At 42.8% G+C, this 72,089-nt stretch overlaps 1 long non-coding RNA gene across 2 annotated transcripts; it reads right to left on the bottom strand.

The window, feature by feature from the left end:
* Window positions 1-21,375: 21,375 nt before the first annotated feature.
* Window positions 21,376-69,967, bottom strand: LOC129644618 (uncharacterized). 2 transcript variants are annotated; one of them, XR_008710883.1, is made up of 4 exons: window positions 69,892-69,967; window positions 59,628-59,787; window positions 39,435-39,550; window positions 21,376-22,353 (listed from the first exon to the last, which is right to left on the bottom strand). It is a non-coding gene; the product is annotated as an uncharacterized LOC129644618 (long non-coding RNA). The 2 variants fall into 2 exon arrangements; XR_008710882.1 differs by lacking the exon at window positions 69,892-69,967 and adding an exon at window positions 60,373-60,515.
* Window positions 69,968-72,089: the final 2,122 nt, after the last annotated feature.

Here is a 72,089-nt window from a genome sequence, read left to right as displayed (position 1 = left end):
CAGTGTTCTTGCCTGGAGAATCCCAAGGACGGGGGAGCCTGTTGGGCTGCCATCTATGGGTCGCACAGAGTCCGACACAACTGAAGTGACTTACCTACCTTATGTGTCCAGAAACGTTCCAGCCACCCTTTTAAATGCACAGTCTCTGGTTAGCTTTGTCATTTGGGCTTTTAGATTTGACAACAGACATACAAAGGAAACAATCTGATCTTAGGGAAAAAGGAAAATTTACCCTTGACATCTCACTGAACTGGATTTTTGTTGTTACATGATATAGAGACTTGTAGTTGTGAAATGTCAATTCACTCATTTGACAATTACATAACATCAAGGCAACAGGCATAAAGCGGTGAGAAGAGGGAGGCAAATTTAAGAACTAATTGCAATTACTTATCTAAGTATAATTGCACAAAGTGCACAAAGGAGCAGGGCAGGGTACTAAGGAGCAGAGAATGGGGGATCTGACCTAGGATGGGGCAGAAATGGAGGTTTCCTTAAGTATTTGAATATTTAGAAGGAGGAGGGAGAGGCAGGCCAACGGTTGGGTGGGGATGATCCGGGGTTAAGCTGGGAAAAGACCCACTTTCCTCTGGCTTTGAAGTGCATATTTTACTGAGTTACAATTCCTTACAGTAAACTCCTGTGGCTTGAGAAGTTGGCTATGCAGATAATATGGTGATCACAGCGGCTGCCTCTGAAGTGGGAGGCAGCACACCAGCTTTTACAGTTGTCTTTCAGTGTTTGGGGAGGGTTGGTCCCAACTCCCATCTGCTGTGAATAGCAAACTCTGGGGGTGCTCAAGTCCCTTATATAATTAGGTATAATGCACCTCGCCCTTGGTGTCCTCTGGTTACCCATCTGAGGGTTTGGATCCGCAGTAGGTTGAATCCATAGATGCGAAACCCGTGGATGTAAAGGGTTGACTGCTCTATTCTTTTACTCTGGGTATGGCATCTGGTCCCATCACTTCATGGGAAATAGATGGGGAAACAGTATCAGAATTTATTTGGGGGGGGGGGCTCCAAAATCACGGCAGATGGTGATTGCAGCCATGAAATTAAAAGACACTTACTCCTTGGAAGAAAAGTTATGACCAACCTAGATAGCATATTCAAAAGCAGAGACATTACTTTGCCAACAAAGGTCCGTCTAGTCAAGGCTATGGTTTTTCCAGTGGTCATGTATGGATGTGAGAGTTGGACTGTGAAGAAAGCTGAGTGCCAAAGAATTGATGCTTTTCAACTGTGGTGTTGGAGAAGACTCTTGAGGAGAAGTCCCTTGGACTGCAAGGAGATCCAACTAGTCCATTCTAAAGGAGATCAGCCCTGGGATTTCTTTGGAAGGAATGATGCTAAAGCTGAAACTCCAGTACTTTGGCCACCTCATGCGAAGAGTTGACTCATTGGAAAAGACTCTGATGCTGGGAGGGATTGGGGGCAGGAGGAGAAGGGGACGACAGAGGATGAGATGGCTGGATGGCATCACTGACTCGATGGACGTGAGTTTGAGTGAACTCCGGGAGTTGGTGATGGACAGGGAGGCCTGGTGTGCTGCAATTCATGGGGTCGCAGAGTTGGACACGACTGAGCGACTGAACTGAACTGAACTGAACCAGGGTGGGACTCAGTAGCACAGTCTCCTATTGTTTTGCTCTGACTCTCAGAGTTGTGTCGAATAGAACACAGGCACACATGGACACACACACACACAGAGACACACAAAAGGCAGTGAGCATTCAAATCTCCTCTGCTGTTACTTTTCAAATGTCTGCACGCTCAAGGTTCTGAGTGTGGCTTCTTACTGCCTGCACTGAGCTATCTCACAGCAACCTCACTTCCTGCCTGGTCAGTGCCCCCCAGTTCCTCCGTTACCCCTATTCTCTCCTCCCAAGCAGTTTCATGCCACGTGTCCTCCCTTCAACCCCAGAGTTCTGACTTCTCAATATAGATGTTGAGCTTATTGGCACTTACGCTTCATTCTATAACATGTGATGAAGCTAGTGGAGGCAGCGTTGACAGTATTTCTATTTTTCCAAAGCTGATGACCTGACCACGAACAGAGAAGGACTGATAGTAGCAATCTTGAATGTGAACTTGAACTTCAGAAGAACCGAGAGAAACCAAAAGGACTGAAATGTGTTTATAAGTGGCTTCCCAGGTGGCACCAGTGGTAAAGAGTCTGCCTGCCAATGCAAGAGACTCAAGAGATGTGGGTTCGATCCTTGGGTCAGGAAGATCCTCTGGAGGAGGAAATGGCAATTCACTGCAGTATTCTTTCCTGGAAAATTCCATGGACAGAGGGACCTGGTGAACTACAATCCATGGGGCCGCAGAGTTGGACACGACAGAGCATGCACACCAGATTAGATAGAAATAGGACACCAGAGTTCTGAGAATAAAGGGAAGAGGGCTGTTTCTGCTGACTCTTAACCAGCTCCGACCCAGCCTCCACAGGCTCCTTGGGAGGGTGTTGGGAGTGCGGTTGTTGCAGCCTGGGCAAGAGGAGGTGGGTGGGAGTCATGGAAATGTTGTCATGGGCTTCCACCAGGCATGGCTGTGAAAGTCATCTGACCACCTGATTCTCTCACCAAGGAGTAAAATGCCCATAAAAAGGAAACTGTAGAAGTAAACCTGGTGAGTGGAGAATGACCATCTGTGCCGTGCTGAGAGCAAGCTCAGGTGGAACTTTTCTCTGAGGAGAGATCTAGTGGAAATACATTATCTAGTCTCCCACCTCATCTATCACATTATCCAGGATCAACTGGAACAAATTGCACAGATGTCACATGGAGACATGAGCTTCCCTGATAGCTCAGTTGGTAAAGAATCCACCTGCAATGCAGGAGACCCCTGTTCAATTCCTGGGTAGGAAAGATCCCCTGGAGAAGAGCTAGGCTACCCACTCCAGTATTCTTGGGCTTCCCTTGTGATTCAGCTGGGAAAGAATCCACCTGCAATGTGGGAGACCTGGATTCAATCCCTGGGTTGGGAAGATCCCCTGGAGAAGGGAAAGATTACCCACTCCAGTATTCTGACCTGGAGAATTCCATGGACTGTATAGTCCAGGGGGTCACAAAGAGTCAGATATGACTGAGCAACTTTCACTTTCACTTTTTCACATGTAGAAGACAGACACCAGCCCTAGAAATGAGACTGCACTTTGCCTTCTGGGATTTTACACAAAATGGTAATATTCTCTAGGCTTTGGTTCTTCTCTTTGTAAAATGGGAACACGGATTTCTGACTCCTGAAAAGAGAGATGAAGTACTTTTTGTGATTCAGAAGACAAGGTTGTGAGACTGCATTTTTACAGCTACACATTCAAGAAGCTGTTGGTTGGCAAAGAGAGGGGGATGGGGTGAGGGCGGGGCTGGTTGACTTACCATTTCAGTCTCTCTGGAGTGGAACAGATTTTATTGCGGTGGGCAGAACATGCTAAGTCACTTCAGGCGTGTCCTACTCTGTGACTCCATGAACTGTAGCCCATCAGGCTCCTCCATCCATAGGATTCTCCAGGCAAGAATACTAGAGTGGGTTGCCATGCCCTTGTTCAGGGATCTTCCTGACCCAGGAATTGAACACGTATCTCTTATGTCTCCTGCACTGGCAGGCATGTTCTTCACCACAGTGAGACCTGGGAAGCCCCAGTAGGCAGAACAGTGTCCCCAAACACGTCCACACTGTAATACTGACAATAATGGGGCAGCATCCTTAAGAAGCAACAAATCCAGCAGGCAGATTGGGGCTCTGGAAGGATGTCTCCAAGGAAAAAAATGAAACTTATGGTGGATATGTTTGGGTGTCTTGAAAGGAGATCTGTACTTTCTGGCAGAGTACGGGGATACATTTGAGATACAGACATAGGAAACTGGGCAAGAAAAGAATAATATGAAAAATTATTAACTCTAGGAACATCGTATTAATAGTTGAACAAGAAAGCAAAGGCAGTTGTAAAGTATTAAATGGCCCATCTGAGAAGTTTCATGAAATCATAATAATGCAACGCCTAGGTATTGATGTAGCCATAATTCATGATATTGTTTCGGGAAAATGGGAGTGTGCACGCCAAGTGCCAAGGCAGGAGATGTGAGTTCGATCCCTGGGTCGGGAAGATCCCCTGGAGAAGGAAATGGCAACCCAGTCCAGTGTTATTCCTGGAAAGCCCCATGGACAGAGGAGCCTGGTGGGCTACAGTTCACAGGGTTGCGAAGAGTCGGATGCGACTTAGTGACTGAGAATGAGCAAAAACACAAGGAACTCCTTTGCTGAGCAAAGAGTAAAAGCCTTTCTGAGTCATCATCCAATGGCAAAGTGACCTTGGAGCCACTCAGTGGGACAGGCATGAATGGGGCGTCCAGAGTGGACCCAGGAGCCAGGCCGAAGCGCAGCACCAGGTGAAGCAGCGGCAGCTGTGCCCAGAGGCCAGGGGTCCAGGTGGGTGAGAGCCTCCCCAGCGCCCAGCGAGCAGGGGCAGGAGAAAGAGAAGCTTCTAGAGTCTGAGTCACATCACTCAGGGACCAGCCTAGTAGCCTTACCATTATAGTGACGAGGTCACTCCTTTAGACTTTGCCCTACTCCATCTTTTGGGGTCCAGAGGGTCAACATTACAGACATTTGTAATTACTGACTTCTCCGATCTCCCCATCTTCTGGATTCCCCACCCCCCCCACCCCCCAGCAGCTCAGTCTTCCAGGAGCCCTCGGCACCCTGAGACAGTTTGCACTAACCCCCTCCGTTCCGCGCCCATAGCACCCTGGGGTATCCCTGGGTGCTCTTTCCACACTGCCCTGTGACTGTTTTGCCCCTCTGTTCAGCTGTGAGCCTCACAGGAACGGGAAGCTGGTTTCACCCCAAGTCTTCCCTTGTGCCTATCTCACTTCCCCAGTAGATGGTTATGGAAAGAATGGATGGGTGGTTTGTGAATCGCTCCCCCTCCCCCCTTGTCAGACCCTCATACATGGGGCGGGTGCCACCCAGGCCGGGGTGCAGCACACCCTCTCCATCACCTCGCCCCTCTGGGCCCCAGTCTAAATCCATCCATGGACGAGAGTCATCAGAGCCTGGGCAACCGCGGACGGCCGGGAAGATATGTGGGCAGCATCAGAAGGAGAGAATGTCACATTCCCTTCTCACATTCCAGGAAACAGGAATAAATATAAACATCCTAGATGTTTGCCCTGTCGCTCTGTCTCTGATAACTGTCTTAGCAGAGAGAGAGCTGCATTTCTCTTGATTTCAAGAAGTCTTCCTGGCATTCTGTGCTGCTAAGATACTTATCTTATCAGACCACCCTCTTCACCCCAAAGCTTCCTTCAGCTTGAAAGTTTTGAGTGTTATGGTTTTTTTCAGGTACCTCAGGGAAGAGAGAAGCCAGGGAGAAATCGGTGGGTAACCCAACCACAGATCCCTGGAGCCTTGGGCTTACTGATCCCTAACTATCACTTCTGCCAGAAACGGAGGCAGGGCTCCAAGAATAATCTCGGAGGCAGGGGGCTGAGCTGGGATGGGAGCTGAGAAGCTAGCTCAGAATTCAGCCTCAGCCCAACCCTCGAGGGGAGAGGAAGCCCGCCCCCTCTGCCCTTGCTTCCCCTGGTCCAGTGGAGATTAACAAGGTTCACTATGACTCACCCTGTGAGTCAGACTGGGGGAGAAAAACAAGCACGTCAAAGTCTGAGTTTCAGATGTGAAAAGATTCAGCAGCCTGATCTGTGACCAAAATTGTTGATTTGAAGAGCTGGAGAGAAAATTGCCAAGTTTTCTCTCCTTTCCTTGTCCAAGGGCTGAGCTTTGTGGAGACCAGCTGGGTAAAGGCCTGGCTGAAAGGAGAAAGAATACGGAAAACCAACCTCCAGCCTCTCCAAACAGGAGGTACCAGGGAGGAAGACCCGCTCAGGCCTGGAGCTAGGGTGTGAAGGAGATGCTGTTTCTCTGGGCTCCTCACACCCCCGCTTCCTTTGGGCACTAACATCCCCATCCATTTCAGTTGACTGTGCTCTTGATTTCTACCTCCCTAGTTCCATGGTCCCCAAACTTGGCTGTACCTTGGAATCTTCTGGAGAGATTAAGATATGCTGACGCCGGGCTCTGCCCCTGGGGCCCTGGCATGTGGATTTTTCCAAGCAACCTGGGTGATTCTAATGCACAGCCAAGCTTAAGCATCTTGTCCCTCAGCCAGTGCATAAACAGTCCATAAGAATTTGCATTCAGACCTTTTATCTATAAGAGTCTAATGGCATGCTCTGTCCTAAATTAAAGAATTTCATGCTTCGGAGAGATTCTTCCGTGGGCTGTGAAGTCGTCTTTTAAATTCTGTTGCATCAGATATCGGTACTAAAGATAAACGGGTTATGGTTGACTGAAGATATTTTAGGTCTGAAAGCAGAGTGAAACGCACAGGGCAGCTCACTACTCTCTAGCGTTCTTCTCTTAATTCTCATTCTTCCCCATCCCTTTTTTCTTCCCCCAGACCCCCACCTGCCAGGGAACCAGAGCCCATTCTAACGGAGCCCTCTTTCCTTCCCTGAATGTCCCCACAACATCTCGCTACTTGAGACCCGGAAGGAAGTCACAGTGAGATCTTCCACTAGAGACCTCAACCTCATGATCCAGAAAGTTCCTTCCACACCGTCCATTCTGCCAGGCATCAGATGCTCAAGGGCTCTCAGTTCTGAAGCAGCAGCAAGAGTCAGGGGACATGGCTATGTGACACCTGGGTCCCTCAGGGGGGATAGCAGAGTAGCAGTTCTTCTCTTTTTTTAGGATCTCAGGACTCCTTGACATGCTTCAAAGGGAAACTTTTGTTGATGTGGGGTCTATATCGATTGATATGACATTAGAAATGAAATAGCAAACACTGTTCAATAGCATATAATAACATTTCAAATTAGTACATCTTACGAAAATAACTATATTTTCTTTTTAAAAAATGTAGTGAGAAGAGTGGCATTGCTCTACTTTGGGCAAATCTCTTTTCTACCTGGCTTAAGAGAAGACAGCTGGAGTCTCATACCTTCTCCTGTGTTCAGCCTGTTTCAATCTGCACATTATTCAGCAGCCTCTGGCAAACAACACTGGAAACTGATGAGAGAATAAGAGTGCAAAAGCAAACAATGTCTTCGTATTATGAATTTCATTTTGACCCTGTGGGTCCTCTAAATGTGTCTCAGGGACTCTCATGGGTATTTGGGCCAAAACTACGAGAACTCATTGTAGACAATCATCTATGATCAAGAAAGCTACTGCTGGGGTGATGATTGAATAGTTCACAGGGCCAGGAATAAGCATTAACTTGGTACCTGAGGGTAGATCCCAGAGGACAGGAAAAAATAAAACAGAAATTGAATTAACAGAGTGCAAGCAATGGGTGTCAATGTCATGTATATGTCTTTTGTAGCAATTTCTAAATCTCTGTTCGACATACTCTTGTGCACATTCACTTGGTCACAGGGCCATGTTGAACAGCTAACACTGAGGATGAAGCTCTGAGATAGATGTTCTAGAAATCCTGCTGTCCCAGCCCCGCCACTGGCTATGTGAACTGATGGTAAGCAGTTTTGGTTTCAGTTTCCACCTCTAAATAGTTGATTTCCAAAAACCTCTTCTCATTTTAACATCCTTTGGTTATCTGTTGACAACTTTTTAAAAAGCTAGGGGAGGGTCATGGCATTCTTGAAAAAATTTCAGCTGAATTAAACAAGTAAATAATTAGATGGTAGAAAAATAAGAAGGAAGTAAAACTGAATGTTTACCAAATTCTGGGTAGATAGTAACTTCTGAAAACTAAAAAGCATTTAGAAAGTGCAAAGCCTATTAAGAAGAAAGTAAAACTGACCCACAATATTTTGGTGTATTTCCTTCTGAGCATTCCTTTTCCAGATCGTACTACACACAGAATTTAATATTATGATTTCCTTAGGTAAACAGTTTTGCTAAATATTTAGGTAAAATTTGTTGTAATTTTCATTTAGATGCGTAACATTCAACCATATGAATATACTATATTTTACTTAACAATTCCCTTATGTTGTGAGATCTGAGAAGTTGTATTAGTGTCACGAAATTATGGGTGATTTTGTTTCTATTTTGTTTTAATTTTTTAATTTGCTCTAATGTGATTTGACATTATTCTTATCATCAAAAGTAACTTTAAGGCTTCCTAGGTGGCACTAGCAGTAAAGAACCCACCTACCAATGCAGGAGACATGAGAGACACAGATTCTATCCCCAGGTCAGGAAGATCCCCTGGAGGAGGGCATGGCAACCCACTCCAGTATTCTTGCCTGGAGAATGCCATGGACAGAGGAGCCCGGCAGGCTACAGTCCATGAGGTCTCAGAGTCCAACATGACTGAAGCGACTTGGCCCACAGGTGAGGGTGTATTTCCCCCCCGCCTCCGGGAGGTATAGTGATTGTTTATACAAGATATCTTATTCTTTGAAGAGTCTGGTTTTTTTGCAGATTTTTCTTGACTCTCAACAGACTCTCGACTTCACAGGACTGCAGTTGCAAAGGTGCGGCTAGAATTCCAGCTAGGACGGTCAGCCAGCTTACCCGCCTGTGGTGACTCACGCCGCTTGCCCCTACTCAGAGAACCGCTTGTCATTTCAGCCAGCACAGCCCCCAACTTGCAGCAACTTCACTGGAATTCACTTTTCCTGTTTTGTTTTTTTTTTTTTTTTTTTTTTTAGGTGCTCCTCCTCGTTCCAGGAAGGTAACTCAGAAATCATCACCCTTTGCCTTTTCCCACAGCACCATTAAACAGGGGCAGGCAAGAAATGGCCAAGTCTGACAGGAGCCAGCCCAGGACAGAGAAATGTTCCCCTTGGCTACTCACCCCTGACAGCGCGGCCAGTGTCCCAGGAATGTCACGTGGGCCTCTCTCCAGACCTGGGGATGAGCTGAGCTGCGACAAGTGAAAATGTTATGGAACAAAATGGCCGACACACTGAGATTTATCTGTTAACACACGGATACTGGGCACCCTGGGGAGGCCGAAGAAAGAGTTCTGTCTGCTGAACTGTGCCCACAGCCGCCTTCAGCCCAAGAGCACCGGGTGCCAACACGCTGTGTCTCTGATTCCCTTTCCCTTTCTGCAGTTTTTGCAACCCCGTAATTGCCTTGGTAGAACTTAGATGTTCTGACTGAAATGATCTTCCCAATAATTCTAGTCTCTTTTAGTGAGAAATACTATACAAAAATTTGGGCTTCCCTGGTGGCTCAGTTGGTGAAGAATCCACCTGCCATGCATGAGACCCAGGTTCGATCCCTGGGTTGGGAAGATCCCCTGGAGGAGGGCAAGGCAACCCACTCCAGTATCCTTTCCTGGAGAATCCCATGGACAGAGGAGCCTGGCGAGCTGCAGTCCATGGGGTCACAAAGGGTCAGAGACAACAGAGCGACTCAGCACATACACATATTTATGTCATGAAGTACCACAAACTGGATGGCTTAAGACAGTAAAAATCCACTGTTTCATGTTCTGGAGGCTGGAAGCCCAAAATCAAGGTGTCTGAAGGGCCTCTCTCCCTCGGAAGGAGACATTTTGGCTTGTTCCTCGCTCTGGAGATGTGAGTGTCCTGTGACTGGTGGACGACTGTCTTCATATCATCGTCCCTCTCTGCATGCCTCTCTTTGTCCAAATGTCCCCTTTTCATAAGGACACCAGTCACACTGGATTAGGGTTCACCCTAATGACCTCAGTTTAATTCAATTAGCTCTGTAAAAGCCTGGTTTCCAAACAAGGTCACATTCTGAGGGACTAATGGGTTTAGGACTTCAATATATCTCTTCAGAGACATAATTCAACACATACCAATACCTAAATCTCAGAACCAGAGTTGGAACTCAGAGCCACTATGTGGCTTGCTCAGGCCCACATTTTTCTCAGAGGAATTAAGAGCTGGGATGTGTGGAGTTTCTCTGGAAGCCAATCTGCCTCACAGTGGTAACAACTTGCAGCAGTAGGTTTAGCTCCAAATGAAGAGCGCTTCTTAGCCAAGTATTTTACTGGCTATTGCTAGTGTGGCCCAGTGCAGGCTGCAGAATAAACCTGAGGGCTTAGCGTGTTTTTTTCTCACAGGGCTCTGGAGCAGCGGGCTGACTTTTTCTCTCTGAGCCTGAGGAGAGGCAGGGTTTTTGGACAGGGCAAGCCCGTGACCACTCACCCTGCTAGGGAGACACCCCAGGCAGGGCCTCCTCTGCTCCAGGTCTCCAGCCCATGATGCAAAGACTCTCTGGGTTGAGGGAGTGACTGTGGCGGGGCTCCATGTGGCTGTGCTTGGCAGGAACAACCGTTCTCTTACCTTGGAGAGTTCTCACCACGCCTCAGGCAAGTGACTGGCCGGTGAACACAGCACTGCGTATCCAGCATCTACTTCAGTCTAAGTGAGTCTAACTAGCAACTGAAGGGTGCTTAACGTGGGATTAAGACAGCATTTCTGGGAGACTGGAAATCACTCATTTGAGATTCTGCTGTGATGTGAGCTCCACCAACCCACTGCTTCCTTCAGACTAGGACAAGCCAAATAAAATATTATTCCTTTTTATCTCTGCCCCCTTGATGCTATTTCTCACCAATTAAATCTTTATATAATGTGTTTATATATTTATTTATATGCTGTATAAATATTAATGTGTTAACTGTATATATGTTATAGGTACATACAATGGGGCTGTTATTATATGTATAAATATATAAATTCATAGTTATGTTAAACCATTATATAATGTGCCTATTAACATAGCTTTATGATTACTTTTTGTGCATTTTCATTTATTTGTTTTTGGCTTATAAACATCAGAAATTTATTCTTATGATCTGGAGGCTGGAAGTTGGAGGTCAGGGTGCCAGCATGGTAGGGTTCTAGTGAAGGCTTTTATTCAGGTTGCAGACTGCCAATGTCTCCTCGTATCCTCACATGGTGAAGGGTCAGGGAGCTTTCTGGGGCTTCTTTCATTTTATTTTGTTTAAACTTTGTAGTTGGAGGGTAATTGTTCATAATGTTGTGCTGGTTTCTGCAGTACAACAATGTGAATCAGCCATAAGTATGTATATATCCCATCTCTCTTGATCCTCCCTCTCACCACTTCCCCATCCCACCTCTCTAGGTCATTGAGTGAGTGAGTGAGTGAGTGAAGTTGCTCAGTCGTGTCCAACTCTGCGACCCCGTGGACTGTAGTCCCCCAGGCTCCTCCATCCATGGGATTCTCCAGGCAAGAATACTGGAGTGGCTTGCCATTTCCTTCTCCAGGGGATCTTTCTGACCCAGGGATCGAACCCAGGTCTCCTGCATTGCAGGCAGACGCTTTACCATCTGAACTGAAGGGTTTAGAGGCCGTCAAATGGACATGACCTATAAAGGCAATTTTGATGGTTTTACATAGAAATGACCTCTAATGGAAGAGAACACAAATGGGATCTATTTGAGATATATTTCTATTTAAAATGTAGTTTGCACATAATTCAGCATTTTAAATGAGCACTCTGCAACCGAGACCAAATATCAATCATCTCTTGAGGTTTTCTACTATGTACCAACATCAAATCTACATAGGAACAAATGTTACTCCTGCTTTTCTCTTCAATATCAAATGTCCTGAAGCCTTTGTATCTCTCTGGCACGAGGCCAAGTTTCTGAAGGCATATTCCAGTATAAACATCATGGATGGGGTAGAGAAGGACCCAGTCAGTCACATTGTACAGTCTCAGGGCTAGGTGGCGGGAGTAGAGGAATCTGCTTCCTCCTGCATAAGGTGGGTAGATGCCAGTGTAAACAACTTCCGGGATGTAGTACTTGAGTTTCTTATCCGACGAGGTCCAGCATTATTACAGAACACCAAGCTGAGCATGCTGTGATATACAGCAGGTTCCACCAGATACCTATTATATTTTACACACGGTGGTCTGTATATGTCAATGCTACTCAATTCGCCCCACCCTCTCCTTCTCCTCTTGTGTCCACAAGTCCCTTCTCTACGTCTGTGTCTCTATTCCTTCCCTGCAAATAGGTTCATCAGTACCATTTTTCTAGATTCCATTTTTGTTATCCTCTTTCAGAATTACTTCACTCTGTATAACAGGCTCTAGGTTCTTTCACCTCAGTTCAACTAACTCAAATTTGTTCCTTTTTACCGCTGAGTAATATTCCACTGTATATATGTACCATACCTTCTTTACCCATTCATCTGCCAGTGAACATCTAGGTTGCTTCCATGCATTTTCCTTTAAATCTGTAATATTTTACTATATTATTCTGCTGTTTTAGAAAGTAATTCCTGCTCCAGACAGAAAATGTGAGAAGTCACTATTCTTCATTTCCATGAGATGAGCATATCTATTATTAAATATTAACAAATGTGAGTAGTAGCATAAAATAAAACAAGGAAGGGACTCTGATATTCATTGGTGCCTCCTAAACACCCGGGCACCATCCCAGGAAACTGCTACTGAATTCCGTCCTTCCACAGCTCCTACAAGCTGTGTGTATTATATCCATTCTCTGGATGAGGAAATGGAATCTCAGAGGAGGTCAGCTGCCAGCCTGCCTCCACACACACTGTGGTCTTTCCAGATCCAGTTCTAAGCACACCTCTTCTCAGAAATCTTCCCTGGCGAACCCTTTCTGTTTACCTTTCCCAGGACATCTTTGTCCTCTTATGCATCATTCCCCATGTCTAGTGTACCATTTAAATGTGTGATTTTTAAAAACTTCTATTTTAATACATTGATTCATATCCCCACCTCTACTGAAAGTTTCCAAGCGTTTACTCTACAATGTTATGAATATAGCAAGATTATTAAATAAATATTGAAACACTGACGAGCTGACTCCTCAAGAGATGTTTATCTTGGAGCATGTGCATCAGGTTTCTCTGGACTGGGCTTGAGGGTTCAGAGGCAGTAAATGAAGGCATTTCTTGCCCTTTCTAGTCATAGACTTCCTTCCCCAATAACAGGCTTGATTTGCCAAACTTTGGGGAAGAAAGCTCTATTTCACAAGGAAGTGATAGTGGTCTGGAGGCATGTGAAGCCTTCTTAAATAAAGAGGTAACAGCAGCCATCCTGGGAATTTTCACTGTGCTCAAAAAGGACAGGGGAATGGAGTGGGACTTCTCTGCAGCAGAAGTCCCAGCATTCTGGAAGGCCGTGAGCTGGCTTCTGGTCCCTCCCATATCTTTTCACCAGCTGTGCAGCGGGCAATAGCACACACCTGCTCCTCCATCCACAGGGAGTAACTAGGAGGCAGGGGCTGCACCCAATTCACCTCTGTGTCCCCAGTGCCTGGGAAGTGCCTGGCATGCAGTAGATGTTCAATAAATGCTTGATGAATAAAGGAAAAATGGGACTTCTCTGGTGGCGCAGTGAATAAGACTCTGCCTGCCAATGCAGGGGACATGGATTCGATCCCTGGCCCAGGAAGAAGCCCACACACCACGAAGCAACTAAGCCCACGTGCCACAACTACTTGGCCTGAGCTCTAGAGCCCAAGAGCTGCAACTCCGAAGCCCACAAGCCCTGAAGCTGTGCGTCACAGCAAGAGAAGCCACCACGATGAGAAGCCCACACACCGCAATTAGAGAAAGCCCGTGTGCAGCAAAGAAGACCTAGTGTGGTCAAAAATAAAAATAAATAAGTGATTTTAAAAATGAATGAGCTGGGTTTTTAAAAATTCCTTGCAAAATATTGCACATAAGTCTTGTCTATTGCCCATAGGATTGCCTATTTATTGTGTGAATCCTTACCTGTCTGAGTCTCTGATTTCATCTCCAGGCCTGTGTTAATTTCCTCAGCTAGTCCAACCCTCAGGCGTGCCATCTATGGGAACTCTAGATCTGGAGAAAGGCATAGAGCACTCCTCTAGTGGAAATTCACTTGCTCGGTTATTTTGGTATGAACTTCCTTTCAAGCCTAATTTGGTAGGTACTAACATGCCTGATGCTGGGAAAGACTGAAGGCGGGAGGAGAAGGGGACAACAGAGGATGAGATGGTTGGATGGCATCACGGACTTCATGGACATGAGTTTGAGTAAGCTCCGGGAGTTGGTGATGGACAGGGAAGCCTGGTGTGTTGCAGTCCATGGGGTTGCAAAGAGTCGGACATGACTGAGCAACTGAACTGAACTGAATATGCATTTGTTGAGTGAACTGATGTATAATGGCAGAATTATCCATTAGAGGCCCCTATATTTGAAAGAGTGCAGTGGCTGAGAAAAAGGTCAGAGTACAAAACAAAAAATGAACACCTCCAACCCACATCCTTCCTTTGGTCAATATCCAAAGAAGAATATGAAAAACTGCAAACTTTCCCCTACTCATAAGCCTATTATTCCTCTATCCCAACCACTCCCAGGAAGACAAAAATCAAAGAGCTGGAATTTGTCAACCCTTCAATGCTTCACTTGTTTCCCATCTGTTTCCTCCACATATCTGACTCCGTGTATGTGTGTGTGTGTGTGTGTGCGTGCGCTAAGTCATGTCTGACTCTTTGTGACCCCATGGATTGTAGCCTGCCAGGCTCCATGGAATTTTCCAGGCAAGAATACTGGAGTGAAGTGCCATTTCCTTCTCCAGGGGATCTTCCTGACACAGGGATTGAACCCCAGTTTCTTGTGTTTCCTGCATTGGCAGGCTGACTCTTTACCACTGCCCTACCTGGGAAGCCCTTGGACTGTTTCAAATAACTGTTTCTCAACCCCAGAGGTGACGGACAGGCTCAGATAAAGTAAATATAACTTCCTCCTTTCATGTGGCATCTGTCTCACCACTGGATACAGTTGATTTACCTGTACTAAAAGGCACAGTAACCAGAAAAGAGGATTACAGTACATTCAGAGGCAATCAAGGGAGGAAAATAAACCTAGTGCCAAGAGGGTATTAAATAGCAGAGCTATCCATAAGACTAGAACAAGCTTAGAGAGAAAAAAAGAAAAAACAAATCTTCTCGGACAATCCCTGTTATTTCATAAATCTAGAATTTTGTCAGAAGCTTTAGAATTGATTTTCTATTTTAGGTAACTTAACATGTTGTTTATACTTTTGTCCAGGGCATCCCTGAAAGATTGTTTTTTATTGACAAAGTCATTCTTCCTTGAAGCAATCCAAGCAATGGAAAAAACATATTCTTAATTCCTTCGCTGCATACATACTGGGTGTGGGTCTGTGGGTGGGTGAGTGTGGGGGAGTTGTATAAAGCCAAAGGAAATGGGGAATTTCTTTGAATATAAATCGGACTTGAAAATCTGGGGAAGACATTATCTCTTTGTATTGAACAAATGTGCATTTGTCATGTAACATAATGGCATCTTTCTGCATGAATTTTAAAGATTAACATGAGACGTCACATAATTGTCACACCAGTAGCAGCTGCTTCAGATCAGCAGATTTTCCTTTTCTCCCAAATCCTAGGGGTCCCCTTTGCTACTAAGCCTACTGACAAAGAGTTTGCCAAGAATACTCAGCCATGTGTATTGATATACACTCAAGACTTTACTTTGCAGTCCTCATCCTCTGTAATTATCATTTTTATTGTGGAATTTCAAAGGGATTCTTACTACTACTCCCATACTGTTTTTTCCCACTATTTCTCTCTTCTGGCCAAATCTGAAAGCCTATGACTCTGCTGGTCATCAAGGAAAGTTAATCAAATAAAGCAATAAAATCAAGTGCGTGGAGCATGACTCATTCCTCCTTCCAATCTCCCAATTTTCATACCACTCCCCAAAGAACGACATTTTCTGTAGTGAGTCATGGATGGTAGGTCTGAGAAATGACTCTGGCCCAGCCTTGGGTGAGGCTGGAGAAACCAGAAGAATGGACCTTAAGTGGGTGGTGGTGGGAATTGGAAAAAGATCAAAATTCAGTTTGTAATATCTTTGTGAAAGATTCATAAAAAAAGGTGAACTAAAACTACCTAGAAAAATTGAGGATGATTCATACCGTATGAATGTGAAAAACTGGGAAGTTCTCCTTCTCCTTTTCTGCCTTGGCAAAGATTGTGTAAAGTGAAAACTCAAGCTTAAGTGTGGAGGTGCAGTGACTTGTTGAAAAGATCTCAGCTTTGGAGGTAGACAGATATGAGTTCAAAGCCTGCTTGTGCCACTTAGTAGCTGCGACCAGGGCAAGTTACTCAGTCTCTCTGATCATTCATATCTGCATCTGTAAAGCAGGGATAACTTATTATCTTTAGAGGATGGTTAAAGACAGTAGATGCAAACTGTCTGACACCTAATGTAATATTCCTTAGTTTACTTTGTATTAGCCATCTATTTCTGTGTAACAAACTGCCCCAAACATAATGGCTTCAAACAACAAACATTTGTTATCTCATAGTTTCTATGGGTCAGGAAGCGGGGTCCACTTTGGCTGGGTGGCTCTGGCTCAGGGTCTCTTCAAGATTGCAGTGAAAGTGTTGATTAGGGCTGAGGTCTCATCTGAAGGTTCAGCTGAGGGAGGATCTGCTTTTATGCTCGTTCACGTATTGTTGGTGGATCTCGGTTTCTCACCGGCTATTGGCCAGAGACATGAGTTCCTTTCCAAGTGAACCTCTCTACAAGGTATCTTATACCACAGCAACTTATAACACTCGAGTTTATAACTTGTCATCCTTCAGAATGACAGGCAAGAGAGAGAGAGAGAAGGTATGAAAAACAAAGCAATGGTCTTTTTGTAACTAGTCTTGAAAGTGACAGCTCATTATTCTGTCACAATATGCAGCCCACAATCAAAAGGAGGGAATTTATATACAAGCATGAATGCCAGGATGCGGGATCATTAGGGCTTATCTTTGAGGCTCCTACTAAAATCTTGCATTTAACAGATATTTATTGAGAGTCTATTGTTGACCAGACATGGTCTTAGGTGGTAAAACATAAAAGTGAGCAAAATGAGACATGGTACCTACTCCCATGCACTTACAAAAGAGGACACAGGCATGAATTTATGTAAAATTACAACTTGTGGTGCTAAGAAAGCACATACCGTGGAATGTATGCATGGGATGTATGCATGGGATGTATGCATCGGTCTAGTCAGCAGTCAGTAAATACCTTCCTGAGAAAGTGACACATTGAGACAAGATCTTATGATTATCCAGAAACATCACTCCAGAAAGAGAAAAGCATGTGCAAATGCCCCAATTTGGTAAGAAATTCTTAAAATACTAATCCCCAATTATTAATAGTAATAATTAATTTATTTATTTATCAACCTGGAAAGATATTTACTTAAAGTACCTGTTTAATTTCAAAACTGGCTTGGAACTCAACAATAAAAAAACAAAGATTATGGCATCCAGTCCCATCACTTCATGGCAAATAGATGGTGAAAAGGTGGAAACAGTGACAGATTTTATTTGCTTGGGCTCTAAAATTTCTGCAGACAGTGATTGCGCCCATGAAATAAAAAGACGCTTGCTTTTGGGAAGGAAAACTATGACAAACCTAGACAGCTTATTAAAAAGCAGAGACATCACTTGGCCGACAAAGGTCTGCATAGTCAAAGCTATGGTTTTTCCAGTAGTTATGTATGGATGTGAGAGTTCGACCATAAAGAATACTGAACACGAAAGAACTGATGCTTTTGAATTGTGGTGCTGGAGAAGACTCTTGGGAGTCCCTTAGACTGTAAGGAGATCCAACCAGTCAGTCCTAAAGGAAATCAACCCTGAATGTTCATTGGAAGGACTGATGCTGAAGCTGCAGCTCCTATACTTTGGCCACCTGATGTGAAGAGCTAACTCACTGGAAAAGACCCTGATGCTGGGAAAGATTGATGGCAGGAGGAGAAAGGGGTGGCAGAGGATGAGGTGGTTGGATGGCAACACCAACTCAATGGACATGAGTTTGAGCAAACTCTGGGAGATAGTGAAGGACAGGAAAGCCTGCCATACTGCAGTCCATGGAGTTGCAGAGTCAGACATGACTGAGCAACTGAGCAACAACAACCTGCTTAATTTCATTTCAATTGACTGCAAAGCAACTCAGAGGGGCATTTTGTTCTCTGGCTTTCTTCAAGGGCTGTGGATACAACTCAGAAGAGACAGCACTTGGGCAGTGCCTCTCCAACTTTAATGGCCATCTGAACCTTGTTGGATCTGATTAAAATGCAGATTCTGATTTGGGAGATCCCAGGTTTGCTATGCAATTTGCAGTCTCTGGAGCCAGAGATTCAGAATCACTTGGGCATTTGATGGAAATGTAGGATCCCAGAACCCAGACCAAAGCACTAGAGCAGGTGAGGACATGAATGCCTTGGAGAGCCTGGGACCCACCCCCAAATGCTGCTTCAGGTGGTTTGGGTGGGACTCAAGAACTGGCATTTCTAACAAGCTCCCAGGAATGCTTCTGCCATCCCTGTGCTTTGAATACTCCTGCTCTAGATTCTTAGAGCTCAAATTGTTACCCAGAACATTCCAGAAAGGGTCCTGAATGCTGGCTCCTGCCAGGGTAAATCTCAAGGAAAGGTCTCCTCTGCTCGAAGAGAGAAAAGGCTCATCCTTTTTCCTCTCTGGGTGAATCACTGATGGAGGGAGTAGGAAGGAGCTAGGCGATGCCTGCATCTTGGTGATGCTCTGGGTATGTAAATCATGTATTTCTTTTAGGAAGCCTCAGGGACCACAAGGATCATCTGTGAGTCAGTAGCTGAAGCACATTTTTATTATGACAATTACATTCCTTGAAGATACATGTTTAACCTGAGTAATAATTTTCATTTCTTGGAATACCTACATGTCCATGAGGACATAGGCTATGTGATGTTGAGGTCAGAGAACTAGACCATCTTAATCAAGTGATCATAATGAATATCACCAGTAATGCTAAAGTGAGGTACCACCCAAAAGTAGTCAATGTGAGGGCCTCAGCATCAGTTCTCAGATATTCCAGCCAAAGAAGCATGACCTGAATCTCATCGTGAGGGACTAACTCCCTTCTCCAACAGTGAGAGCACATCTAAGGACATTCTACAACATAACCAGTTGAAAATCTTCAAAGGGTCAAGGTCATGAAGACAGGGAAAGCCCGAGGAACTGCTCCAGGCTGAAGGAGTCTTGAGACATGACAATGAAATGCAACATGTGATCCTGGACTGTGTCCTTTTTGTTCTAAATGACATGATGGGAAAATTAGAAAAATGTTAATGAGGTGTGAAGGTTAGACTGGTAATGCACCCACGTGCATTCTGACTTTGGGATTATATTGTGGTTCTGGAGGAAAATGCCCTGTGCACAGAAATACACTAGAGCTCAGAGTTGATGGAAGATTGTGTTGACAACTTACTCAAGTTCTTTCTTTTGTGTCAGCATTTTTTCTGTAACTTTGAGGATTGTTTCAAAAAGCAAATGGGCTACAACCCCCAAAATCCAAACAAAATAATGACGTGCGTCCATGTGTCCTGAGAGACATGAGCAATTTACAAAGGGCAGGTGGGATGACATTGTCCCCTGCTCCTCCATCTGCTGTTTGTTCCATGTAAAGCCGTCATCGCATCCCTCCATCTCTACTTGCAGACTCTTTCTGGGCTCTCTTCTTGTATCACTTTCAATATCACCGCCCATGTCAGGGGCTCACTGCTACACAGCAGAACCAGACAGCAGCCTCCAAGCTGCTCTTCCTGCTCCTTCTCATGTCAACTTCTTATCCTTTCTGCCCCATCCCGCCCCCAACCTCTTAATGTCTTCCCCTGCTGCTGACAGAGAGGTTTTTCTAAAGCTTATGTCATTGTCCAGCTTAAAATTCTGAAGTCCTCCCCCCGCCGCCATTTCCTGTAGATGAAGTCCCACTTCCTTTCACATCCCAATTCTGGCTGTAGCCTGTCCATCAGTTTCTTCTAATTCTGTTCCCACCTTTCCTTGTGGCCTGAAAAATTCACCATCCCACAAACCCTTCCTGCCTCCATGTCTCAATGATAGCACGCCCTTGGTTCTCTCTGGAAAACTCCAGCTCATTCTTCAAGATCCAGCTCAGGGGGTCACCACCTCTGTGAAGCCTTCCCTGATCCCCACCACCCTACTCCAAGCAAAGATAACAATCCCATCCGTTCTGTGCCAATAATTCTTTGTATAATTGCTCTCATGGCAACTATCATTGTTAGGGAACTGTTTGCTTTGTTGTATGAGTCCCTCCTCAGATTGTGAGCTTCTTGAGGGCAGAGATTGTGTCTTAATGTGGCTGTCACCAGCTCATTACCTGGCACTTCGTTGGGATTCAGTAAATGCCTGGTGGGCCACAGAGCCAACTGCTGCAGGGGGTGCCTGCTATTTGGATGCTCATCAGGCACTGGGTGGTATTGATGTTGAAACTCCTCCCTGTTCTGGACAGAAGAGCCTGCAGTCGCAGTGGAGGTGGCAGCGTGGATGGGAGAGTCATGAGATGCGACGGGTCTTGCCCACGCACAGTTACGGTTAAGTAAGAAATTCTGCTCCCCAACACCCAGGTTTAGTTTCTTTTCTTCTCTAGGCAGTTCTGAAGCACCAAAAAACAGCATGTTCTTTGTCTATCAATCCCCCCATTAAGGATGACTTTGATAAAGTCTCCTCCAGTCCCCCAGCCTCTGCAGAGTAGGGGAGCCTGTCCAGCGGGGGCCCCAGCCAGAGTGTGCAGATGTGGTTATGGTGGGGGGCAGAGTTGGGGGGGGCGGTGGGCACTACTTATCTCTGTCTGTGGGAGATGCCAGCAAACAGAATGGCAGAGGCCAGAGGCTGGGTAGGAAGCCAAGGTCGAAAATGTGGATAGGAGAGCCAAGTGCTGCATCAAGCCTGGTGGGAACACCAGCACAAGAGCCCAGGGTCCAGAGGGAGAGCCGTGAGGCTGAGCATCAGCAGGGTGGAGGGAAGGGGCACCTCCCTTCCCTTTAGTTGGCCTCAGAGGGAGCTGGCACCAGCCTGGCATTTGAGGACTAACAGGGGTGTGAGGATACAAGGGTGGGTTAGTGGATTTGCATAAAGAATCCGGAGTGAGTCAGACGACAATTAACCGTAAGTGATCACAAAGGCTTCTCAAGTTATCATGAATATGATAATACTCCTCTGTCAAAGCTTCGTTGCTTTTCGTGGCATTTTAGTTAGCAGAGAGATGACTCTCTGGGGGAGAAACCTAATGTCATTCTCAGGCTGTGCTAATCATGAGTCTGGGGAGCTGGATGAGAAAACCTGGCTGAGCCCTGCAAATCAAGCCAGGAACAGCCACCAAGGCATCAAGTCAGTCTGCCCGAGGACCACTGAGAGCTACTGGGAAAAGTCAAATGAATTTCAAAGTTTTTCAAATATAAATGCATGCAGTTCAGGTATATCTGTCTTTAAGCTAGTCCAGAAGAAATCAGTGAATGAGTCATTCCATTTGCCAAAAAAAAAAAAAAGATTCACAATAGAAAGTTCTTTTATAGAGCAAGCTGCCCACATGTATTTAAAAAGAGCTGGGAGTTGGGAAAACTGTAATAAGGACACAAATGACTAGAAGCACATCTATAGAAGTCGATTACCCCCTCCCACACATCCAGGAAAAAGAGGCAAGCCAATCTCACAAAAATCAAACAAGTCTACAATTGAAACTCATGGAGTTAAAGAAGCATTGATTCCAAGCCTGTGATTCAAGAGTACGATTTGACTTTTTTTTTTTAAAAAAGTCTTCAGTTTTTCATTAATTCAATATTTACTGAGCACCAACTACATTGCTTGGCATGGAACATATAATGGTGAACAAAGCAGAGATGATCTTTACTCTCATCAAATGTTATTCTAGTAAGAAAGACCAGACGAAATAGAAACAAATAGTCAAGTGATTTAAAAGGTAGCCAATTATGATAACCGCTTTGTAGGTTATCATACAAGTCGGGGAGGCTGAGTGTTGGGGAGGTGGTTTGGAGGACAGATTTACTTTAGATGAGTGGCTGAGAGGGAATCTCTGGAGGAAATATTTTAGTTGAAACAAAGTTGCTGGAAGAGTCAGCCTGAGATTCAGGAGTAAGTTCTCCGCAGCAGGAGCAGCATGTGCAAAGGCCTGAGATCAAAGAAAGGCCTAGAGGGTTTGGAGAACAAAAAGGAAAACAGAACGCAGTGTGTCTGGAGCTTAGTGATGAAGAGGCGTCATGAGGAAGAAGAAAGAGAGTCAATGGACAAGAGGAGAACTGGGCAGGACCATGGGGTCCACTGTAAGGATAACAGGGAGCCGCGGAAGAAGAATTTTAAGCTAGTGAATGTTATGTTGAAGTTTACATTTGTGCAGATTCCTCTTGATGGCAGCAGAGTCGACTGGGTGCTGGAGACCACTTGCACACTGGACCAGTTGTCCAGGGAAGCAACACTGATGGTAGGTCAAGGTGTCAGCAGGCAAGATGGAGACACGCGGACGAACTCGAGATATGCTTTGGAAACAGAATCAACAAAGTCTGCTTTAGGTTAGATGTGAGCTTCAGGTAAAGGAAAAGCCAAGAATGACTTCTAGGCTCCTGGATGAGCACCTGGAAGGTGCCACTTCCTGAGATGGGGAAGATGTGCAAGAACAACAGCTTTGGGAATTGTAAGTACAAGGAAAGCCAACCACTCAGATTAGGTGTTAGATGTTAGATGTCTCTATGACCTGCAGGTTGGGCTGTCAGATTGACAGGTGGATATATAGAGGTGAATTCAGCTCTGAAGAAATTTCTAAAATCCATGTATATAACCAAACAGATGGTGAGCAAGCACCTCAGGGCAATTCACTTATGCTTCAAGTGTTTGAGCATCTTTCTCAAGACACTCTTAGATGTGACACGTCTACTGCATTGCGAATTACCGTGTTTACTGCCTGCAAGGTGTCTTACCCTGCTGCTGCTGCTGCCAAGTCGCTCAGTCGTGTCCGACTCTGTGCGACCCCATAGATGGCAGCCCAGCAGGCTCCCCCGTCCCTGGGATTCTCCAGGCAAGAACACTGGAGTGGGTTGCCATTTCCTTCTTCAAGTGAAAGTGAAGTCGCTCAGTCGTGTCTGACTCCTAGCGACCCCATGGACTGCAGCCCACCAGGCTCCACCATCCATGGGATTTTCCAGGCAAGAGTACTGGAGTGGGGTGCCATTGCCTTCTCCTGTCTTATCCTAGAAACTATAAATTGGTTAGCAATGACCGAATAGAAGTGGTGAGTTCTCTGTTCAATGTTATTTAATCTCCACAAATTTAGAAAGGGTGGATTAGTGAATGGAAGCTGTGGCACAGAGAACAATGGAATGCAGCCTACTCACTGCAGGGTCATGCTCCTGCCCTCATGGGCTCCTCTCCTATCAGTAAAAATCTCTTACCTCTTCCTCATTGGAGAGCAATTCCTATTGTACTGTAACAGTGTTGGATCTCCCAGGTGGCGCAGTGGTAGAGTCCACCTGCCAGTGCAGGAGACACAAGAGACGTGGGTTCAGTCTCCGGGTTGGGAAGATCCCAACCAGAGTAGGAAACGGCAATCCACTCTAGTATTTTTGCCTGGAAAAATTCATGGATAGAGTAGCCTGGTGGGCTATAGTCAATGGGGTCGCAAAGAGTCAGACATGACTGAGTGACTGAGTGAACACACACACGTATCAGTGTTGGCCCCGAAGGTGGGTGGCCCCAAAATATACCTCATAGCATATGGATTATTTTGAATTAAAATTACTTAAGAAACAGTCAGCGCAGAAGGAGCACTCTGACTCCTTTCTGTTTCTCTAAAAGCAGGAAATAAATCTCGTGAGAAACGTGCACTCCCTGAATCTGGCAGTAGAAAGACACCCTTATCACTAGAAATAGGGAATTCAAGCCAAGAAGCCTGTATAAACAAACCTTGTGATTTCCTTAATTGACTGCCTCAAGCCCAAACTCTTTAAATTCTTCACTAATTGAACACCCAAAACCTAAGTTTCTTTGTCCTGTCAGTTCTTCACAAATTTATTATTTCTCTGTCTAAAAAATATAAAAGCTGCCTGCTTTGGCCACTTTTTAGTTTCCATTTCTATAAGATCCCTATGCACATGAATGAAAATTTGTTTCTTTTTCTCCTGTTAATCCATCTTTTGTCAGTTTTATTACTAGTCCAGCTACAAAAACTCAAGAGAGGTAGAAGGGGAAATTCCCCCTCCTTGACAATAGTATATGGCTGTGAGAGTTGGAACTTCAGGCAAATCACTGAATTTCTCCAAGCTTCCTTTTCTTCAACTATTATGATAGTTAATTTTATATATCAAAGTGGCTGAGCCACGTTGCCCAGATATTTGGTCAAACACTATTCTGGATGTTTCAGTGACAGTGTTTTGGAAGAGATTACCATTTAAAGCAGTAGGTGTTGAGTACAGCAGATAGCCCTCCATAACGTGGGTGGGCCTCATCCAATTAGTTGAAGGCCTGAATGGAACAAGACAGACTGCCCCAAGGAAGAAAATATTCTGCAGCAGACAATCTGAATTGCAACACAGACTCTTCTTGGGTCTCTGGCCAGTCTGCACATCTTATAAAAATTGGTGTTGCTGGTGTTCAAAATTGGGTGAGCCAATTCCTTAAAATGAATCTCTTTCTATATGATATACAGTTGACCCTTGAACTATGTGAGGATTAGGGGTATTGACACCCTGCACAGTTGAAAATCCACTTGTAACTTCGGATTCCTCCTAAATTAACTATTGCAAGCCTACTGTTGATCAGAAGCCTTACTGATAACATAAACAGTTGATTAACACATATTTTGAATGTTATATGTATCATATACTATATTCTTTACAATCAAGTAAGCTAGTGAAAAGAAAAGGTTGTTAGGAAAATCATAAGGAAGAGAAACTATAGTACTATACTGTATTTAATAATACCATTCATTTACATCTGTTTACAAGATGAATCATTGGTCAATATCTAAATAATATTGTCTTAAATGATACAAAACATAGATATAGATCATCCATCTGTATGTTTATCTATCTATCTATCTATCTACACACAAAAAGCACTCAGGAAAAAACAATTGCTCTTGAAGGAGCCATAATTAGACTGACAGCTAACTTCTCAACAGCAGTAACAGAAGGCTATAAACAATGGAGTGGTATCTTCAGCGAGCTGAAAGACAGTAGCTGCCAATGTAAAATTCTGTTCAAGATGAAACTGTCTTTCTTGAATGAGGACAAAGATAAAGACACTTCCAAAAACAAAGTGAAAAGGGTTTGCCACTGGCAGTACCGCTCTAAAGAAACCACTAAAGGAGGAACTTTAGGGTGAAAGACAGTGATCTTAATGGGAAGGTTTAAGATTGCAAGAAGGAATTAAATGTCAACAGGACACATAGATGTTTTTTTCCTGAGAAAATGTAGTCAATAAATGCCTGAGAAGATATTCAACATCACTGGAGATCAGGGAGGTAAAAATCAAGACCACAATGACCCATCCAATTTTCAAAAATCAGAATGTGTTGGACAATACCAAGTGTCAGAGGAGATGTGAATCCATGGGCTTTCTTTTACATTGCTGATAGGGCTGTCAACTGGAAAACAGGCTTTATCTCCTAAGTTAGCTGATTTTATTATCCAAAAATGCATCCTCAGCTTATATTGAGAAATTCTTTGCACATATACAGGAGACAGGTATAAACAATGCTCACAGAAGCATGATTTGGTAAAAACATGAAAACAATCCCAAATGCCATCAACAAAACAGATGAATAAACTGTAATATAGTCAGAGAGACAGATATTATGTAGCAGTCAAAACAAATGAACTACAGTAATATACAGCTAATTGGACAGTTAGGTTTCAAAAGATTACATGAAGAATGACATTCTTTTATCAACACAATTATGGCTGGCTTATAAGTGGGAAAAACTTGCAGCAATCATGCACATTCTTTCTGAGGAGAATCTGGCTCAGCATCTTTTGAGAGGGAGAGCAAAGGAAGGTGCTGACTTTATTTTGGACCATGGAGAAAAGATGTATATGTGCAGATGCTTAATATTACAAGCATGAATGTTTAGCACCTGGATAGCTGTACATAACTGAGTTGGTATATTGGATGTTGTGGTTACCACCCCCAAACCCCCTTCAGGATCAGGACACTTATGTTCCCAGCTTCTATGAATGTGGAGTGCTGTGGTTTACAGCTGAGTCCCTTCCCAAGAACTGTCCTCTACATAGGTCATGCTGCCCCTTCCTTGAGGGTAAAAATGTAGGATTCACATAGCCAGAGCTCTTATTTCAATGTAAGATACCTCAAGGGCCATTTGGGCTTCCTTAGTAGATCAGCTGGTAAAGAATCTGCCTGAAGTACAGGAGACCCTGGATGGATCCCTGAGTTGGGGAGATCCCCTGGAGAAGGGATACGCTACCCACTCCAGTATTCTTGCCTGGAGAATTCCATGGACAGAGAAGCCTAGCAGGCTACAGTCCATGGGGTTGCAAAGAGTCAGACACGACTGAGCGACCTTCACAAGGGCCATTCAAGTTTCAAAGTCCCTCATGGATCAGCTGATGCTCTTCTCACAATAGCATTACATTTCAACTTCCCCTCTGCCCAATCTTGCTTCCTCACTTCCTCACAGGTATTGCTGAGACACCTGCTCTCCCTTAAGACCCCATGGGTCCAGCATCAACTGAGTGTTCTGCTAAGCACCTAGAGTTAAGGGGACCCCAACAGGTTATGTGGGAAGTCCTCTGTATGACCCGCCCTAGCACACAAGTCTCCCCAAAGGCACAAGTCTTGGGAACCTCCTGACCACCACAATACTAACCAGCTGGCTACAAATTGGGGCTTCCCATGACCTCCTTGGGTTTGATAATTCACTAGAAGGATTCACAGAACTCAGGAAATCACTCTACTTAATTATTATAGTTTTATTACAAAAGATACACACAGGAAAACCAGCCAAATGAAGAGATGAATACGGTAAGGTTTGGAAGGTAAGACAGTTTCTATGCCCTCTCCTCACTCCACTGAGCTTTTAGAAGACTCCAGAGTGTTTAGGAAGTTTCCTTATATAGGTGTGATTGGTTAAACTATTGGGCACATGATTAAACTCATTCTCCAGCCTCCCTTTCCTCCTGTCAGTCTGGCTGGCTCAAAAACCCAGCCCTTTAATCACACATTTGGTCTTTCTCTTAACCAGCCCTTATCCAGTCCGCATCCTGAAATTCTAGGGCCCCATCCTGACTCACCTCGTTAGCATAACAAAGACACTCCTATCACTCCGGAAATTCCAAGGGTTTTTGAAGCTCTATGCCAGGAACCTGGGACAAAGACCAGGCAAATTTATATAACTCCTTAAAAACAATACTGCAGGGAAACAGACAAAACACACATACACACACACACACACACACACACACACACTCTTGCACACTCTAAAATCTCTGTCTTAGAGGCTGTTTCCAGGAAACCTGACCTAAGAGTTTTTTTGCCAGGGGTGGTTGTAGGACAAGCAAGTACTCTTTCAGTCCCCATTGTGCTACCATTCAAGGAGAAATGAGGAACCAGAAGCAGAGGATATTAAGGAGAGGTGGCAAAAATACACAGAAGAACTATACAAAAGAGATCTTCATGACTCAGATAACCATGATGGTGTGATCAGTCACCTAGAGCCAGACATCCTGGAGTGCAAAATCAAGTGGGCCTTAGGAAGCATCATTACGAACAAAGCTGGTGGAGGTGATGGAATTCCAGTTGAGCTACTTCAAATCCTAAAAGATGATGCTGTGAAGGTGCTGCACTCAATATGTCAGCAAATTTGGAAATCTCAGCAGTGGCCACAGGACTGGAAAAGGTCAGTTTTCATTCCAATCCCAAAGAATGTTCAAACTACCACACTGTACTCATCTCACACGCTAGCAAAGTAATGCTCAAAATTCTCCAAGCAAGGCGTCAACAGTATGTGAACCGTGAACTTCCAGATGTTCAAGATGGATTTAGAAAAGGCAGAGAAACTGTTAGGGGAAGCACACTGATTGAAACCGCCCACCCTGGCCGGGCACCATAGTAACCATTTGCATGAGTTGTTTTATGACAGGAGATCCTGATAAGGAATAGGGAACTAATGAGCTACCACCAACCGGAAGAGTTCGGGAAAAGTCAAAAGGAGACACCGAGTGTCCGTCCATTTCCCAGAATCCCTCTCGTTAGCACCCATCTTGGCTGAGCAATGTGTGTGCCACCAGGAAAGACTCTGAATTAGAATTATTGGCCAAAGACCACCCGGAAACTAATCCCATCACAATAAAACCCGAGACTGTGAGCCACGCGGCAGAGCAGTTCTCCTGGGTTCCCTTACCCTACTGCTCTCCATCCGGGTGCGCTTTCCCAATAAAATCTCTTACTTTGTCAGCACATGTGTCTCCTCAGACAATTCATTTCCGAGTGTTAGACAAGAGCCCAGTTTTGGGCCCTGGAAGGGGTCCCCCTTCCTGCTACAAAACCAGAGATCAAATTGCCAACATCCACAAGATCACAGAAAAAGCAAAAGAATTCCAGATAAACATCTGCTTTATTGACTACGCTAAAGCCTTTGACTGTGTGGATCACAACAAACTGTGGAAAATTCTTAAAGAGATGGGAATACCAGACCACCTTACCTGCCTCCTGAGAAATCTGTATGCAGGTCAAGAAGCAACAGTTAGAACTGGACATGGAACGATGGACTGGTTCCATTGGAATTCCAATGGACTGGAATTTTGAAAACTAATGGATCTGGTAGATTTCTTTCCCTCTAGTCAATAATAACAATACTGAAAGTCAAAGTGCTAGTTGCTCAGTCGTGTTCAACTCTTTGCCACCCCATGGACTGTAACTTGCCAGGCTCCTCGGTCCATGGAATGCTCCAGGCAAGAATACTGGAGTGGGTAGCCCTTCCCTTTTTCAGGGGATCTTCCTGACCCAGGGATCCAACCCAGGTCTCCTGCATTGCAAGCAGATTCTTTACCATCTGAGTCATCAGGAAAGCCGTAATAACAATACCACAAACACCAATACACTCACACACACACACCATAATACATAGATGAACGCATTGTTTTAGTTTTATATTTTCTTCTGATTGTCAAGTTATTTGCCCTAGTTAAGGTCTTCATTCTTGAAGACAATAATAATGGTAACCATAGCTATCATTTATGGTGTTCCTTGGATTAAGGATTTACCAGAACATCTCCAAGGGTAGTTTTAAATGGTAGGCACAATTATTTCTATTTCACAAATACTGAGCGTGAAAGGTTAATACCACAGCCATTATTACACGGCTTTAATTTTTTAAAAAAGAAAGAAAGAAAAGCTAGTCCTGTAATCTAGGTCTGTGAGAATTGAAAACCTATTCACTTTTCCTAATCAGGCTATTTCCCAGTATTTTTTGCTCATTGAAAAGGCTGGGGACTTAGGCTCCCTGGTACAAGATTCAAGACTCACAAATTGACAGCTAGTTGGGAATTGCAAACACTTTCTTTTCTTGATGCTATAATCAAAGAGGCTTTCACTTAAATATTAAGGTTTGACGGTAGAAGCATAAACAGAAACGGTTAATGAATATTCTAATTGTTCTTCTGTCCCCTCTTGCATTAACATGCATGAATTTTTAGCTGGGTCATGTTCCCTAAGGGCTATCATTCTATTTTATATACCTTTCTTCTAATTTCAATAATAAACTAATTTCCAACAATAACTGTCCATAGTTTAATGTTACCCCTAAGGAGTGTCTAATGTTCTGTGTAAGCAAAACACACACAAAGTCTCCTCCTGGGGGTGGCTGTACTTTTCTTTTCACAATTGAGATTTATAAGCTGCAGTGATATGCTAAATTGCACCCCTCTTGAAAGGGATTTTTAAACTATACGTATCTGAGAAGTGTTTTTTCGTTTTGTTTTTAAGGTTGTACACTTATAATTCCAATGATTAAGTACTCTGGCTTTGGAGGCAATCAAACATGTCATCTAGTAGTTCCGTGATCTTGAGCAAGTTGCTTATCTTCTCTTGAGTCTTGGTTTCCTTTTCTGGATCAATATGAAGGGCTTTGTTTATTTATTTTTTACTATAAAGGCAATTATCTAGATTCAGAAAAGACTATTTTTTGCTATTTGAAAGTTTAATTAATAGTTAATTTATCTACAGTACAAATTCCAAAACCTAGCTTTCCTTTCAACAATCACATTTAAGATGGCCTTTGATTAATGTTTGCTCAACTCCAGTTGAACAATTTACAACTTACTTAATTAAACACCTTAAACTCTATTTATAAATTTAATATATTCAATTTCCTTTTCAAGCCCTTCAACTATCTCCCTTTTTAGTCAATCTTTCTAATAATTCAATTCTTATAAATTTAATAAGTGAAACATAATGAATTTCAATTTGTCTTAAACATTAAATGCAATAAGCACACAAAGATTATTTCAATTTTCTTAAACCTAACACAAGAGTAATACTACTGTGGATTCTACCTACCTCATCTTCTTTAAATTCAACTTTAAACCTTCTTGGAGTTAAAAGATTCTTGACTTCATGAGCAAGAGTCCCAGGCAAACTGTAGTAACTGTCCCAAGAGAACTGAGGTTACCATCTCAAGCAAGTAAAAAGGCTTAATGACCAGAGACCCAAAATCTGGGGGTTTTGTACATGCAGGAAGATTCTCTCATCCACCAGCGGACACATGGATTCATTTCTATGGCTACAATAATAAAGGATTCAAAGTCCTTACTTTTCAAATAGATTTGGTCTTGTGAACGTCTTCTGTGGGCAAGAAATCCATGACCTAATTATTTCATCTAAACATATCTACACTGTTTGGATCTAACTTCTTTAAATAATCTCTGTACTGTCTATCAGAATTATGCGTGTTTTTTTTTCTAAATTTTGTTTTAGCCATTGCAAAAACACCCAAAAAAGATGTCTTTTTCATTATAGGGGACTGGAGTGCAAAAGTAGGAAGTCAAGAGACACCTGGAGTAACAGGCAAGTTTGGCCTTGGAGTACAGAATGAAGCAAGGCAAAGGCTAACAGAGTTTTGTCAAAAGAACACACTGGTCATAGCAAACACCCTCCTCCAACAACACAAGAGAAGACTCTACACATGGACATCACCAGATGGTCAATATCGAAATCAGATTGATTATATTCTTTGCAGCCAAAGATGCAGAAGTTCTATACAGCAAAAACAAGACCGGGAGCTGACTGTGGCTCAGATCATGAACTCCTTATTGCCAAATTCAGACTTAAATTGAAGAAAGTAGAGAAAACCACTAGACCATTCAGGTATGACCTAAATCAAATCCCCTATGATTATACAGTGGAAATGACAAATAGATTCAAGGGATTAGATCTGATAGACAGAGTGCCTGAAGAACTATGGACGGGGGTTCCTGACATTGTACAGGAGGCAGGGATCAAGACCACCCCCAAGAAAAAGAAATGCAAAAAGACAAAATGGTTGTCTGAGGAGGCCTTACAAACAGCTGTGAAAAGAAGAGAAGCAAAAGGCAAAGGAGAAAAGGAAAGATATACCCATTTGAATACAGAGTTCCAAAGAATAGCAAGGAGAGATACGAAAGCCTTCCTCAGTGATCAATGCAAAGAAATAGAGGAAAACATCTCTTCAAAAAAATTAGAGATACCAAGGGAACATCTCATGCAAAGATGGGCACACTAAAGGACAGAAATGGTATGGATCTAACAGAAGCAGAAGATATTAAGAAGAGGTGGCAAGAATACACAGAAGAACTATACAAAAGAGATTTTCATGACTCAGATAACCATGATGGTGTGATCAGTCACCTAGGGCCAGACATCCTGAAGTGCAAAGTCAAGTGGGCCTTAGGAAGCATCATTACGAACAAAGCTAGTGGAAGTGATGGAATTCCAGTTGAGCTATCTCAAATCCTAAAAGATGATGCTGTGAAAGTGCTGCACTCAAAATGCCAGCAAATTTGGAAAACTCAGCAGTGGCCACAGGACTGGAAAAGGTCAGTTTTCATTCCAATCCCAAAGAAAGACAATGCCAAAGAATGCTCAAATTACCACACAATTGTACTCATCTCACACACTAGCAAAGTAATGCTCTAAATTCTCCAAGCCAGATTTCAACAGTATGTGAATTTGAACTTCCAGATATTCAAGCTGGATTTAGAAAAGGCAGAGGAACCAGACATCAAATTGCCAACATCTGTTGGATCATCAAAAAAGCAAGAGAGTTCCAGAAAAACATCTACTTCTGCTTTATTGACCATGCCAAAGCCTTTGACCATGTGGATCACAACAAACTGTGGAAAATTCTTAAAGAGATGGGAATACAAGACCACCTTACCTGCCTCCTGAGAAATCTGTGTGCAGGTCAGGAAGCAACAGTTAGAACTGGACATGGAACAACAGACTGGTTCCAAATAGGAAAAGGAGTATGTCAAGGCTGTATATTGTCACCTTGCTTATTTAACTTACATGCAGAGTACATCATGAGAAATGCCGGCTGGATGAAGCACAAGCTGGAATCAAGATTGCCAGGAGAAATATCAATAACCTCAGATATGCAGATGACACCACCCTTATGGCAAAAAGCGAAGAAGAACTAAAAAGCCTCTTGATGAAGGTGAAAGAGGAGAGTGAAAAAGTTGGCTTAAAGCTCAACATTCAGAAAACTAAGATCATGGCATCTAGTCCTATCACTTCATGGCAAAAGATGAGGAAACAATGGAAACAGTGAGAGACTTTATTTTGGGGTGCTCCCAAAGCACTTCAGATGGTGAATACAGCCATGAAATTAAAAGATGCTTGCTCCTTGGAAGAAAAGTTATGACCAACATAGCATATTGAAAAGCAGAGACATTACTTGGCCAACAAAGGTCCGTCTCGTCAAAGCTATGTTTTTTTCAGTAGTCATGTATGGATGTGAGAATTGGACTATAAAGAAAGCTGAATGCTGAAGAATTGATGCTTTTAAACTGTGATGTTGGAGAAGACTCTTGAGAGTCCCTTGGACTGCAAGGAGATCCAACCAGTCCATCCTAAAGGACATCAGTCCTGAATATTCATTGGAAGGACTGATGCTGAAGCTCCAATACTTTGGCCACCTGATTCGAAGAGCTAACTCACTGGAAAAGATCCTGATGCTGGGAAAGATTGAAGGTGGGAGGAGAAGGGGATGACAGGATGAGATGGTTGGATGGCATCACCAACTCAATGGACATGAGTTTGGGTAAACTCTGGGAGTTGGTGATGGAAGCCTGATGTGCTGCAGTCCATGGGGTCACAAAGAGTTGGATCCGACTGAGTGACTGAACTACACTGAACTTTAGCCAATGCGTGTGACTGAGCACATCCTTTGGTTGGACGCTACGTTACCTCCCATACTGGTTTTTCAAGTAGTGAAGCCAAAGTCATGCTAATAACTATATAACTGTAGAACTCCATTTATATAACATCCTAAAAGGCAAAACTATAAGAAGAGAAAATGGTTCAATAGTTGCCAGAAACTCAGGGTAGAGGGAGGACATGAATGCCTGTGTGCATTAGGGAACTTTTAGGAAGTGGTGGACATAGTCTATATCTTGCTTAAGGTGATGTTGCACAACTATGTCCATTTACCAAAATTCGCCTATTATGCACTTAAAAAGGGCAACTTTTATTGTATGTATATTTCAATAAACCTGATTTTAAATGCATTAAAAAAAATCATGTCAGGGAATTTTGTTAAACGTGGTGGATTGAATCGATGTGTATCATCGCTCCTTCCTGAAATCCTGTGGAGATGACTGCAGATGAGAGATGGAAACTTTTGGGGGAGCCTGAAAGTGGATGGGCAACTGGTAACTGACTTCACAGAAAAGAGGGGAGTTAATATCGATAGTCAGCAGATAGGATGCCAAGGTAAAGCAGAAGACTATTCTCACTAGAACCCAAGAGAGCTGAAGAGCACTAACTGGTAGGTTCTGAAGGGCAGGGTGAGAAGCGGGGTGGATATGAATATGACTGGCTTAAAATTAGGCCTCCAGATCCATTCAGTCACCCTGTGTATTCAGAGCTCCCGTCCCCCAACACAGCAGGTAATAGGAGGCTTATCCTCATGAGTACCCGATCTGCAGAGACTCTGTACTTGGAGTCATCAAGATAGCTGAGGAGAAGAGTAAGGAAAGGGGTAAAACAAAGAATTAACCCAAAGTCTCTGTATAGAATAGTAGCACACTCAACCCCACGTTCCTCCACCACCCACCTTCCTGGATCCATTCCCAGACGCTAGCACCCAGGTCTATATCCACACCAGACAGGAGATACTTCAAGGTATTTCCTCTCTGGACCAACACACTTGAGATAAAATACATAGGAATACTGACAGGTTCACATTTGTCTAAGAAATGGATAGGAATGAACTAGAGTAAAGCCCACTAGTCAGCAAGTCACATCCACACAGTACTTTTATCCCTTATTCTAATTATTACATGGGGTTGCAAAGAGTCAGACATGACTGAAGCGACTTAGCATGCACGCATGGACGCTGTTACAATCAACAGCTAAGAACAAACAAAATGTTGAAATCTCTCACCTGAAAGAAAAAAGACCAAAATATTTAAACTAGAAAGATAGAATAAAAAGAAGCAATTTAAAAAAATCAAAAAAGCAGAGCAAAATTTCCAAGGAATAAAAGAAGACCCTAAAATATCCTTGCCTGGAAAATCCCACGGACAGAGGAGCCTGGCGGGCTCAGTAAATGGGGTCACAAAGAGTCGGACACGACTTAGTGACTAAAATACTACCACCAAAATATCCTTAGAGAACTAAAAGAAGATATCCACTTAAAAGGAGAAACTGTTATTAAAATTATAATTCATTTTTATGTTAAAAATCACAGGGACTTCCCTGGTGGTCCAGTGGATAAGACTTCATGCCCCCAGTGCAGGGGACCTGGGTTCCATCCCTGATTGAGGAACTAGAGTGTTTTGGTCCAATAACCAAATAGCAAGTGTTAGAGAAGGTAAAACAAGAGAAAAATTAAAAGAGGAAAGTGTGAGGAAAAGAATAAAAGGATACTACCCAGGAATGAAGTAGACAGATTTCTAGACTAAAAATGTCCATGAAAAAGTTTCATCAGCCATTTCTCATCATAAAACTTCAGACATTTACAGATAGAGAGGATCCTTAAAAAGCTTGCAAAGAGGAAAAAGGAAAAACAGTTCTTGGCATGGAATGGGGCTTTTCCACAGCAAAATTTCTAGCAATGCTAGAAAGCAAAGGAGACATTTCTTCAAAATTCAGAGGGAAAACAGTCTTAAAATTAGAATTCAGTAGTCAGCCAAGCTATTAGCCAACCATATTTTCAAATATTCGAGGACTTAATATTTTTCTTTACCTCTCAAGCACTTTTTATCAGGCAGCTCCTGTGTTTGTCCAACAGCAAAACAAGAGAATAAACCAAGAAAAAAAGATGACAAAAAATTGAAGCAACAAAAGATGCAGTGTGGGAAGAAGTGAACTAGATTGTCAGCTATGCACGGGGCATGGCACAATCTTTCCAGAAGAGAACAGCAGAGGGTCCCAGGAGGAAAAGCTCCAGGAGAAAATGGAATCAACAGGATTCTCGATGTGTTTGAGCGTGTAGAGAATAAGATTTAGGAAGTTTTTCAAGCAAATCTATAGAGAAAGAGTCAAATTTGTCTTTACCAGAGACAGGGGGTTGGGGGGGAGAGGGTGAACTGAAAGAAGACATCCACGGTACAAACTCCCAGTTTTAAGATAAATATTCTAGGGATGTAACGTGCGTGTGTACTCGGTCACCTCAGTCGCGTCTGTCTCTTCGTGACCCCATGGACTGTAGCCCACCAGGCTCCTCTGTCCATGGGATTCTCCAGGCAAGAATACTGGAGTGGGTTGCCATTTCCTTCTCTAGGAAATATTCCCGAACCAGGGTGCAACCCAGGTCTCTTATGTCTCCTACATTGGCAGGTGGGTTCTTTATCACTAACACCACCAATGAACACATCTGTAAATTTTACATGAAAGTTGTTAATAGAGTAAATCTTAAGAGTTCTCATCACAAGGAAAAAACTTTTTCCATTTCTTTAATTTTGGATCCATATGAGATGGAAGATCTTCACTAAACATTGTAAGAAACATTTCATGAAGTACGTAAGTCAACTCATTATGCAGTACACCTTCAACTTACACAGTGTCGTATGTCAATTATACCTTAATTAAACTAGAAGAAAAAAGATTTAGTAAGTTTTTGCAAATCTGGTAGAGTTGATAAGAACCTATGAGAATCTGGGGTCTTGTTTTTCTTTACTGAACTTTCTATATTCTTATCACTACTCATTATGTCCTGGAGAAACCAGTAAGTCCATTACAAGGAGTTGTGGTTCAGTAATGAACAACAATTGTACAGTTACAATGATGTAAGAAAAGAATATTGATTCAACAAAAAAGTTTGGTTCGGCCTATGTAGGAAAGATAGATATATGTCAAGAGCAGTGAAGACTCCAAGGGCAGTGGGAAATGAGAGTACTTTGTTTCCTCCTTCCATAATAAAAATTCAAGTTTTGACTTTTGGTTTGGATGTAGACAGCTGAAAGACACCAATGTATCAACCTGACAATGAAACAAGTTGGATAAGCTACAAAATCTTCGTTTCATTAAACACATGGAGCTGAAAACACAAGGAAACCCGAATGAACAAAAACCCAGAAGAAAATAAAAAACTCTTTGCAGGAGTGAGGAGATTTATGCCTGTTTTCATTCCTGAAAGAGCATCAGAAGATGTAACCCACCGGAAACAGGAGGAGGAAATTAATAGTTGAGTGGGCTGCCATAATAGATTAGAATTTGAAAGAACCTGGTTGAAGACAAGACAGGAGTGCAGAAAGAAATTGCCTGTGAGGCATGCAAGTCTTCCCCCAAAGGTAAGGCAGCAGCTGCTGAAGGCTGGGGATGGGGAATAAGACACATTTAAAATATACTCACATAGGCTAAAGGTAAAGATACCATGCTAACTAGCTGGAGTGGTTATACAAATATCACGTAAAGTAGGCTAAGAGGAAAGAATTACCACCCAGGGATAAAGATGTACATTTTATAATGATTAAGGGATGAATTCATCAAGAAGGCACAGCATTCCTAAATGTTTATGTGCGTAATAACAGAGTTTTAGTACACCTGAAGCAAAAAACGGATACAACCGTAATAAGAAACAAACCCAGAATCACAGAGATTTCAACACTCATCTCTCAAAAAGTGAAAGATCAAGTACTCTGAAAATCAGTAAGGACTGAGAAAACATGAACAACAATAATGACCACCTTGAGGTAATTGCCACTTACAAAAAACACTCCATCCAGTAGTAAAATACATGTTATCTTCAAATACACATGGAACACTTACCAAGACAGACCATATTTAGGTCCATGAAACAAATTTCAGTAAACATAAAAGATTCAAGTCTTCAATATGTTCTCTAACCACAACGGAATTAATTTAGAAATCAGTAATTAAAAATGCCTGGAAAAAAACATGATTATTTGAAAATAAACAAACATACTTCTAAATAACCTGTGGGTCAAAGACAGGATTAAAAAGAAAATTAGAAAGTGTTTTGTAATATAATAGAAACACAATATAATAAAAATTGGTGGGATGCACCTAAAACAACGCTTAAAAGAAAATTTATAGCTTTTGATGCTTATATTAGAAAAATGTAAAGTGTTCTGACCTCCCACCATAAGAAACGAGAAAAAGAAGAACCAATAAGGAGGAGAAATAATAAGCAGAAAGCAATGAGATAGAAAATAGACAATAGAGAAAAATCAGCAAAGTAGTGAATTTTTTTTAAAGAATATAATCAATTAATAAGCTCTTAGCTAGACTAATCAAGAAAAAGAGAAAGAAAACAAAGTAACCAGTATCAGGAATGAAAAAGAAGAATTACTACAGCTTCTGCAGATATTTAATGAGTAATAAGCAGGTATGTGGAATAATTTTATATCAATAATTTTAATAATTAGATGAAAATTAAAAATTTCTTGAAAACCACAGCTTATGAAAAGAGACACTAGAAGAAATAAAAACTATAGACAATCCTATAACTATTAAAGAAATTTGATTTATAATAAAATACCTCCTTCCTGAAAACCTCTGGACTCAAACTGAAATCTCTCAAGCATTTTAAAAAGAACTACTAGGAATCTTACCCAAAATCTTTCAGAAATAAAAAAGATAGGGATATTCCCCAATATACTTTATGAGGCCACCATAATCCTAATACCAAAACCCAGTAAAGATATCACATGAAAAGAAAACTAAAAACTGATATTGTGTGAACAAAGACACAGAAATTCTTTCCAAAGAATTAACAATTCAAATCCAAAATATTTAAAAAGAAACATGCATCATGGCCCAATGTTTACTTAAAAATTTTTAAATTAATCATTGTAATTCACCATATCAGCAGACAATATAGAAATCATGATATTTTTAAGAGATGCAGAAAAAAAATTGATGAAATTCAACACCCATGATGATCAAAATAAGCGAACAAACACAACTCAGCAAACAGAGAATAGAGGCAAACTTCCTCAACTTAACAAAGGGAATCTATTACCACAAAAGTCTACAAGTAACATCATACTTCAAAATGAAAAAAATGAATCTACTTTTACCCCTAAGATCAAGAACAAGGCAAAATTCTTTAAATGTCATACAGGAAGTCCTAACCAGTGAAATAAGCCAGGAATAAAAGATAAAAGGTACAAAAACTATAAAGAAAGAAGTAAATCTGTCTTTATTTTTAATTCAATTAAATGCTCCCTAAAATTGAAAAAAATTAGACACTGTAAGTATATGACTGAAAAATACAGATGTAAATTCAAAAAAATTAAGACATTAAATTATGTAGGAGTGGAGAGCATTGCGGTAATGTAGTGCTTTTTAGCTTTGTGGTGCTTTTTGAGTTTTTAAAAACTCTATTTTACTTTGATAAAAAAAAAATTAAATTAAAAAGAAAAAGAAAAAAGGCCTCAGCAGGCATTAAGAACATTTATTCAACTACAACCACTTCTTCAAAGACAATTTCTCTATTTAATAAGGCCTTTTTCCTTGACTGTAAATTAAAGTGTTGACTGAGTTTTGCCCTCTTTGGCAACAAAGCTTGTGAAATCCAGAAGTACTTAAAAATGCAAGCACATTTTCATGTATTAATAGACTGCAATCAAAGCTTGGAATAAAAATAAAAATGTAAATTTCAGGCATAATTAATGAGCTTTAAAATTGCTTTTCCCGTGGAAAGAATTAATAGTTTTTGGCTGTTAGCCCCAAGGGCAAGCATCTATGCTAACATAAATGGGTCTGTAGACATATGAATGTATATTTTCATGGCTATTTGCATTAATATCTATAAATGTGTATACATTTATGTCCATCAACTAGTCAGCAAAAAGATAATTTTATGATACTTAATTACAATTTGTTTTAAGAATTTATTCTAACCAGAAAAATTCTACATTAGTTTTACACTTATGCTACTAACCTCCACTTTTAGTATCAGCTGTCTATTTTTAACTCACTTTTAATGGGTAGAGACTGTTCAAGCAACTTTCTGAGTCCAGACATTCGGTTCACTCAATCGCAGGCCAAAGGCAAAATCTAGGAAAGGGAAGAAATAACACATGTTCAATGAGGGACAGAATACTTCTTGGGTCTGCTTCCTCAGTCCCTCTGATTTGCCCTGCTGCTTATATTATGAATAAGTGAATTGCTTCATTCTGTGGACATAGCGCATGGTCTCTATTTTTCTTTGTATGTATGTATCTTGAAAAGTTTCTCCCAAATGAACTTATAATGTACATTTTACACAAGATGTCAAGAGATGGCAGTTACTCAATAACTACCAAGATTTCAAGAATTGCAAGAAACAGAATTATCCCTCCAGGGAAATGCATGTAAAGCATTTCCATTTCCATGGACTGCTTCTCAAGAGGAAAGGGCAGAAAATGCAATAAAGCAGAGCAGACATACTTTGGAAAGCCAACAGCCTCTGCACAGTGTTGACTGGTGCCAACTGTGAAAGAGGAGTATAACTCACATGAAACACATCAGGTAAATAACTATACCAGCCAGCTGACCTGTGCCTATCGGATTCAAAGTGGCCACAGGTGCCTTTAGGTAGGTTATATCCTCATGAACTTGTCTTGATTCCTTTCCGTAGACTCAAAGAATAGCTGGTTGTTTGTACCCTTTGGGGAATCACTTTTTCTTTGCCCTCCATCCTGGCCCAAACAGCCTCTTCATTTTACTTTTTCACTGGAAGACATTTATCTTTAAGTAATGTTTCCAGGGACTTCTGTTTCTGGGGAAATGGAGTAGACATATGTTTCCCTACCCCTCTCACTGTCAACAACTATCAACCTTGGACAGTGTACATGAAACAAACATAAGAAGACTCGGAAAACTGGAGAGCAGAAGGCAGATCAACTAGGGACCTTGCGACCCAAGGAACAATAAGATGATGAGTTCTCTGAGTTTTTTCATTTATTTGCTTGCTTCACAGCCCAGAGTCAGAGCTAAAACAGCTAGCAACTCAGAATCACCCACAAGGGTAGATTAGAAAGCCCCCAATAAAAAGGAAATGGCAACCCACTCCAGTATTCTTGCCTGGGGAATTCCATGGACAGAGGAGCCTGGGGTTCATGGGGTCACAAAGAGTTGGACATGACTAAGTGACTAAAACACACCCAGAATCACCCACAAAGGTAGATTAAAAAGCCCCCAACAAAAGTCTGCTTTCTCTAGCCGAAGGATCAGGGAAGGGGCAGCACTGCATGATAGAAAACTCTTAGACAATAACCAAGCCACTCCAGGCAAACACCTCCAAAAGAACTGTGGCCTCACCTCATCTGTGCCAGCAATGGCCAAGGAGGGAGCCTAAACTCCTCCCAGGCAGGGGGGTGATGAGGCCTAAAGCCGTGGCAGATGATGTTAGAGAAGACCAAGGAGGGGGTTGGGACTTTCATCTCTGCCAGACAGCGGCACTCCCCCTTCCCCAGAAGTATCAAGAGAGACTATGTGGGGAGCCCGGACTCTCACTTTCTCCTGGCAATAATGAAAGAGCCCTCCTTCTCTTTGCTGGAATGATATCAAAAGAGGCCTATGGAGGGTCAGAACTTTCACTATCACCAAAGAGTAAAGAAGCTGTTTCCCTCTGGTGGGACCAATAGAGGTCACATGGGAGGCGATAATAAGTCATTCCTACTCCTACCAACTAGAGGGGTATTGGCAGATGAAAGTCAGAATTCCCAACTCTCCCCAGCAGAGGAGCCCTCCCTCATGGGTGTCAATGGAAAGCCAGTGGGGAGCTTAGACCTCCACCTCAACCTGGCAGAAATGAGGCAGCCTCCCTTGCTTCCTTTCCTGAGCAGAGTCACAGACACAATGAAAACAGAGTTTAAATAAGATGCAGAAATGTCAAAAACATCTAGTTTTCAAAAGAAAATCATTCATCACACGAAGAAATAGAAAAGATTTCAAACTGAGCGAAAAAAGGCAATGAATAATTGTCAACACCAAGATGACAAAAGTGTTAGAATTATTTGAAAAATAATCTTTACTGATAAAGATTTTAAAGCAGCTATCATAAAAATGCCTCCAATGAGCAATTATGAATACACCTGGGACCAATGCAAATGTAGAATGTTTCAAGGAAGAAACAAAAGCATTCAGCAAAGAGATGGAAAACATGACGAAGAACCAATTGGAAATTTTAGAACTGAAAAAGGCAATAACTACAAGTTTAAAATGCTACAGGTGGGTTCAAGAGCAGAATGGAGAACAGGGAGGAAAGAATCCATGAATTTAAAGATAGAACAAGAGATGTTTCTCAATCTGAACAACAGAGAGAAAACGGACTGGAAAAACAGATAAACAGAGCTTCAGGAATCTGTGGGTCTATAACAGAAGATGTACCATTTGTATCATCAGATTCCTAGAAGAAGAGAAAGAGGGCAGGGCTGAAAAAGCACTTAAAGGGTAACTCCTCAAAGCTGCCAAAATTTGGCAAAAAATAATAATTACCTACAGATTCAGTAAGCTGAACAAATTCCAAACAGGATAAACCTGAAGAAATCCATTCTAAGACACATCACAGTCAAATTTATGAAAACTAAAAACAAAGAAAATATCTTGAGATCAGTGACAGAGAAACAACATCTTATATTTAGAGAAAACACTTTGAAAGCTTTCAACAGAAGCCGTGGAGTCCGGAAGGAAAGAATGAAGATAAAGAACTGTCAACCTGGCATCTCACTTAAGAGACAGGTGATGCTACGGGTTGAACTGGGTCCCTTTACAAAAGATTTGTTGGAGTCCGAATCCTCAGTCCCTCAGAATGGGGCCTTATTTGGAGACGGGTCTTTATAGAGGTAATCGAGTTAAAGCAAGGTCATTACAGTGGGCCCTAATCCAATATGACTAGCGTCTTTAAAAAAGGGGGAAACTTGGTCACAGAGGTAGACACACAGAAAGGAAAGATGATGTGAAGAGACCACAGGGAGAAGACAGCCATCTGCAAGCCAAGGAGAGAGGCCTGGAACAGATCCTTCCCTCACAGCCCTCAGAAGAGAACAATTCTAATATCTAAACTAATATCTTTTGTTTCTGTTTGGTTATTTATTTAATTATTTTTTAAATTGAGGTACAGTTAATGTAGAATACTATATATGTTACAAGGGAGCAGCATAGTGATTCACAGCTTTGAAAGCGCATACTCCTTCTAAGTCACTCCGTCGTGTCCCACTCTTTGTGACCCCATGGACTGTAGCCCGCCAGGCTCCTCTGTCCAGGGGGATTCTCCAGGCAAGAATACTGGAATGGGTTGACATTTCCTACTTCAGGGGATCTTCCCAACCCAGGGATCAAACCCAGGTCTCTTGCATTGCAGGCGGATTCTTTACCAACTCAGCCACCAGGGAAGCCCAAGTATAGTGGAATGGGTAGCCTATCCCTTCTCCAGGGGAACTTCCCGACCCAGGACTCGAACAGGCCATCTATAATCATTATGAAATATTGTCTGTATTACAGCCCCCGTGTTGTACAATGCATCCTTGCAGCTTATTTGTTTTATACACAGTAGTTTGTACCCCTTAACCCCTCCACTCTTCCCTCTCCCCTTTGGAAACCACTGGTTTGTTCTCTATATCTGTGAATGTTTCCTTTTGTCATATCCACTCATTTATTTCACTTTTCAGATTCCAGCTAACATCTTGATTTCAGATTTCTAGCCCCTAGAACTGTGAGAAAATTTTTTTGTTTGTTTAAGCCATCAGTTTCTGGTACTTTGTTATAACAGCCCTATTAGCAAGCTAATACAGATGTAAATCTAAAATTGTATGTATAGAACTTGCATGTTACAAATTACAAAAAGCTCATGAAAGAAATTGAAGACACAAAATAAAGGGAGAAGGCACATCATGTTGATGTATTAGAAGACTCAACTGATAGAGTTAATGAAATTAATATCAAAATTCCAGGAAGATTTTCTTCATAGACATAAACAAGATTATTCTAAATTTACACGGAAAAGCAAAAGAACCACAATAGCTTAAACAACTTTTAAAAGAGAATAATAAAGGGGAGGAATTAGTCCATGTGTCTTCACAACTTATTTTATACTTACAGTAATCAAAACTATTTAGGGTCAGCAGAAAAATAGACACATAAATCAATGGAACAGAACACATAATCCCATAATCAGATCAGATCAGTCACTCAGTCGTGTCTGACTCTTTGCGACCCCATGAATCGTAGCACGCCAGGCCTCCCTGTCCATCACCAACTCCCGGAGTTCACTCAGACTCATGTCCATCGAGTCCGTGATGCCATCCAGCCATCTTATCCTCTGTCGTCCCCTTCTCTTCTTGCCCCCAATCCCTCCCAGCATCAGAGTCTTTTCCAATGAGTCAACTTTTCACATGAGGTGGCCAAAGTACTGGAGTTTCAGCTTTAGCATCATTCCTTCCAAAGAAATCCCAGGGCTGATCTCCTTCAGAATGGACTGGTTGGATCTCCTTGCAGTCCAAGGGACTCTCAAGAGTCTTCTCCAACACCACAGTTCAAAAGCATCAATTCTTGGGCACTCAGCTTTCTTCACAGTCCAACTCTCACATCCATACATGACCACAGGAAAAACCATAGCCTTGACTAGATGGACCTTTGTTGGCAAAGTAATGTCTCTGCTTTTGAATATGCTATCTAGGTTGGTCATAACTTTCCTTCCAAGGAGTAAGCATCTTTGAATATCATGGCTGCAATCATCATCTGCAGTGATTTTGGAGCCCAGAAAAATAAAGTCTGACACTGTTTCCACTGTTTCCCCATCTAGTTCCCATGAAGTGATGGGACCGGATGCCATGATCTTCGTTTTCTGAATGTTGAGCTTTAAGCCAACTTTTTCACTCTCCACTTTCACTTTCATCAAGAGGCTTTTGAGTTCCTCTTCACTTTCTGCCATAAGGGTGGTGTCATCTGCATATCTGAGGTTATTGATATTTCTCCCAGCAATCTTGATTCCAGCTTGTGTTTCTTGCAGTCCAGCGTTTCTCATGATGTACTCTGCATAGAAGTTAAATAAACAGGGTGACAATACACAGCCTTGACGAACTCCTTTTCCTATTTGGAACCAGTCTGTTGTTCCATGTCCAGTTCTAACTGTTGCTTCCTGACCTGCATATAGGTTTCTCAAGAGGCAGATCAGGTGGTCTGGTATTCCCATCTCTGTCAGAATTTTCCACAGTTTATTGTGATCCACACAGTCAAAGGCTTTGGCATAGTCAATAAAGCAGAAATAGATGTTTTTCTGGAACTCTCTTGCTTTTTCCATGATCCAGCGGATGTTGGCAATTTGATGTCTGGTTCCTCTGCCTTTTCTAAAACCAGCTTGAACATCAGGAAGTTCACGGTTCACATATTGCTGAAGCCTGGCTTGGAGAATTTTGAGCATTACTTTTTTATGTCCTTTTTTGGATAGACTTTAGTGTTTTGTTTTGTTTGGTTTGGTTTGGTTAAATTTCATAAGCAAAACTAAGGTACTGTAGATACAGTTTTAAGCAAAGCTGAGGTACCAACCCCACGCCCGAGGCCAGGGGTGGTGGCCGGGAGGACCAACCCCACGTCCAAGGAGCCGTGGCTGTGCGGGCGCAGGAGGGCCTAGAGGAGCTATCCCACATTGAAGGTCAGGAAGGGCGGTGGTGAGGAGATACCCCTCGTCCAAGGTAAGGAGCAATGGCTGCGCTTTGCTGGAGCAGCCGTGAAGAGATACCCCACGCCCAAGGTACGAGAAACCCAAGTAAGATGGTAGGTGTTGCAAGAGGGCATCAGAGGGCAAACATACTGAAACCATACTCACAGAAAACTAGTCAATCTAATCACACTAGGACCACAGCCTTGTCTAACTCAACGAAACTAAGCCATGCCCGTGGGGCAACCCAAGACAGGCGGGTCATGGTGGAGACATCTGACAGAATGTGGTCCACTGGAGAAGGGAATGGCAAACCACTTCAGTATTCTTGCCTTGAGAACCCCATGAACAGTGTGAAAAGGCAAAATGATAGGATACTGAAAGAGAAACTCCCCAGGTCAGTAGGTGCCCAGTATGCTACTGGAGATCAGTGGAGAAATAACTCCAGAAAGAATGAAGGGATGGAGCTAAAACAAAAACAATACCCAGCTGTGGATGTGACTGGTGATAGAAGCAAGGTCTGATGCTGTAAAGAGCAATATTGCATAGGAACCTGGAATGTCAGGTCCATGAATCAAGGCAAATTGGAAGTGGTCAAACAAGAGATGGCAAGAGTGAATGTCAACATTCTAGGAATCAGCGAACTGAAATGGACTAGAATGGGTGAATTTAACTCTACTACTGTGGGCAGGAATCCCTTAGAAGAAATGGAGTGACCATCATGGTCAACAAAAGAGTCCGAAATGCAGTACTTGGATGCAATCTCAAAAACAACAGAATGATCTCTGTTCATTTCCAAGGCAAACCATTCAATATCACAGTAATCCAAGTCTATGCCCCAACCAGTAACGCTGAAGAAGCTGAAGTTGAACAGTTCTATGAAGACCTACAAGACCTTTCAGAACCCCGTAATAGACCCACACAAACATGCTAAACCAATTTTTGACAAATGCGTGAAAACAATGCAATTGGGGGGAAATAGCCTTTTTAGCAACTTGTGCGGGAGCAATTGGACATTCACAAGTTAAAAAAAAAAAAAAAAAAACAAGAAACAAACAAAACAAAAAAGCCTTGACCTAAGTGTCCTATCTTATAAAGAAATTAACTAAAATATGGGTCACAAGTTAATCATAAAATGTAAAACTATAAAACTTTTAGAAGAAAATATAGGAAAAAAATCTTCACAGTCTTGGGTTAGGCAAAAAAAACAAAAAACAAAAAAAACTCACAGAGTTAACACCAAAAGAAGATCTTTCTAGATCTGAGAAACTGACAAACTGGATTTGATCACAATTAAAAACTTTTACTCTCAAAGACCCTGTGAAGAGAATGAAAAGACAAGTTATATATAAGGAGAAAATATTCTCAAATCATATATCTGAAAAAAATTAGCATCTAGACTATATAAAGAACTCATAAAATTCAGCATTTGAAAAAGCATAAACCCAACTAAAAAATGGGCAAAAGACATAAAGAGACATTTCACTAAAAGGGGTGTACAGTTGGCAGATAGATATATGAGGAGAGGGTCAACATTATTCACCATTAAGGAAATGCAAACTAAAAACACACTGAAATATCACTACACACCTATCTGAAGGGCTAAATCAAAAATAATGACACCGCCAATGGGCGGTGAAGATCACTCATACAATACTAGTGGGAATGTAAAATGGTACAGCCTCTCTGAAAAATGGCTCAGTAGTTTCTTTAAAAACTAAACATGCAATTACCAAACAAACCAACAATTTCCCTCTGTTTATCCTAGAGAAATAAAAGCTTATGTTCACACAAAGACATGTACACTAACGTTTACAGCATCTCTGTAATTAGTCCCAAACTGGAAGCAACCTGCGTGTCCTTCAATATGTGACTAAACTGTGGTTCATCCGTTCCATGGAACACTCTTCCACAATGACGACGAACTATCGATATACACAACCTGGATGAATCTTCACAGAATTGTGCTATTAGAAAAAGGACAATCCCAAAGCTTATATAATACATAATTTCATTTTATATAACATTCTTTTTTGTACTTGCAATTGAAATATATTTGACATAATATTGAGTAAATCTAAGGTGCACAACACGCTCATTCGATGCTTTCATATGTTGTGGAATGATTGCCGCTGGAGCGACACTTAGCACCTCTATCACGTCACGTGGTACCATTCATTTGTGCCGAGAATAATTAAGATCTAGTCTCTAAGGAAGTTTGATGATTATAATTCAATATGGTTGTTGTCTATAATCTATATACCATGCACTAGATTTCTGGAATTTATTTACCTACTCCTTGCAAATTATTTATGCCACGTCCAAGGAGCGGTGGCTGTGCGGGCACAGGAGGGCCAAGAGGAGCTACTCCACATTCAAGGTCAGGAGGGGTGACTCGTCCAAGGTAAGGAGCAGCGGCTGCGCTTTGCTGGAGCAGCCGTGAAGAGATACCCCACATCCAAGGTAAGAGAAATCCAAATAAGACGGTAGGTGTTGAGAGAGGCATCAGAGGGCAGACACACTGAAACCATGCTCACAGAAAACTAGTCAATCTAATCACACTAGGACCACAGCCTTGTCTAACTCAGTGAAACGAAGCCATGCCCGTGGGGCAACCCAAGACGGGTGGGCCATGGTGGAGAGATCTGACAGAATGTGGTCCACTGGAGAAGGGAATGGCAAACCACTTCAGTATTCTTGCTTTGAGAACCCCATGAACAGTATGAAAAGGCAAAATGATAGGATACTGAAAGATGAACTCCCCAGGTTGGTAGGTTCCCAATATGCTACTGGAGATCAGTGGAGAAATAACTCCAGAAAGAATGAAGGGATGGAGCTAAAACAAAAACAATACCCAGCTGTGGATGTGACTGGTGATAGAAGCAAGGTCCGATGCTGTAAAGAGCAATAATGCATAGGAACCTGGAATGTCAGGTCCATGAATCAAGGCAAATTGTAAGTGGTCAAACAAGAGATGGCAAGAGTGAACGTCGACATTCTAGGAATCAGCGAACTGAAATGGACTGGAATGGGTGAATTTAACTCAGATGACCATTATATGTACTACTGCGGGCAGGAATCCCTTAGAAGAAATGGAGTAGCCATCATGGTCAACAAGAGTCCGAAATGCAGTACTTGGATGCAATCTCAAAAACGACAGAATGATCTCTGTTCATTTCCAAGGCAAACCATTCAATATCACAGTAATCCAAGTCTATGCCCCAACCAGTAACGCTGAAGAAGCTGAAGTTGACAGTTCTATGAAGACCTACAGGACCTTTTAGATCTAACACCCAAAAAAGATGCCCTTTTCATTATAGGGGACTGGAATGCAAAAGTCAAGAAACACCGGGGGTAACAGGCAAATTTGGCCTTGGAATATGCAATGAAGCAGGGCAAAGGCTAATAGAGTTTTGCCAAGAGAACGCACTGGTCATAGCAAACACCCTCTTCCAACAACACAAGAGAAGACTCTACACATGGACAGCACCAGATGGTCAACACCGAAATCAGATTGATTATATTCTTTGCAGCCAAAGATGCAGAAACTCTATGCAGTCACCAAAAACAAGACCGGGAGCTGACTGTGGCTCAGATCATGAACTCCTTATTGCCAAATTCAGACTTAAATTGAAGAAAGTAGGGAAAACCACTAGACCATTCAGGTATGACCTAAATCAAATCCCTTATGATTATACAGTGGAAGTGAGAAATAGATTTAAGGGACTAGATCTGATAGATAGAGTGCCTGATGAACTATGTATGGAGGTTCATGTCATTGTACGGGAGACAGGGATCAAGACCATCCCCAAGGAAAAGAAATGCAAAAATGAAAAACGGCTGTCTGGGGAGGCCTTACAAATAGCTGTGAAAAGAAGAGAAGCGAAAAGCAAAGGAGAAAAGGAAAGATATAAGCATCTGAATGCAGAGTTCCAAAGAATAGCAAGGAGAGATAAGAAAGCCTTCCTCAGCGATCAATGCAAAGAAATAGAGGAAAACAACAGAATGGGAAAGACTAGAGATCTCTTCAAGAAAATTAGAGATACCAAGGGAACATTTCATGCAAAGATGGGCTCGATAAAGGACAGAAATGGTATGGACCTAACAGAAGCAGAAAATATTAAGATGAGGTGGCAAGAATACACAGAACTGTATAAAAAAGATCTTCACGACCCAGATAATCATGATGGTGTGATCACTCACCTAGAGCCAGACATCCTGGAATGTAAAGTCAAGTGGGCCTTAGAAAGCATCACTACGAACAAAGCTAGTGGAGGTGATGGAATTCCAGTTGAGCTATTTCAAATCCTGGAAGATGATGCTGTGAAAGTGCTGCACTCAATATGCCAGCAAATTTGGAAAACTCAGCAGTGGCCACAGGACTGGAAAAGGTGAGTTTTCATTCCAATCCCAAAGAAAGGCAATGCCAAAGAATGCTCAAACTACTGCACAATTGCACTCATCTCACACGCTAGTAAAGTAATGCTCAAAATTCTCCAAGCCAGGCTTCAGCAGTATGTGAACCATGAACTTCCAGATGTTCAAGCTGGTTTTAGAAAAGGTAGAGGAACCAGAGACCAAATTGCCAACATCCGCTGGATCATGGAAAAAGCAAGAGAGTTCCAGAAAAACATCTATTTCTGCTTTATTGACTATGCCAAAGCCTTTGACTGTGTGGATCACAGGAAACTGTGGAAAATTCTGACAGAGATGGGAATACCAGACCACTTGACGTGCCTCTTGAGAAACCTATATGCAGGTGAGGAAGCAACAGTTAGAACTGGACATGGAACAACAGACTAGTTCCAAATAGGAAAAGGAGTACATCAAGGCTGTATATTGTCACCCTGCTTATTTAACTTATATGCAGAGTACATCATGAGAAACACTGGGCTGGAAGAAACACAAGCTGGAATCAAGATTGCTGGGAGAAATATCAATAACCTCAGATATGCAGATGACACCACCCTTATGGCAGAAAGTGAAGAGGAACTCAAAAGCCTCTTGATGAAAGTGAAAGAGAAGAGTGAAAAAGTTGGCTTAAAGCTCAACATTCAGAAAACGAAGATCATGGCATCTGGTCCCATCACTTCATGGCAAATAGATGGGGAAACAGTGAAAACAGTGTCAGAATTTTTTTGGGCTCCAAAATCACTGCAGATGGTGATTGAAGCCATGAAATTAAAAGACACTTACTCCTTGGAAGGAAAGTTATGACCAATCTAGATGGCATATTCAAAAGCAGAGACATTACTTTGCCAATAAAGGTCTGTCTAGTCAAGTCTATTATTTTTCCAGTGGTCATGTACGGGTGTGAGAGTTTGACTGTGAAGAAAGCTGAGTGCCCAAGAATTGATGCTTTTGAACTGTGGTGTTGGAGAAGACTCTTGAGAGTCCCTTGGACTGCAAGGAGATCCAACCAGTCCATTCTGAAGGAGATCAGTCCTGGGTGTTCATTGCAAGGACTGATGTTGAAGTTGAAACTCCAATACTTTGGCCACCTCATGCAAAAAGTTGACTCATTGGAAAAGACTCTGATGCTGGGAGGGATTGGGGGCAGGAGGAGAAGGGGACGACAGAGGATGAGATGGCTGGATGGCATCACTGACTCGATGGACATGAGTCTGAGTGAACTCTGGGAGTTGGTGATGGACAGGGAGGCCTGGAGTGCTGCGATTCATGGGGTCGCAAAGAGTCGGACACAACAAGGCAACTGAACTGAACTGAACTGCAAATTATTTAATAATCTTGAATTGACAAAATTACAGAGATGGAGAAGAGTCGTTGCCAGGGATTAAGCAAAAGGTGAGGGCAGGAAAGAAGTGGATGTGGCAAATGAGGGCAACGCGAGGGATCTTTACAGTGGTGGAAACGTCCTGTATCTGGGTGGCATCAATGTCAGTGTCCTACTGCTGTGGGGACTGGGGAGAGCTACAAGATCTGTCTGTATTATTTCTTACACTCGGATGTGAATCCACAATTATCTCAAAATAAAATATTTAATAACAAAAATGCAAAACTCAGTAAAAATAACATTTTCCGATAATTAGGAAATTTCAGAGTTCCTATAAATATTTTTAAAGGAAATCAGCTCTAAATTCAATTCCTCGCTTCCATCAAATTCTAGAGCAGAGCAGATGTTAAGGCTGCTAAACCGAAACGAGTTGTGATTCAGTCAGCATCTAGTGGGTCTGTAAACTGTTCACAGCAGAGCGCTGGGTACTGTGCCTGCCCCAGACACTGTCCCTGTCCTCAGGCGGGCTAGGACAGGCAGCTTCAGGACGTGCCATTAGAGAAGCAGCAGCTGTGTCCTCAAGCCCAAGCCACTTTCTCCATTCCAGGCTCCCCAGGGAGCCCTATACTTTGGGGGTTAGTTAGTTTGCCCATTAATAATGCTGACAGTTGGACTTTCACTTGGCTCCCAACGTTTTCTGAGTACGCACCATCATTAAGGAGAAGGGTGAAGTTCATCTCTGCCAGCTTCACCCCTCACCACCATGAAGAGATACTGAAGTGGGAACAGTGGTGCCTCCCCAGCTGGTCTGGGGTACTAAGGGCCAGACACATGAGAGTATTACACTGCACACGTAAGAGAAGGTGCTGGGACACCCCGAAATAATGGGGAAGCTCCCTGGGTTTATCCTTATCCAGAAGAGATTATAAACTTGGACTGTTCAGTCTACATTTTTTCTTTCATGATCCCCGCCTTTACTGTGAGCTCTGCTTTGACTATACGGACAAAGGTCTGTATAGTCAAAGCTATGGTTTTTCCAGTAGTCATGTACAGATGTGAGAGCTGGACAATAAAAAAGACTGATGCTGAAGAATTGATGCCTTCCAATTGTGGTGCTGCAGAAGGCTCTTGAGAGTCCTTTGGACAGTCAATCTTAAAGAAAATTAACTCTGAATATTCATTGCAATGACTGATGATGAAGCTGAAGCCCCAATACTTTGACCACCTGAAGGTTACAATAACCTTCAGGATACGTAAGCCTCACTGTCTTCTACTGTAGAAGCTACCACCAAGATTGGATGCTTCTAAGGACAGCCCATGTCCAGTACTCGTCATGTTTCTGCAAATGTATTAGTGAAGACAAAATTTGGGGCAAAGAAACACAGTACCATTGGAGAACTGTGGAATTAAAAAAATCTGAATGCAAGTTTTTCTTTTTTTTTAAACCAAAGAGTAACTTAAAAAATAAAGAGAATATTTGTATTTCAATGCTACTCTCTCAATTCATCCCACACTCTCCTTCCTCCACTGAGTCCAGAAGTCTGTTTTCTACGGCCGCATCTCTATTACTGACCTAGAAATAGGTTCATCTGTACCATTTTTCTAGATTCCATATATGTGCATTAATACATGATATTTGTTTTTCTCTTTCTGACTTTCTTCACCCTGTATAATAGGCTATAGGTTCATCTACCTCAGTTCAACTAACCCAAACCCATTCCTTTTTAGGCAACTATATTTGATATCTTGTAGTAAGCCATAATGGAAAAGAAAAAATATAAAGAAAGTGATGAATTTGCAGTCTTCCAGCCAAGGCTGGACCTATGCCTTGTGATCTACTTCCTAGATGGTAATATTGATGAAAGATGGGGGGAACCAGAATACGATGGGCATAGAGGGAGGAAGAGACCTAAGGAAGGTTAAAGTCTTGGGAATAGTAACTCTCAGCTAATACCAGCCCCTTATATAAAACATACGAGGCTGTTGTTAGGCTTCTATATATTTGGATTCAATATATATTTTCCAGGAATCTGTTACCCCAAAGCAAAAAATGCCTTTAATTATTTATAATCTTTACTAATTTGATGAGTGGCCACCCTTTCTCACTGGTATCTTAGTCTGGCTTTCTTTTATTATATGTGTGCTGAATATTTTTTCATATGATTTTTTTTGCTATTTGCATTTCCTACATTATGAATCATCTGTTTATATTCTCTGCTCAATTGTCTGTTGGATTCTTGGCATTTTTTTCTTGCCAATTTTTGATGATTGAGATTTTATATAATGAGGACATTAAGATGTGTGTGTGTGTGTGTGTGTGTGTGTGTTTTGTTAACCAGTTGACATGAGCTCCTATGAATTTTCCAGCTAAATAGCTGTTCTATTTTGGTTTGAGGGAGAAAAAAAAGTCAAACCAAGATAAGCTTTTAAACTCGGCTTCATTTTCAGCAGAAAAGGAAGCAGGAATTGTAAAGCTGCTGAACAAGAGCAATTTTCATTCTCTCTTGGTTTGAATGAGATTTTTTTTTTCTCTCTCTCTTATGGAATAAGAACTTCTTTTCTGTTTATTCATACAGTTGTTATCTGCAATAATAAGGAACCTCTATTGAGAAACAGCTGTGGACTGGAGCGTGGGGCTCTTCAGATCGGGACCTGAAGGCCAATAGAGCAGTCTGATTTAGACAGGGCCCCTCAATTCTGTTTAGAAATATGTTTTCAATCACTTGGATGAAAAGAGTCAGGGCACCAGTGGGATCTTCAGAGACTCAACGTGACATAGCGGGCAAGCTCCACGGTCTTGACCTGCTGCTCCTGGTTCCGCGTGGTGAACACGGCAGTCAGTCCTAGTAAATTTTTGAGGAGCGCAGACCCGGAAAGAAGATGCTATGAAGTGCCCTCTGCTTGGCGGTCTCCACCGGGTGAACCGAAGCTCCAGTGGGGTGGAGGCGGCAGGGCAGAGCCTCTCCGGGATGGATACCGAGGAGCAGGAGGAGACAACAAAGGAATCCAGAACTCAGGCTGGAAAAACTCAGGGTGAGCGCCTGAGGCTTGGAGAGCTGTTGGCAGAGCCCTGAAACCCCGAGAAGGAATTTCGCTTTGGGGCCTTAGCGCCAGAGAAGGCAGCATGCGAGGACAGCCTAGGGTTCATCTCAACCCCCACATTTTTCTTTTGGGGAAACCAGCTGGGAAAGGTGAAGTGACCTGCTTCAAATCACGCCTGGGATGTGGGTGACAAGGGCTGTGACCTCACACCCCTTGCTAACAGCCTGCTCAGAGAGAGCATATCATTTTTCTTAAACCATTTCCTTTTTGTATTCTCACTGTGGTTTGAGATGAGGATGTCTAGTGTGAGAACCAGCAAGACCTGACCAGTGCTTGGAAGGGTCTCAGTGCGTATTTACGGATTGCAGGCCTCATCCTAGGCTTTAAGAGGAAAGGTTTCAAAACCAGAAAGACTCAGGCCCACCTCCTGGGTCAGCTACTTATCAGCTGCAGGATCTTGAGAAAACTGGGTTTCTCTGAGTCTCAGTTTCTTTTACTGTCAAGTGAAGGATGGTAATTTCTCAAGGGGCTATTTTGAGGCCTGAGTAAGGTAACGCCCCCAGTCACTAAATGCTGTTAAGCCACTAGCTAGATCTTACAGAAAAGGAAGTAAAAGCCAGAAGAAAGTTAAGCAGTTTTGCCCAAAGTAACTCATCTTTTAAGATGCTGCTTGGATGCAAATCTGAGTCTCAGGTGCTAGAACAGTCCCTTTCATTCTCCTACATTAGTTCCTATTCACAGTGGCTCATTGTTCAAGGGCTCAAGAAAGTCACTGATTACAATTCAGTATCTTAGATTATTAAAGAAAAATCTATAATAATCCCGCGTATGTATAAACTACTCTAACCCAGTGTCTATCGATAAATATTACAAGGTCTAAGTTACATTGAATCCTGCCTGTGAGGTCAGAAAGGACTTTTTTAAAAGCCCATTGACAAAATACACCATTTGGAAGCTGGAAAGGGCAGATTTAAGGAAGACATGGGTGTGTAGGGACTGAAGAAACTGGGGACATAGTATCAGAGGATATGCTCATTGCCCCTGCTGAGCGCTGTGCGGCCTGGACAAACTGCTCCATCTCTCTGCACCTGTGTCCATGTCATGTGGGGTTTTTTTAGTTTAAGGTTTGAGCTCTGTCATATTCGACTCTTGGCAACCCCATGGACTGTAACCCACCAGGATCCTACATCCATGGGATTTTCCAGGCAAGAATACTGGAGTGGGTTGCCATTTCCTTTTCCAGGGATCTTCCTGACCCAGGGATCGAACCCAGGTCTCCCACATCGCAGGTGGATTCTTTACCACTGAGCCATTCCCCCATGTCATGTGGGATTAGGAGCAGCTAATGTTGAGGTCTCACCTGGCTTAAAACAAGCCTGGGAGGAACCCTACAAAAACGATTGACTCAGACCATAGTTTGCCATTATTGGGAAGAATCCCTTGGCTGCAGGTTGAATTTAGCAAAAAAAATTTGCCAGTTGACAACTGGGATAGGAAGGGATCTCATGAAAATCAGTACATTAGGAATGTCATAGCTCCCACTAGCTCCACTGTAAATCGATGTTATGTCTATGATATTGGGCGAATTTGCTGCTAAAACTGGCTTTTTTTTGCAACTGGCTTCATATCCTTAATGTTCACCTCCCCAAAGCTGTGTTCAATAGCACTTACTTCCAAAAGGAAACCAACATTTCTGTTGTTACTATTGCCATAGAATTTTTGGCATCTAAAGGGAACAGTGCCCCCTAGTGGAAGTATAATCCAATCAGGCACCAGGCCCACCATTAAAGCTTGGTGGATAGCGCTCATGTTTGGAAAATAGTCCCTACAACCCCCTTCCCAAAGTCATTTGTGTTGGCAAAAAAATGCACATTGGGTTTAAAGTTCTACCAAGGAGATGTACCTTGTTATTATTGTTTTTTTTAAAGACGGAAACCAGATTCATGACTTTGGGTTAGGACAAAGAGAAGACAGAACAAGAAAGGGATCAAGAGTTAGGAACGTGAAAAAGGGGCAGAGAACAAGGAGGAGGGAGGAGGGTTCAGGATGGGGAACACATGTATACCTGTGGCGGATTCATTTTGATATTTGGCAAAACTAATACAATTATGTAAAGTTTAAAAATAAAATAAACTTAAAAAAAAAAAACAGACGAAAGAAGGATGATAGGAAAACACAAATTACATGCAAATACATTTTCCCTTAACCTTACGGAACTGTGTTCTTGACACAAAACGCTTCAGATGGAGAGAAAGGCCTTATTCTATAGAACAATCCCAACCAGAGGCCCTATTTTATGAGGAGCACCTTGTATGGCATTAGATGGGCAATGACTCTATTCCTAGTAATGCAACAAGCCACCACCATGCCACCCCTGATTTAACAGAACAGACATTCTGTCTTTTTTGTTTTTTTCTGTATGTTCTCTCCCTCTTGAACCTCCCTCCCACCTCCCACCCCACTCCTCTAGGTGGTCACAGAGCCCTGGTTTGAGCTCCCTGAGTCATACAGCAAATTCCCACGGGCTGTCTGCTTTATATATGGCAGTGTATGCTTCCATGTTACTCTCTCCATTCATCGCCCTCCCTCCTTCCCCCACTGTGTTCTCTGTACCTGAGAGGTTCTGTCTTGTTCATGTTGTGCATGAGGACTTTGAAAAGGGAAAAAAAAATGTGCCTGATGCCAAATGAGAGCTTTGACAAGTATGTGACTTGGGTGGGTCAGTGGGAGGCAGGTGCCTCGTACAGCTTCATTCCCAGTGACTTCCATGCTCAGGGAGACTGCTCCTCCCATCGAGGGGCAGGCGGTGGCCCCCAGGGTAGATGAATGAAGACTTTCTCTTTTAATAGTCATGTGTCTATAATAATGTGTATTAGGAAAAAAACTCAACTGGTATATCAAAGCTGTGAATTTAAGGATATGATCTTAACCAAGAGGCTGCATTTTTTCCTAAAGTGAATTATTTTAAAGACAAATAATAAACAATGAAACGGGTGGAAAAGAGAGGGGGTGAAAACCATGAGCGAGTATGCAGAATCCCTGAGGTTCGGAAACACTACTGGAAGTAAACAGATACTATTTAAATATTTTCCTCTCCTTTCTCTGGAGAGACAATAGGCTGATTTTCTCTCATATTCATCTCCTCTGTCTTGCTTCTTCAGTTTGCCTGGCTCTTGTCTTTCCCTGACACATTTCCTGCTGCTCAGAACCAACTGCAGTGTTGATATGGAGACAGTTCTCCTTCAGGTCTGTGTTATTGTTGTTCAGTAGCTAAGTCGTGTCTGAGTCTTTGCAACCTCATGGACTGCAGCAAGCCAGGTTTCCCTGTCTATCACCATCTCTCAGAGCTTGTTCAAACTTATGTCCATCGAGTTGGTGATGCCATGCAACCATCTCATCCTCTGTCGTCCCCTTCTTCTCCCTCCTTCAATCTTTCTCAGCATCAGGCTCTTTTCCAATGAGTCGGCTCTTGGCATCAGGTGGCCAAAGTACTGGAGCTTCAGCTTCATCATCAGTCCTTCCAATGAATATTCAGGGTTGATTTCCTTTAGGATTGACTCATTCAATCTCCTTTCTGTCCAAGGGACTCTTAAAGAGTCTTCTCCAGGACCACAGTTTGAAGGTATCAATTCTTTGGCACTCAGCCTTTTTTATGTCCAACTCTCACGTCCGTACATGACTACTGAAAAACCATGGCTTTGACTACATGGATGCGGAGGAAAGTTCTCCTTCTGCAGGCCTATCAAGCAGTTGTTCCAAAACTGAGATCCAGCTAAGGAGGCATCACTAGACTGTCCCCAGCACCTTGTCTCCACATCGGGTATACTCTCTGGTCCTTCCTGCCCTCTCCATCAGCTTCCCTCAGCTCCCTCCTCACCCCAACAGAAGGGCCATGTGCCAGTGACATGGCCAACAGCTCCTTCAGTAGGAAAGATAGATTTCTGCCCTGAGGACATGAAGGAATCAGCTGCTTTTCTCACACGTGATCCCTGAGAACACTCCGCCGTCGACACCATGGTTAGGCAGAGGGGTAAAGGGTGCAATGAGAACCTTTCATCTGAGCCACCTTGGGGCATTCCCCTTGCCAGCACCCTACCAGTGTGGGCCTGGGCATGTCCTCCAGGGCTCCTCCCAGTTCAGTTAAGAAGCTTTCTTCATTTATGGGATGACCTAAGAGTGGGTTCTTGAGTCATTTTCCCCTTCAAAACGTCCTTGCAGGAATGTAACTCGCTACCTACCCCAGGATCTCAGAGCCAGTAAGAGCCCCTGGTGTGCACGGCTGACCTTTTTCAAGTCTGTGTTTTGGCTAAGGCCATTCTTCCACTCTGATGCCCCGGTGAACGTCTGAGGAGTCAACAAATCACAGCCCAGAATCCTGAAACGGTCAGCAACCCACTGACCACAAGGAGCTTCCCAATCCTGCCGCCCCATCCGAACGAACAAGACCTAAGATTGAGGACAGATTAGCCCATTTGGGGTAACATACAGAGGGGCCCTTTAATGCTTTCATCCCCCTTTACACCAGAGTTTGGGGGCGTCTACTCAGTGATGCGCTAGTCCTGGGCAGGGGAGTGGGAGGGGTATAGTCCTCGTTTGTAGCCTTTGCCAATTTCTGCAGTGTAAAGACTCCCATCATAGCCAATTTCAAGCTACCAGCATCATGTCAACTGACTGGCAAACTTCCTGAAAATTTAACAATCAGCTCTTGGAAGTCTGTTCAAGCCTGCGGTGGCATAGTACCGCGTGTACTTCTTAGGCGTATGTGCTACAGAGTTCCTTAATAGCATGCAGTGTTGCGTGTTTGGGAACATTTCTACAGCTCTTGGCTGATGCTAAGGATCTTGGATATATTTCCTCATCTTCCCCAGCATCCTTCCTTTTCCTTCTCCATTTCTCAACTGAAAAAACCCAAAACCCTCACATTCTCTCTTCTTCCTGAATGAGTCCTCATCCTGTGCGTATCTTCAGCCATAGAGAACTGAAATGATACATTCCTATTATACCATGTCATTCACTCTGTGAGAGCTGAAATTTAGGCAGAGCTGGGGATGAGCAGGATGGGGATTGAAGTTTCCGCAGTTGATACAGGCACAGTTCAAATGTAAAAATGATTGAAGGCTAGTAATTAGAGACCCAAGGCTGAATAAAACAGTTTCCACCTTCTAAAAACTCATGGACAAATGGGAAGATGGCAAATAATGTCTCCATAGCAAATGTTAAGAATCACAGAACTCACATGCAGGTGTTTTTTAAAATTTATCTTGATAGAGTGGTCTAGGCAGTTCCTGGGACTTCCCTGGTGACTCAGTGGTAAAGAATCCCCCTGCCAGTACAGGAGATGCAGGAGACTCAGGTTCGATTCCTAGGTCGGGAAGACCACCTGCAGGAGGGAATGGCAATCCACTCCAGCATTCTTGCCTGGGAAATCCCATGGACAGAGGAGCCCAGCGAGCTACAGTCCATAGGGTCTCAAAGAGTCGGACACAACTGAGCGACTGAACACACACACACAGTACCTAATAATTAATCAGAGTTGACATGTAAAATTCAATGCATTTTCCATCCTTGACCTAGTAGAATAAATACAGTAAGTGCAGGGGAGAAAAGATTGGAAAAGTGTAAATGAAGCAAAGTGTATATAGGGGAGGAGAGGAGAGGTTGCCATAGACAAGCTTAATTACCATTCATGCCCAAAGCTGTCCTGTCTGTGGACTTACCTCTGAGTGAGTGCATCTCAGGGTCACCGTGAAAACCTCTTCTGTCCCTGAGGACTGTCCCTGGCAGGATCTAGCGAGAGGGTACCGGCATGCCCTCCTCCAGGGGTGCAAGGATGATGGGAGGGGCTGGGTTGATTGCATGGGGAACAGAAGGCTGGAGCTGTGATGGAAAGGGTCACAAGAATAGTGGAAGCCAAGCTCTGAGTTTAGAAACAGTCCCAAGCATGGGATTCCAGCCACGATCTCCTTCCTTAAAGGTGGGTAGCTACCTGCTCTGGGGGCCCCTTAAGAAGGAGATTTATACTCCGCCTATAGGGAATCTGATGACTACTCCCTGCATCATTGGAGACCTGGGATTTTATATTCACATGTGGTCTGGGCAGGGGGTGGTCTACAGTTGGCTACAGAAGTGAGTTCTTTTCAAAGGAAGAGAAGGAAATTGAGTTTCAATACATACACTGTTCAGAGCCCCCATCTGAATTCCAAATCCATGCTCCCAGAGGGAAAACAGAGCCCCAGGGACCAATAAGCAGCACGAGCAAGACTGCAGGCACTTTGGGGACTTCAGGACCTGGGACTGCTGCTTGTTGTCACACACAGGGTTCCTAGATTCTGGATTTTTCTTGTTGCAAACTCTAGGACCAAGTGGCTCCCTGAATTTCCTGACCCGCATACCTCCAACCTGGAGTAACACAGCCTTGCCACATCTGAATTTGAATCTATGTGGCCCTTTATAAAACTTTACCTTCTTTCAAAAGAACCTTTGGAGTGGATCTCAGTGAGTGATATCCAATCGAGTGGATCTTTACTGGCGATCCAGTGGTTCCACGCTCATCCCTCGTCTGTAACACAGTCTGAACCACCCCTCTGCTGAAAGATGGGTCTTGTCCACATAACTGATATATAGAAAAGGTCCAAGAGATAGACAGCCAAGCTCAATATGAAATGATACAACTGAAAATGCTGGATCAAAAAGGTTCTCCTGAGCCCTTAACCCCACGGGAGGAATGCAGAGAAGTTCAGGGATTTGGTAGTGACATTACTCACAATCCACTCGGAGGTGTTGCCTTTTCTAGATTCTGATTAAAAGGGTATAAACTATCTCTGCTAGATCAGAAGCTGGGTGGTGGTGCTTGGCTTTATTACTAGGAATGGAGTCATTGCCCGTCTGCAACGTGTCACACAAGGTTGTTGTTATTGTTGCTCAGTCGCCAAGTCCTGTCCAACTTTTTGCAACCCCATGGACTGCAGCATCCCAGGCTTCCCTGTCCCTCACCATCTCCTGGAGTTTGCTCAAGTTCACGCCCATTGCATCGATGATGCCATCCAACCATCTCATAAAGAGCCCCTCTTAAAACAGGGTCTCTGGTGGGGGTTATTCTAGAATAAGGCATTTCCCATCATCTAAGCGTTTTGTGTCAAGAATAAAGTTCAATAAAATTCAGTAAGAAAAATAGCAGAAGTAAAATGTATTTTCATGCCGTCTTTCTTTCTTTGTGTCCTCTGCCTCTTTTTTACGTCAGCTCTCTTGAGCCTCAGTCACCTCAGTCACAGCATCCCTAAGGAACAGGAGAGGAACATGGATCTAACCCTTGCTATTTTTATTTTTGGAGACACAAATGAGGCAGTCGGTTCTGGAGGAAGTCACGAAAGACTTTCTGAATCAGATGGTATTTCACCCACCACCACAGGCCAGATGTCTTTGCTCTCATCTCCCAAATCAAAGAGTTCTCCAGGCTTGCTAAATGGGACACGAAATGGCCTGGTGCAGCTCCAGCACTGAAAATGTGAGCACTGTGGTACAAGCCAAGCTGCAGACACAGGCTTTCCTCGACCTAGAGCCTCAGCTTTCTCGAAGGGAGGAGGGGAGTGCAGGAGGAGGGTTCATACCCTGTGTCAACCACCGCCCCAAGGAGCCAAGGCCTTAGCACCAGCGACAGAGAGGATGGATGTGACATGATTTCCTCCCAAAGCTGAAATCAGGTCTGGTAGGCAGGGGGGAGGGCTTCTGTGTCTGTGAACCAGAGCAGCTGATGTCAGCCCTCGCCCCGGCCCACCCCTTTGTTCGCTGTGACTCCCTACCTCCTGTGTGCATGCATGCTCAAGTCGCTCAGTCGTGTCCGACTCTTTGTTACCCTTTGGACTCCAGCCCACCAGGCTCCACTGTTCATGGGATTCTCCAGGCATGAATACTGGAGTGGGTTGCCATGCCTTCCTCCAGGGGATCTTCCTGACCCAGGGATTGAACCCACATGTCTCCTGCATTGGCAGGCGGATTCCTTACCACTAGCGCCATCTGAGAAGCTCTCTATTTCCTATCTCAAGTCCAATTCCAGATTCCCCTGCCATTTCTTCCTCTAACCTTGCCTTCTGACAGTTTCTCAAGTTTACACTATTAAAAACAAGAAGAATAAGTTTGACCTCTCAGTTCCCTATGTCCCCACTAGCTATAAGCTCCTTTGGGAATACCAGTTGGACCTTACCTCACTCAATTTCCCTCAGCATCCAGCCATGTACTTGTAATATACTATGCACACTTGATAGAGATCTTTTGATTTGATCCCCTCACTAATGATTAACTTGAATACTAAAACCAATCCTTCCCCCTCCACCCCCCGCCCCGCCCCATTTAAGGAATCCCAGAGATTATTGTCATGAACCAGCTGTTTGGAGCAACTTGAAAAATTTTATGGTAGATTTTTTTCAGCTTTATTGAGGTATAATTGATAAAAATTGTTAAGGTATTGAAAGTGTATGTTGTGACTTGATACACATACACATTGTGAGAGGATTTTCCCAGCTAGTTAACTAACACGCCTATCACCTCACCTTTGTCTTCTGTGTGTGTGTGAGAATGTTTAACTTCTACTCTCTTAGCAAATTTCAATTATATAGTAAGTATTATCAACCACAGTCACCATGTTATACACTAGATCATCATCTTGAAAAATTGCACCCTTTTACCAAACTCTCCCAATTTCCCCACCCCTCTAGCCCCTGGCATCCATTTTTCTACTCTCTGTTTCTATGAGTTTGATTTTTTTTTTTTTTTTCGATTCCACATATAGGTGATACCAAGCAGTATGTGTCCTTCACTTCCTGACTTATCTCACTTAGCATATGCCCTCAGGGTCCATCCATGCTGTTGAAAATGGCAGGATTTCCTTCTTTCTCAGGGCTGAATAATAACATGTAAATAACTAGATCTTCTTTATCCATTCATCCATCAACAGGCACTTAGGCTGTTTCCATATCTTGGCTATTACGAATAATGCTGCAATGAACATTAGGGCGGGTAAGTCTCAGATACCCTGCTTTCAGTTCCTTTGGATATATACCCAGAAGTGGGAATGCTGGATCATAGTGTATTTCTATTTTCAATTTTTTTGAAGATCTTCCACACTATTTTCCATAATGGTTGCACCAATTTACATCCCCACCAACATTATACAAGGGTTCTCTTTTCATTACAACCCTGTATGGCAGATATTTTGACTGAAGACACCACAGAGAGAATGCCCACTATTTTGAAAGAAGCCTCTTCCATTATTACAAAATTATTATTTTAAAATTGGACCTCCTCTATGGGAAGTGGTTACCCTGCATTGGGTGAAACTTCTTCAGGGACTGGGAACTTATTCCATCAAAAGGCAGCCCATCTTATCTTTTGATTTTCAAGCCATGAGAAATTTCTACTTATCAAGAGCTGAAATATATTTCTAGAATATCCTTCCATCAGTATTACTGCACACCTTTGGAACATTTTCAGACAAGCTGATTCTTCTTCTACACCATAGCCCTTCTTTTTTTTTTTTTTTTTTTTTTTTAGCCCTTCTTATATTAAGATTATAATATAGGATGTGGGAGGGGTCCCTTCTCCCTTCGTCTCATTTTTTCCCCTCAGAAAAGGAATTTTTGTCCCCCCCTCATAGATAATCTTATGATGAGATCCTGATGCCTATTGCGTGTCATTTCCTTGTCAGCCTGATTACTGGGCATCCAAGCCAAGTCTTGGGCTGGTGGTCTCCTCTTTTCCTCTTTGGGAGCCAGGGGACTCTCTCCTGCTCTTGGCGCCTCCTGAGAGCTGAGTGCCCTGAGGTACCTGCCTCCATGGAAAGGGGTTCAGGTAGGGCTTTGCAATGGCTGCACGTTGGCCACGCCCTACCCATTCTTCTGGGAGCTGGTCTCCAGCCACACTGAAGCTGATTGGGTGCCTGGGCGTGGACTTTGCTCTGTAGACCTACCTCCATCCTCCAGGCTCTGTCTCTTCCTTTCTCTGTCTCTTTGACTCTCACACACAATCTCCCCCTCACTCCCCTTCCTTCCCTCTTTCTCTCTCTCCCCGTTCACCCCTGAGTGTGCGGTTGTGGGGAGCTCCACAGTTCCACAAGTCTTATCTTTAATTTTGGAATCAAAAAGGCTTTGAAAACTGTGTCATAAGACTGAAACAAACTCATCTGGTGGTGAAACTTGACGTGAGCTGACAGGAAGCTATTCAGTAGTAGACTTTATTTATCCCACTTGGTGGGACTATCCAGGCATTATTCCTACAGAAATACTAATGTATCTGATCACAGGATGTGCCCTCTAACCCACTGGGGTATGTGTAGCTTCTTAAAATTCAACACATTCTGAATTTCAGCCTTACGCTATGTTCCCCCACTGTTGCTGTTGTTGTTTTTACCTTTGAATTTTGCATGATATAAATTCCTGATTAAAAGCGTGGTATGGTGCTGCAGCTACTGAAACCTGCACACCTTACAGCCCATGCTCTGCAACAAGAGAAGCCACTGGAATGAGAGGCTCGTGCGCCACAGTGAAGAGGAGCCCTGCCTGCTGCAACAAGAGAAAGGCTGCACAGCAACAAAGACCCAGCACAGCCACAAATAAATAAAACACACCTTTAAAAAAAATCATGGTATAATATTTCTCACTTGCCGAGTAATCCTTGCCTTTATACTTCATTAGTAAGAATTTTGGATGATATAAATTCCTGGGACCTAGCTGCGGGCCCTTTGCAGTGATTGGAGGTGGCCCTGTCTTTAACACACCCACCCATGATTTAAAAGAAGAAATGGGAGGTCAGTGATCAGCTCTGCATGTGACTTGAAGCCCAGAAGGACACTAAACAAACTGAATAACAAAATTAGGATCCACAAATATCTTAATCTGACTGGAGGAACTAATTCAAAAAGAAGGAATTTATAAAAAGCAGTTGTTTGCCTTTATCCATGAATTAGAGTGTTTGATTTACGGTCATGTAATGCATTAAGAATCCACCTAATTTGACATGAGTAAAGTTTATACATGCTTTTCTACAATCCAGACACACTATTTCCCCTACTTCGCTGAGGCATTTGTCTACCCACTTCCAGATCTTGGACTATGGCTTTCACCTGATGACGTCCGTGAATTCAGCTAGAATCATGGCTTCCTGTCACGCCATCATGTGATCACACCTCCCGTGTGACAGTCACTAACTGACCCCAAGCTCTTTCCCTGTCACATTCACCCTTCTGTCCCAAATATGGTAAATTTAATTCTTGTGTTAACTGCAGTGGTTTTTATTTTGAAAATAGCCAGAAAGTCTGCCTACATCTTTTCCAATTTAAATTTCCTTTGTTGGCAGTTAAAAATTAAAACGATAACTGAATGGTGAAAATGTTTCTTTAGTTACTGCTGGGATCAGTAATTCTTTCTCACAATATAAAATCTTCAGATTTTTAACTTCTTTTTGTCTTTTGAACCCCTTCCCATGGAGTAATAAATAAATATGCAGGATTACAGGCAAATTTGATTTCTTCCTTTTGCTTATATGAATAATGTAAACTTATTTCCTTATAAGGAACATGTATTTTGGTTGAAGAAAAACATCAGACAGATCCTAACAGCCCCCCTCCCCCAGCCTTGATGAACAGCAGCAGTTTGGTTAGTTGGGACATGCAGGGCTTCCCAGGTGGCTCAGTGGTAAAGAATTGACCTGCCAATGTAGGAGATGCAAGAGACACAGGTTTGATCCCTGGGTCAGAAAAGATCCCTGGAGAAGGAAATGGCAACCCATTGCAGTATTCTTGCCTGGGAAATCCCACGGACAGAGGAGCCTGGGGGGCTACAGTCCATGGGGTCGCAAAGAGACAGGCATGACAGCAACTGAGCACGTACACATGAGTAGGGGCCTCCCTTGGCTACAGGGAGGAGGGACCACCATCACTTCCTTTGCCTCAACATCCTGAGAATCAGCACTAGTTGATTCTGTTGACTGTGAACTTGGGGGGCTGTCCAGGGGTAAGGGGTCCCCTGGACACAGGCAAGTGTGAGGACTCCAAGTTTAAGGAGACTTTCTGGAAAAGCCCATTGGAGTCTTCAGGTGTGGTCCTTTAGCTGAAAAGGCCAGCTGTGTTTTAAAGGTAGAGAGGACCTCTGACATGATGAGAAACCCACTGTGCATCAGGTAGTCACAAGGGTTGACAATAAGATGAGCTAGGTCAGTGAAGGTGCTGGATTTCTACTGTTACCAGAGTTATGGACTCAGGTTTACCTCGGAAATACTGCGGATCTGACTCGGGACCACCACGATAAAGCAAATAAGAGAATAAAATGAATCACATGACTTTTTTAGGTTTCCTAGTGCCTATAAAAGTTATATTTACACTATACTGTGGCTTATTGAGTATGCAATACCATTACGTCTAGAAAAACAATGTACATGCTTTATTACTAAAAATGCTAACCAACATCTGAGCCTCTAGCAAGTTGTAGTAATAATAACAAAGATCACTGATCACAGGTCACCATAACAAATATAATAATAATTTAAAAAATGGAAATATTGTGAGAATTACTAAAATATGACCGGTACACAAAGTGAGCTAATGTTGACAAACAGTTTTGTCAACAACAAAACTGCTCGATGCAGGGTGACCACAAACCAAGATTTAAAAAAATAAAAATCTGTGAAGGGCCTTCATTAAATGGGGTCTGCCAATATAAAGGAATTGGGATAAATTGATACTCTTTACTCCTAGCTTTTCATTGATAAAAAGAGATAATAACAAACTCTTACCTGGTGGTCTCTGAGATGTCTAAGGAAATTCATGTCAGGCTGTCACATTACTCTGAGAAAAAAAGACTGACTTACAAGCACAATTACCAACCCTCAAAGTGTCCATCTGGAGACATGGTCTGAGATTGAGCTAATTGCCTATAAATAATAAGAACCGATTAGCAGTTCATATTTTAAGTTTTTACTGTGTGCCAGGCAGGGCTCTAAGCACTTTACATGAATTAGGACATTTTGTCCTCAAAATAACCCTATGAAACAGGTACTATAATTATTCCTAACCTATATCTGGGAAAGAGAGGCACAAAGAGATATCACCATGACATATATCTAAGGAGTGTTAGCACCAGACCGGATGCCCTGCCATCTGGTGTCAACAATCCACACTCCCAAGCCCTCCACCCTCTTGGTAAAGTGGTCCTGCAGGATACTCGACTGGGTTCACAGCAAATCAGATTCATGACTTGCATACAAATGGGTACTTTTAGATTGACACTGACTGTTTTATCTTTTTAATCTGGTTTATTTACAAGCACAAGGTGGTTCAGACAGTAAAGGATCTGCCTGCCAATGCAGGAAATGCAAGAGATGCAGGTTCAATCCTTGGGTGGGGAAGATCCCCTGGAAGAGGAAATGGTGACCCACTTCAGATTCTTGCCTGGAAAACTCCATGGACAGAGGAGCCACACAGCACAGCAGCAAAGATTAAAATAGCAAGGACAGATTGGGGAAACTGACTCATGATCTACCTGCTGTCCCCCATAGGAGACATAGGCTGAAAAGAGGCTGAAGAATGTCCCTAACAGCAAGCTTGTTGGGCAGAAGATGGTGCTGGCTTTAAAATAATGCCCTGATAAGCAATCTGATGGGAATCCTAATATTTTCCCCCTCGTGCCCCCGCCTCCTCATGATTTTAGAAACATAGAGGCAAAATCATCTTCCAAAGCCCACTCTCTAACTCTGTCAGCCAGAGAAAACTGGTGTCTCTTGCCCAAGACCTCTGCATCTAAAGCTCACACATCTTCGACCCAGCTGGAGCCCGGGCAAAGGCTCCAATGTTCTCCTATAACAGAACAGGAGGACAGAAACCTGGGCACCGAATCCTAGCACATGTAGAAATGCAAGGATCTACTGACCTACAAAATGGGGTCCCCTTCTTTTTAAAGGGGATATAACAGAAGCCAGGTTGGTAAAGTTAAGTACTTTTTTTTTTTTTCTTTTCATTTTGCAGTCTTTAATGAAGTTAGGATGAACCTTAAAAATACAGCACTCTGAGACAGTGAACATTACATTAAAAATAAAATATCCCCCAAAGGCATAACTCTAGTGTTCAGCCTAAAAGTACATCATGCCCTTAAGCCCATCATTATTTTTCACCAGCAAGTAAATGTGAGGTGAGCTCACAAACACGTCCAAAGGGGCAACATTTTTATTGAACTGAGAGATAGTTCAGCCAAGATTCAAAAAGTCTGAATGCAATAGTAAAAGTCCAAATGAATATATCATGTCAGGTTAAATTCTGTTAAGTCTTCATCTAACATACTCTTATTCCAGTTATTGATGACCTAAGTCAAATGACCTTTCTCAGCAGCCCTAGCCCCAACACTGCATGTACCAAAAAAACACCCTTCTAAAAATGTCACTTCTGAACTCCCCTTTCCTGATACTCCTCCATTTTGCTCCTCTATTATATATGGCTTTTCTGACCAACCTAGACAGTATTTTAAAAAGCAGACATTACTTTGCCAACAAAGGTCTATCTAGTCAAAGCTATGGTTTTTCCAGAGTCATGTATGTGTGTGAGAGTTGGACTATAAAAAAAGCTGAGCACCGAAGAATTGATGCTTTTGAACTGTGGTGTTGGAGGAGACTCTTGAGAGTCCCTTAGACTGCAAGGAGATCAAACCAGTCCATCCTAAAGGAAATCAGTCCTGAATATTCATTGGAAGGACTGATGCTGAAGCTGAAATTCCAATACTTTAGCCACTTGATGTGAAGAACTGACCCATTTGAAAAGACCCTGATGCTGGGAAAGATTGAAGGCGGGAGGAAAAGGGGATGACAGAGGATGAGATGGTTGGATGGCATCACCAACTTGATGGACATGAGTTTGAGTAGACTCCGGGAGTTGGTGATGGGAAGCCTGGAGTGCTGCAGTCCAGGGGGTCACAAAGAGTTGGACAAGACTGAGTGACTGAACTGAACTGACCTGAGAACAGAAGTTATGTACTTTTTTAAACATATTGATAAGCCCTTTAGTTATTAAAGTAATTAAATTTCCAAGTACAAAACTTTCTCACAAAGACATTCTAGTATCAGATAGTTTCACTTTTTGAACTTATTCAAACTTCAAGGAAGACATTTTCTAATGAAAAATATTCTTCAGAAAAATGAGGAAGAGGAAATATTTTCCAATGAGTTTCATAAGGCAATATATCCCTCTTACATAATCATGACAAAGACATTACAAGAATAGAAAGCCATGGTGAAGTCATTTACTTTAGATCATGCAGCCAGTCAACAACTTATCCTCTTTGTTTCTCTGAAAATTGAGCAGAGAAGGTGTTCACTAAATGCTTAATGAGTTATCTGTGTGAGTTTAGGGAAGTGTCTTCACCTCTCTGGTCTCAGTTTTATCAACTATAGAATATGGAAAATAATACGTGGTCTATACACCACACAGAATTATTGTGAGATGAGGATCCAATGAAATTTATCCTCCTTCCCTTCCCTACATGGCTTCCTTGGTGGCTCAGTGATAAAGAATCTGCCTGCCAATGCAAGAGATGAGTTCAGTCCCTGGTCTGGGAAGACCTCCTGGAGAAGGGAAGGGCAACCCACTGCAGTATTCTTGCCTGGGAAAGCCCATGGAGAGAGGAGCCTGGAGGGCTACAATCCAAGGGGTCACAAAGAGTCAGACACAACTTAGCAACTAAGCGTGGGTACACCCCTTACATACAAATACACTCAGATAACCTTTCCTCCAAATCAATGCACATGCAGGAGAGGAAAGAGGCGCAATGTTATTACTCTTCCCCCCTCTTCCTCCATCTTCGAGATTTTGAAACAAAGCCTCATGGTGACTGAGGCAAGGCCAGACACTGACTTAGGCTGGGCAAGGAAACAAGAGAGGAAAACTAGTTGACTTGGTGGGGTTTTGGCTTCTTGATGTCTTTTTAAATAATGAATTGAAGTTTTCCTTACAATAGGGAGATACTTGAGTTCGAACTAGTCATACTCTACGCAAACATCTTAGAGATGACCTGGATCAGTCCTGACACTTCAGAGATGAGGGTCTAAAAGTAAAATCAAGATTTGCACCACGTCACACAGAGGGTCAGGACTGAGACTGCTGACTCCCCATCCTCTCGTGTAACAACCACCGTTACATCTGGCTTCCAGAAGGGCAAGACACAGACCTGCTCTAACGCTGCAGGTACACAGGTTGGCCACTGTGTGTTCAGTCACATCTGGGAACGTGACTAATTTCTGGACCCAGACCTCCTCCCACTCCTTAACTTTCCACCCTTGCATGTCTTTAGCAGATGCTGCAAAGGGCAGTCCCAGGGGCCTCCTTCTTACCGATCCAGCAGCCTGGACCCTGTCCTCCTCCCCAGCTTGCAGCACGTGGCTGCTTGGCCAATTCATCCTCGCCTAATGCTCCCCACCTCCCTTTTCCCTCTGGTCCCGTTATGACCACTCTTTCCCTGGAGCCTCTTCTCCCTCCTAACCTGAATACAGACAGAGAATCTCAGGCTTCAGTAATAACCCTGAGTCAGAGAATTCTCTTCCTTTCTTTCAAGCTCTGCCCTCTTTTCTGAGCTCTACATAAGCATTCTCACATTAATATCCATCCACCAACCCCACGCTTCAAACCCAATAACCCAAATGAACATGTGGTCTTCCATTCCCACCTCCCTCCACCCCTGATTTCCCATTTCCACACCAGCATTGCCTTTTCACCACACCTGACCTAGAAACCTGACACTCGTCTTCACTCCTTCTATTTCGGCCCCGGCTCCAATTAGCTTCAGAATGCTTCCTGTAGGTCCTACCTTTGTCGTGCTTCTCAAAGCAGCCCACTCTTTCTATTCTTGCTGCCACGATTCTATTTCTGGCACGATAGCCATAATCTTCCTGCATCCAGACATCCTCCCACTCAATCTATTCTGCAGACTGTTCTAGAATTGTCTTCCCTAAAACCCATATATGATCAGAAACTCTATTCCTCAGTAATCATCAATGACTTGATAGTATTCACCAGAGCCAGTTTGAATTACTGAGGATGGTTGTGTTAGTCAAGATTCTCCAGAGAAACAAAATCAATAGGATTTATGTATATATATATATATATATATATATATATATAGAGAGAGAGAGAGAGAGAGAGAGAGAGAGAAAGAAATTTATTATAAGGAATTCTCAGATAACTCAGTGGTAAAGAATCCCCCTGCCAATACAGGAGATGTAAGAGACTCAGGTTCGACCCATGGGTCAGGAAGATCCCCTGCAGGAGGAAATGGCAACCCACTCCAGTATTCTTGCCTGGACAGTGTAGCCTGGCAGGCTACTGTCTATGGGATCACAAAGAGTTGGACATGACTGAGCACACACATATACACCCATGCAGGCTTCTAGAACACTCTGTCTGTGCTAGGCACTGTGCTATACGCTTTCGCATTACTACATGCATACTAAGTTCAGCAACTTCAAAGTCATAAATAGAAATGGTAACATGTGTGCATTTGTGTCCTAATATTTTCAACCTACAGCAAAAGAAAACCAGAACTAAGTGGATTTTCTTTAAGTTGCATATGTAAAAGGAACACTAAGCAATTAAGAATCAAACAGCTTATGGGAATTATTCATAACTAATATTTTTGAGCACTTGCTGTGTGCCCGTCACTGGGGTGAGCGTTTACAAGCATTGGCTTACTTAAATGTCACAAGAAACCCATGAGTCATTGTTATGGTTCATTTACAAAAGACAAACCTAAAGGCTAAAGAGGTCAAATGACTTGTCCAGTGTCAGAGACTCTGAGGTCACAAGACTGAACAGGAGCTCAAGTAGGTCCAATCTTCAAGCCCCTGCTCTTGCTCTTCACGCTCTACTGCTTATTGGCAACAGCCTGCAAGAGAGGACAGGGAGAGCATGACTCCATCTCCTTCTCCCCACACAACTTCATTCTCCTATTTGCATGACACCAAGGGACTAGAAATCACATACCTTAAGTATAAAGCATGGGGTTCTTATTTAAATGTCAAGTTTTGCTTTGATAGTGTTTATGGAAGACATCATAAGTCTCATGACAAGCTAGTACCAAGGTGTTTGGAATGTACTTGAGCGGGCAGGGATCCTGGTCTAATCTGAAGCCATGAGGGGTCTCCCCTCAGATCTCAGA

The sequence above is a fragment of the Bubalus kerabau genome, chromosome 2, assembly GCF_029407905.1.
Source record: "Bubalus kerabau isolate K-KA32 ecotype Philippines breed swamp buffalo chromosome 2, PCC_UOA_SB_1v2, whole genome shotgun sequence".
NCBI classification, from domain to species: Eukaryota; Metazoa; Chordata; class Mammalia; order Artiodactyla; family Bovidae; genus Bubalus; species Bubalus kerabau.
This window is presented reverse-complemented; position numbering and strand designations above follow the sequence as displayed.